The 72,089-nt window shown below is 39.5% G+C and overlaps 1 protein-coding gene across 2 annotated transcripts; it reads right to left on the reverse strand.

The window, feature by feature from the left end:
• Window positions 1-8,650: 8,650 nt before the first annotated feature.
• LOC143017728 (sodium-independent sulfate anion transporter-like) lies at window positions 8,651-48,600 on the reverse strand. 2 transcript variants are annotated; one of them, XM_076172513.1, is made up of 13 exons: window positions 48,378-48,600; window positions 33,781-33,908; window positions 27,905-28,084; window positions 27,222-27,417; window positions 25,677-25,897; window positions 23,204-23,384; window positions 16,922-17,162; window positions 13,549-13,680; window positions 13,086-13,332; window positions 11,518-11,697; window positions 11,144-11,294; window positions 10,552-10,812; window positions 8,651-9,667 (listed from the first exon to the last, which is right to left on the reverse strand). In XM_076172513.1, exons 1-12 carry the CDS (start codon window positions 48,511-48,513, stop codon window positions 10,565-10,567), a joined length of 2,241 nt encoding a protein of 746 aa, XP_076028628.1. In that variant the 5' UTR covers window positions 48,514-48,600; the 3' UTR covers window positions 8,651-9,667; window positions 10,552-10,564. The 2 variants fall into 2 exon arrangements, with proteins under 2 accessions (XP_076028628.1, XP_076028630.1); XM_076172515.1 differs by lacking the exons at window positions 33,781-33,908; window positions 48,378-48,600 and adding an exon at window positions 30,595-30,741.
• Window positions 48,601-72,089: the final 23,489 nt, after the last annotated feature.

Below are 72,089 nucleotides of genomic sequence, written 5' to 3' on the forward strand. Positions count from 1 at the left end.
GGTTCCGCGGCGGCTGACCCGCTTTGCACCCGCGGCGGCCAACCCGCTCGTCTGGCTAGGGCTTAATTCTGCTCGGCGTGACACATCACGTTCGACATAGAACTCCGTATTCACAAGAGATCTGCTTAAAAGACCAGTTTTAACAGGTTTTCCATCAGCACTAAGCCAGGATTCACAGCCACACAGGAGCGAGGAAGACAACACATCAAACATCAGCAGCTTCCCTACGATTGGCACATCGTTAGTTTGTTCCGGAAAAGGCACAAATTTAAAAATATCCTATCTATCTATATACCAAAGGCTTCTTGCCCCTTACAAAAGAGGTAGCCAAGCCAAACATGCATCCACTCACACTCATCCCAATCCCATCCGTCATCCCTTTATCTTAGTTCCTTGTGGATGAAGGATCACCCATGTCTCTACATCCACTGTCCTGATCTGAGGCAATGCACCAAGGCACAGCACATCCACAGCAGGTTCCCACCACTTCATTTAAATTTCATTTCACATTTTAATTTATTTACATTGTATTTCCTCCTCGTCCCCTCATGAGAAAACAGGAAAGACGAGGAGAAATCACCTTTGGTCGCGTCAACTGATTGTCCATTTACAACCATTGTCTACTCACACCTATCTCTCGCCTTCTTCCTTCCCTGCTCAACAGACATTCTCCTTGTACTGAAGCCCCCCTTTATTAAATCCATCTATCTCATACTCGGTCTTTCCCTAAAGTTCATTCATTCCACCTCTGCCTTCCACACTCACATTGGTAATCCTTGCATGTGCCCAAACCATTGTAGGATTCTTTCGTCGGCCCTATTTGCAAGCTCCCTTTCCACCCCTGCTCTCCACCTCACTTAATTTCTCACTCTATCCATCCATGTAACACCAACACTTCTTAATCACATATATGTTTTTGTACAGTTTAACAGCTAAGGACAATGAGCTACCTAAAGTGCAAGGGGAACCAAAATACTCATATCAAGAAGAGTGTTAAAAAGTAAACTCACCCACCCTCAAGTTCTATGTCCCCAAAACTGACATTCAAAAAATATATAAATAAATGAATAAATAAGTTAAAAAACAAATAAATAAACGAATAAATAGATGAACAAAAAGAATAAATTAAGATAAATAAAAAAGTAATGATAATAGGTAAAATGAATAACAAATAGAACAATTTTCATCCCGCAGACATGACAGAAATCTGAGAGTGTCTTCATTTTTTGGTCATACTATATCCCCATATGCTCATTATGGTGTCTCCCAAGAGAACGAAGATGTAAAACCACTGTATAAAAGCCTAAGGCTAACTTCAACTTGGACCAAAAGAGTTATATAAAATGTAGCGTTACAAAGAATTATAATTATGACATAATCACACAGTACTGATCCAAATAAGAAAAGTCAAGCTCATGACTATAAGATAAATATTTCGTTACGATACTATTATGAGAGTAATTATCTAATAAACAAAAATGAAAGAAATAACAAAAATTACAAACTACTAAAGAGACCCCTACTGATTAATAGAAAACGTATCTTCTGAGATGACAAAGAAAACCACCCATTGGAACAATAATCGGATAACGTGAAAAAACGTTTACAAGTAAGAGTAATATAGATATATCTTATTTTCGCTATAACATAAGCAAGAGTACAGTAATCTAACAGGCAAAGGATATTGTAAAATTTGAGTTAGAACATCTATAGACTTCGTAACTTTTTTAAGATAAAAAAAACATCCAAACATTGTACAATAACTACCCCTCTTTGTTATGGAAAACGCATTTAAGTAGAATAAGAAACGTACACATCGGCTAGAAAACACGAAAACGTTTACTAGGAAGAGTGATTTCATAGTCCAGCTTCAACTTCATGGTATGACGCGCCATCTTGGGAGTTAATGTTTGTTATTACTTATGGATTACTTTCCGACCTACCACCCAGGTCCCTGGGATACGTATAGTTTCTTTCCGCGTGCGGACGTTTTGGCCCCAGGAAATTGTCGATCCCTGGACGTTTCGACCTCATCATATATAGACTTCCAATTCTTAAATGATGTACCATCTACGTATAAGGCAATAACTAGGGGTTTCCAGACAAACCTATACCCTGACCCAGTCATCGCTGTCTCAATCTCTACATGACTTTGGATAGGGATAGTTAGAAGCGAGAGAAAGAGAGATCTGCGTAGCTGAGTAGATTGTAGTGCACAAAAGGATGCGGTTCGGCCTCCATTCGAACTGTCTTGGCCGATTCTGCCACATCCAAGTGGCAAGTAAAGTCTGAGACGGCTGACGACAGCGCAAGTTGCAACGGGTTGCTGAAGAGTCAGAAAGTAGGTTTCCTGGTATTTACCTCAATGCTTATTCCCCACTAGATGCTCTCTTCTATGGGGGGAGAACACTAAGCCTTCGTCTCATAAGACTTCCCCACGAGGTAGTGTGTCACCTCACTTGGTTTCATCAGCCGAGACTGGAGCCAGACAAAAGAGAGTAATCCAGTGGCGACAAGTGTTCCAGAACCATCCCGAGGAATGCAGCTTTCCTAAGACCAAAAAGCACTATGTCTCCTGGAATCCCCCTATAGATAGATTCTAACGCTGGGATCACTGACAAGAGTAGGATGAAAATTACAGTCCGATTTCGAATGCTCAGGCAAGTTGTAAAGTGCAGCATGCATCTCGGACATAAAAATCAAACGCTGTTTTTAATATATCATGTGCAGGTTAGTATTGAAATGCGTGAGGAGGATGAAAATGAAATCCATGGTGTTCGATGATAACCTAGCGATAAAGTTCAAACGCTTTGATCACCGACATGAATACGACGAAAACAGGTGAATGTCAAACGCTCTAGTCACATTGTCAAGAGCAGTATGGCATCTCAGTCACTAGAATAAAAATACATGTAAAATGACAAAAATACATGATATTCAAATGTTGGGGTAGGATGAAAATTAAAGTTGGTAAACGGTGACAACCTACAGAATTCAAATGTTGGGATCACTGTCATGAGTAGGATGAAAATGACAAACTAAATTCAAATGTTCTTGTTAAATCACCAAGTGTAATATGGCATCTCTCGCATATAAATAAATTGCTAGAATAAAAATATCATGTGAAGAATGACAAAATCATATCAAATCTGTATACTGTAGTAGGATGAAAATTTAAATGCTGACGTGAGATTCAAATAACAGACGATCTCAAACGCTCTAGTCAAAATGTCAAGTGAAGTATGGCTCCTCTCGTATATGAATCAAATACTACAATCAAAATGTCGTCTCCATCCTTGCACGACGGGTATTCCTCTTGCACCCAATGCTCCCTTCAACCCATTCATCCACCACATACTTAAGTTTTTACATCAAGTTCAGTCCATCCACTTCTGCTTTCCACATTCTTTGTTGCTAGTCTTTTATCACTCGCTCTTCCCATATGCCCAAATCATCTCATCATTCTTTGATCACTGTCTGACAGCTCTTTCCACTCCCGCTCTATGCCCTAAGTCTACATTTCTCAATCTATCCATCACACCTTTTAAACATAACATGTTTAGGCTTTTCCTTTCTGCCTCTTCCAAATTTCAAACATCAACTCCAGTTCTGTAGCCACAACCAATCTTCTTTTCAAGGCATTTACTTGCTCCCCTTATTTACATCTACTTTCGTCCATTCCCTACTACATATAACTTCAAATACTTAAAGGTCTATGCTTCCTTAAGCCTTTTCTACTTTAAATGCACCTCAAACCTACTGCCACCTTCACACCTTGTACTTTTCATTACCTTATTTTTGCTCACATTTACTTTTCTATTCATTTTCTAACACACCCCCTCCCATACTCTGCCATTCACTGATTCGGTGTACCTCATATCTCCTCAAACAACTGGCTCTCCCTCCATAATAATAAAGTGAAAATGGTGAACCATTTGGCATCATCTGAAGCTGTTAAAATTTTGATTTCTGAACTTATATAAAAAAATCAACTTGGGTCATCTCAACTACACTAGAGCCACACTACTTCACCTAATCAGAACTTAAAATTCTTCCTCCATCTGGGTTAGACATATCTTTCCACAACTTCGTATCAATATTGTAGAATTTTCTCACTGTAAAGATATAATAAAATGCATGATATTCATGGATATTTTCTTTTACCTTCCTTCACATTTTTTAAAGGGCAAAGGGACAAAGACACCATTAACTCCCTCTGTAACATCAATATTATAAATATCATACCAGTATTTTTCTTTCCGTTATTTACATTATAGTTTTTATTTATCAATTTATTATTATCATGATTTTTTTTTTTTTGCATCCGACCTGGATATGGACTAAAAGGTCTTCTGTCGGCATGCTCCGCCTTTGTAATCCTTGGTAACGAACTTTTTTCCACTTGGTAGTGGCAGCATACATGGGTGGATGGGTGAGCAATGATTTCCCCATTAGACTGGACTTTGGGGCAGAACCATAAGTGTGTATGTATTTATCCTTCGAAGTGCCATAATTCTTTTATGGCAAGTCATTTGTCCATGATGTACGATAAGTGTACTAGTGAAGTAGTTCTCCTTGAATCTGTGTTGGTTGGGGAAAAAGAAGAAAAAGGAAGAAAAAAAAAAAGGCTCTACACACTTTCCATTGAGAAAAGGCGACAGTCCAAATGATGATTGCATATGGAAGACCTACTGAAATTTACTTGGTGACTGTTCTTGTGCTATTTCTCAATTAAGTAAATTCATTGTTCTAGATTTTTCTTGCAGGAGACCCATGGATTCTCAAGTAACTTGCAACAGCCACTGAATTGGCCCAGAGTCCCTCAAAGAAGAGATACCATGTTCCTGGCAAGGGTAGGGAAGTGTAAGATGTTCTGTGTCTTCTGTGTGTTGACTGCATCTGGAGTAATTTGCTTCTGTAGTAAGGCCTGTTCCATATTAATACACTTTTAGTGCTGGATGGTGACATAGATATAGCCATGCTGATGTTGTTTTTACTTTTGTTGGGGGGAACTTTTATTTGGGGGCTAATGTCTGAGGGGATTTAATGCAGTTTTGGTGGGCTATCTTGGAGAGCATATTTTTTGATCCGAGTGTGCTTTCAAATGAATGTGGTGCATGGTGCAGATTGTTGATGCATGAGTATATCTTATCTTTTCATTCAGTTGGTTGTGCTTGTGTGATGTACGGTAATGAGATCAGTAAATAGAGTTCTCGCAAAGAATTGTGTACCGGTACCTATCATTTCATGTTTGTGTTTTGTGGAGAGGATTTTGGTTTGAGAGTGCAAATGCTAAATTTGGGAGATTTTAAAGCATCATGTTATTATTCTCATTGCTTCATTTTGTATAGTTTGTAGGGTATCTTTGTTTTCTTGATTGTTGGGAACCATGCTGTGGAAGTGCAGTTGAGTGTGCTTTTGAAGAACTGCTTGTAGACTGTAATAAATTTCCTTCTGCTGTCCAAAGCCCATACTTGTTAATGAATTTAGTATATTTAGTTTCTTGTTGATCTGTATTCTCAAGTTTTTGGTGCAAGGGTGGAAGTTCAAGTGAGTATCTAAAGTGAGGCCTAGAACTTTGGATTTTTTTTCCAATGGAAGGGTGTGCCAATTCAATTTTACTCTTGGAGGTTTCTTTGATTTGTGGTTGTCCACAGTGACTAATGTTACTGATGATATCAGAGGTGAGGCATCCATTCTATTATTTCTAAGCCAATGTTCTAATACATCTAAGTAAGCTTGGGTGTGTTTAACAGCTATACTGTAGTTGGTACACAGTCCTTATCATTAGGCAACTTGCATGGGTGAACACTTTGGTGGTATGTTCCAGATCTGGTGTTGGGAGAGCACTCGTTGTGCTAGTTGTCACATGTGGCAACTGTGATGTAACTGGTAAGCATGCCTTCCTGTCAAGTAGGATGTCCTGGGTTTGAGTCCCTTCCATGCACTTTTAGATGACAACCCCTTACATCCTACACTTGTGAAGAGGTTGTGCAGGTGAGCATTGCTACTTGGGGCACTCTATTGTACATTTTTTCAATCCCAGAAAATTGGATGTTTTGGGTTAGTCTACACTTTCTGCCAGCTAAGGCATTTGTTAGGTATTTCTTGTCTTTGTTGTGGATGTACCTCTTTGATATCATTTTGATGGCAAGTGTCTAAGAATTTGATCAAATGCCTTGTTTATGTATGTTGCTATTAAGACCATTTTCTAGTGGTACTTTTCCATTAAGTCCCTCCAGCACCTGTTGTGTGAGGTTTATGATAAGTGTACTGGTGAAGTAGTTCTCCTTGAATCTATGTTGGTTAAGGAAAAAAGAAGAAAAAGGGAAAAGAAAGAAAAAAGAAAACAAAAACATTAATATGCCTGTTGCAAGACTAATAATATAGCCTAAGCTTAACTATATACTGTTAGTTACCCTGTACTGAGGTACTGACTTCATAGTCAATATCCTATGGACTATACTTATAAAGGAATGATGATACTTTTGTACTACTGCTGTCCTTCCTTCATGCTGTCCTCTTGAACCCATTTAACCCCCACTGCTTCATTATGTGGCAATCCTTCCCCTTCATCCACATGAAATTTTTCAAAGCAGAAAAGAAATCCCTTTAGACCATATCAATTTCTAGTCCATTCACAACCACTCTCCATTTTTGCTTATCTCTTGTTCTCTTCCTTTCACGCTCAATAGACATTCCTCTTGTACTTGAGGCCCCCTTCACCTTATCCATCTATCACATTCTTTGTTGTCCTCTTACGATTATTCAATCTTCCTTTTGAACCTTGCAAAGCCTGCTAAGTTGAGGATTGCTAGTTCTTGGTTCCAGAGATGAGAGCTACACCGATGTACTTCGTAGAGCAATGCTGGAGGTGCAGCAAAGGAACCTACCACATAATTGTTAGTACTCAATGGATCATCATACGAAGCTGCAGGGTTTACTGGAGTGCTGAGTTTTTGGGACAGATCATGCACTAGTGGTTGCAACACTCAAGGGGCATGCTAAGTCCAGGAGAATCCCAAAATGCAATCCATCAGGATTCCATTTATAGAAATGCAGGGTTGATGTGTGTACTCAGGAGAATGGAGTAGCAGTCTCTGATCAATTTGAAGAGCTTGATGTGTTCAAAGACTCTGAAGAACTGTGAGATAACTTTAAATGTGAAACTGAAAGTTGTCAAGGAGTGAAGTGGAGATCATTTATAATCACGTGACTTTTTGTTTCATGGGACACTGGAGAAAGAGATGAATCATGCCACCAAATTGGCTTAGGACCTAAACCAATACAGGAGTCTGAAACAGCGGATTAGAGCTCTCTTGAGAAAGAACAAGGAAAAGAATGTCAGGGAAATTGTTAAAGATGTCACAGGCCATTTTAATGTGAGTGACCACAGACCTGCTTACCAAGCCCTGAAAAAATAGATTTTAAATCTGTAACCTGTGAACATTGTCTGAACAGCTGATGGTTAGTTAGTGTCAGACAAAGATGGGTGCACAGCTAGCTGGGCGGAAACCTTTGAACAGTTTTACACAGCAGACCTTCAGTGTGGCCAGCTTTTCTTGGCTGTTATTCAAGTGACAGTTGCTAATCCATCAATAGATGAAACTTTGCCATTTCTGAGTGAGGTTATAGAAGATGTCAGCATGGAGTTCCTAAGAGCTAGAGGAGAGATCATGATGCATGAGTTGTATGAAGTGCTGTCCACCACTCTATATTCTGGTGTTATTCAATCTGGTAAAAAGAACTTGTCATCCAGGACTGCAACGATTACTGTGGTATTACAATGCTTAATGCATTGTGCAAGGTGTTTATCCATGTGTTACTGTGTTTGCTCCTATATACTAACGTGTCAGGAGCTTGCCCCCAGTGAGTCAACAATTATTTGGATCCTAGCACTTTATGTTCTTGTGGAGCACTGATGTGAGTTTAAGCAGGGCTTGCTTGCAGCCTATGTTGATCTTATGAGGGCATTTAATTCAGTATATCATGTGGTGCTATGAAATCTTCTGTAGAACCATGGGATTCCTGCAGAAATTATTGGCCTGGTGTCTGGTTTATAATGGAACAATCAGTGTTGTGAAGTGTAGAAGAGGCATGTTCAGTTTTTCTGTTAATGCAGGACTGAGGCATGAACTGGGTATTAGATAAAGTTGTCAATGTCAATGCAAATCATCCACTGGCAACACTAAGGTCACTGACAATGATACTATACTTCTTGATGAGTCACGAGAGATCTTGGTTGCAGCCTCAATATAATGAACTAGGTCTCCAAGACCAAGTCCAAGGTTCAGGTGTTTGAGATCTCACTGAATGATAGCCTACAGTTCAGTCTCTCAATGTGGTGAGGACACTGAGGTCTTGAAAAATCTTTATATACTTTGGTAGTGTAGTGCCTAACAGTAGTGGGTCATATCAGGAAACCCTTCAAAAGATTAGTATATCCATCGTGTTATGGACTCACTCATTTACAGTCGTATATGGCATTGTTAATGTTGATGCAGAAGGGCTAAGATTCAAATCTTCAAGTCATTTGTGCTCCCTGTCTTGCTTCTTGATGGCTTTATATAAAGTATCTTTCCCTTGTAAGGGGGAAAAAGCCTTTGGTATATGTATGTTGGTATATGTATCTTTGGAGAATCAAGGAGTATTGCTACTGTGACTTTATATCATACCAGTGATTGCCCTATGAAGTTCACTTTATGCCTGTTACTAACATAATTCATGAATTATTTATAAATCTCTGGTTATGTGGGCATATGGCACCCTTCCCTGACGTTCATCTCACATATGGGGTTATTTCCACAAGAGACAACCCTTGGTGAAGGTAATGAAGGGGACACTTGGAGAACACATGGTTGGAGCAAGTTGACTAATCCTGTTGAGAATTATCAGGAATGGGAAGGGTAGCTACATGGACACTTGCCCAAGGAAATCTTGGGGGAATGGCAATGACATGTGACTGAAGTGGCATAGACCTCCAATTGATGATGATGTATTTCTAACACTGGAGTGACACAGACTTCCATGCACAATATATGAGTATTCTGAAACAACTACCCATCCTGATTCTGTCAATGACTTCAGCTATAGGAAGAGACAGCATTGTCTGCCACAGCACAGGCGAAGGCACAAAATAGTAATTTTTCTTTAATTACAACATTAAAGATTTTCCCATTGCAGCGAGGTTTATGACTTCAAAGGTGAAGACATTCTTGACTTGGTATAAAACAAACTTCTGTACATGTCTTTATGATGACTTCAACAGTAGGCACTTTATAATTCTTCTGGTGAACCACTGTACTGGAAGTCTCAGGATACAGACAGTGAACCAATGGAAAAAAGACTGCAAGTACAGCAGGCTCCTGATGTAGTCACTGGACCAGCAAGAGGTGCACTTGATAACATAACACATATCCAATGGCTTCAAATTGGATGTCTTCAAATTTTTCAATTTCATACTCTGAAGTAATGACCAGCCATCAAACTCTAAGTTGTCAGTATCAGGAAGCATTCACAAAGAATGTCTTCTGATCTCAACTCTGAACTTTGCATGCTAGTTTACTGAAAAAGGTTGGACTAAAATCTATGGGTTGTCTTAAAAAAACAAAAACTCGAGTTTTCCAGGGTGTCAGCATAAGAAGTTTGAGAGATGCTTATGACCTTCCTGAAAAAAAAGTATTAAAGGTTATTAAGTGTAGGAGATTTGAGATTTATAGAAAGATTTGTTCAAAATTGCTAAAAATTTAATCTTGCTGTTTTGGCGAAATTTTACGACTTAATATAATTTTTCTCTAGTCACAACCCTGGTAGTAGCAATTTTTGAAGTACAAAACTTAGTGATAATTTTTCAGAAAAAAAAGTTTTATATACAATGGTTTATAAGCAGAGCTGGGTGCATTACCACTAGACAGGTTGCATTACTAACACAGGAATACAAGTGCCCAGCTCTGGTTATTTTATGTTTTAGAATAGGGAATATTAATGTTGTAGTATAGGCATTATTTTATTGAGAATATTTGTAAGAAGTAAATACTTCTCCATTTAACTTTTTTTATCAAAATCACTCTAGAGGAAATTAAAATCGGTAACACATTGACGATAACGCATTGACGGTAATGCACTACCTGTCCTGTGGTAATGTGCCCAACTCTGTTTATAATGGAGAAGCACATTCAAAGGAAATCTGTTGGTTCATAATGAGGTTGGATGTAGAATAATAAAACCTAATTAATTAATCAATTAATCAATGCCTAGACATTTATTCACATGGATCTTGAAACTAAAAATTATAAAATGTGTGACCTTCCCTATTGGTAGTTAGTTCAATATCCTAACTACATAATTAATAACTTCCTTTCTACCTACTTTGGCACAAAAATAAATTCATTCCTTCAAAAAGTCAATACAGAGGCACTGTCTTAACCCTTTCTCAGAGGGGGGAGTAGTGACATTAACTGAACTGAATCTTTAATAAGATTAAAGTGAGGTAGGTTGATTCTTTGGCCAGTTTCTTACCTACTATATATTTTCTTTAATATTATCACTCACCAATAAAGTTGACTCAGCTCTCTCTGTCACCATGAGGGGTATTCCCTTTGTCAAGAGCAGTGTGAGGTGGTGATGAAGGGTCCTCACGAGAAGAGGAGAACCTTTGGGTCATGCTGCTTTCCAATAAACCATCATTTTCAATGGCCACCGAGGTCAACAAAGGGTTGTGCTGGTCTTTTGAACAGAAGGCTTTCTTGTCCTCCAACTTAGTTAAATTGTCTTTGTCTGCATTGCCAATAGTAGTTAGATCACCAGAGGGTTCTGCAACAGGAGTAATATATGAATATATTAATGTACATACATACATACATACATACATACCGAGAGCTTTTTCCCCTTTACAAGGGAGGTAGCCAAAGTCAAAATGCATAAATCCACACCCACCCATTTCATCCCCACCCACTCCACTCCCATTCACCACTTCTCCCTCTCTTCCACATTTCTTGGCTCCTCCTGGATGACTGATCATCATTGCATCTTGCCCATTGCCCTGGGTCAGAGGCAATGCAGGAAGATACAGATAAAGATATAAATAGATATAAAAATAAATAAAAATATAAAATTAAATGAACTAGGGCCAAGCTTAGCTTACCTATGAGGTCCTGTCTAAGATGACTAGCAGAGGAGCAGATGCGGATGTTGGGGCACAGGGAGCAGAGGGTCTTTTGAACAGATGACCGAAGGTTCATGAAGATAATGGGCTGGTCACGCTTTGCGAACTCCTCCACAACAACCTTCACCACCTTCAGCAGGAGAGGCAAGTGGGTTAGTCTTTAGGCTCAGCCATATTTTTGCTTAATTGTGGCTGCCACAAAAGGATAATGGCCAGACAGTTTGCATCATTAATAAATCTATAATTGATATCATTACTATTACAATATAATTATTTATTCATTTCATATTTTGTAGATGGCCAAGTTAAGGAACTGACAGCCTTTCCTCTTGCACTAGATTCCAGTGATCTACCTTTGCAGTGCTGTAGTCTGCAGTGAAGATTCCCATGCAGTCAACAACGACAGGAAGGGTTCCACCCCCTTGACGAAGACCTGCCTTCAGGAGCTTCTTTCGAAAATGAGAACAACTTGGGAAGGGCATCCCATAAGAGGGTCGCACCAACACGTGTGCCCCTTCTCCATGACGACACTTCTGCAGAAAGAAGTGGCTCATGACATGTACAGTATGCAGTGATCAGGTAAAACATTGTCTATGTACCATATAAGGGCCAGCATGCATAAACAGAACAAGTGTTAAAGGTCAGGGTGCTAATAAGGCCTTCCACATCTCAATGGTTTCAATCTAGGGACTGCCCTCCATCAGACTGAAATTGTAAGGCAATGTCTAAAACAAAACCTGTTGTGTATGCCACCCTGTTAAAGGATTTAATGAAAAAAATTTAGTGCCCCCTATTTGTTATCTAATTGTCTTTTAACTGAATACTGTTTTCTGACACTAGACAGAACAAAACTTATATATATTTTTGCCTCAGTGACATGGTATTTCATTCCAGATGAACTTATCAATACACTTTGCTAGCTAATTCCAGACTTTAATTTGACTGAGTGGTGGGTGTCTGGATTGCAGGGACTGAAGCACAGGGTCAAACACTTTCAGCCAATACCTGTCATCTTCATTTAGCTAAAAGAGAGGAGTAGTAAGAAGTTAACCCCATTGACATTGAGTCCACCTTTATGAATTTTGGTCTAGATAGTGCTGAAAGACTTTCGGTTCTTGTGAAAAGTAAACCTTGCACTTGACACACTGACTTATGCTGAAAAGAATAGCCTTATGACACCCAGAATAATACACACGTGTCCTTAACCTCTTCTATACAATGATACCTATGTAGGCATTGTGAAGAGTGAATGGGCATACAAGGAACCCGGTGTTGGCATCTTGATTATATTTATTTTGTAATTGTAGCTGAGTGACCATTGAATTCTGTGAACTGGCTTGATCACATTTTCTGGGTCTATTATTACTCAGTGAAAGAGAATGAGTAATACTGCAGTGATTTAATATTTTCTAACAAGAGTATTGTGTTGCATCAATCATTGTACCTCAGGCATCCAATGCTGCGCATGTAAATTTGACTTGTACTGAAGAGGTAAATGCAGCCTAAGATTCAAATGGTTTTGTTTACCCTTTTCCCAGTTGTATTGGTATATCTATTTCTACTTTTCTACTTGATGCCAGTTGTGCAGAGGAGTATACAAAAGAAAAAGCTTTCATTATAGTGATGTGGCAACAAATCAATCTTTCCACCATTGCAGTATATTCTTCAAAGGTTCTTCCCTAGTGTATTCAGGTCTATTAATTCTGAAAAGCACATCATTCATATGCATTCTGCAAACTGGTGACTGGAAAATGAATATTAGTTGAACACTTGAAGACCTAAAGGGATAAGCCAATGTTCCTTCAAGCTGGATTCCACCCTATTAGCTTTCTAAAATCACTTGGCCCACAACAAATTTTGTAAAGTACATCACCCGGGTAAAGTGGAGGAAGACCAATATGAGAAAGAAGACAATATGTACCTTTGCTGTAACTTTGATTACTTCAATGTCTGGTTTGGAGAAGGAATAGAGGAAGAGGGCGAGGTTGACCCCAACGCCAAAGAAGATCCCCCATTCAAGTCCCCACACAAGGGAGACCACGAAGGTAACACTAAGGGGCACCAGATCTAGTCGCCGAGTCCTCCAAAGGGGCTTCAGAATTTCATAGTCCACCATGCTCACTGCTGCACAGAGAATCACTGCTGCCAGAGTTGATTTCGGGATATAACTATTCGCGTTATTGGTCGTGGACAGGATTCGAGGGTCAAGAATGAATTCACCAGTGAGTTCCAGGGTGAGTTCATGAACAGCAATAACGGTGGTCATGGTGAGCGACAGGAGGGGAAGAAAAATGAAGTGGCATAAAAATATTTTCTGTGAGGTTACCATTCTACTGACATATGGGGAAAAAATAAAAACATGTCCAATATTAATCTTAATCTACCTGAAGGCAGGAGTGAGGAAAGCGAGGACAAAAATGACGATGGTGCCAGTGACAAGACCTCCTGCAGGAGTCCTGACACCACTGGAGGAGTTGACAACAGCACGGGACATGGCAGCCCCCACTGGCATTGACCTACAATAGGAAGGTTCATCAAACATTTTGGTAAAATCAAAGTTATTGTCACAATTCCTGACTTACATAGCTACATTGTATACATCAGAATAACATTACATTTTTGTTACACATATTTCAAGCATGTTGGTGGGATCTGGTGAATTCATCAACAACAATTCACTGACACCAATTTACTGACAAAATTCACTGACACTCTCAATTCATTCGTATTTACAATTCATCAAAGATTATTATTTTCATAGCCTTATTTAGAAAAGTGGGATATAAGCAAGTTGTTGTTTGCTGATGACACTGCACTTGAGGCAGGATTAGATGAGGGATTGAGGAAGTTAGTGATGGAGTTTGGGAAGGTGTACGAAAGAAGAAAGTTGAAGATAAATGGGGGTAAAAGTAAGGTGATGAGATGTACAAGGGGTGAAAGTGGCAGCAGACTGGAAGTGAGTATTAAGGGAGACTGGAGGAAGTAGATAGTTTTAGATACTTGGGTGCAAATGTGGCAGGAAAGGGAGTGGAGATGGAGGTAAAATGTAGAGTGAGAGAAGCAAGTAAATACCTTGGAGAATTAATAAGTGTAATGAGAAATAGACATTTGGAAATGGATGCTAAGACGAGATTGTACGAAGGAGTGACTGTGCTGACAGCACTGTATGGGGCAGAAACATAGAACATAAGAGAGGAGGAGTTTGAATGTGTTAGAGATGAGGTGCCTGAGAAGTATGATAAGGGTTATTAGGCTGGATAGAGTGAGAAACAAGGAGGTGAGGAGGAGGACAGGGGTGGAATGGGAGTTGGGAGATAGGGTTGATGAAAGAGCATTGGGATGGTTTGGACACATGGAAAGAATGAGTGAAGAATGATTAGTAAAAGAGGTGTGGAAGACAGATGTGGAGGGAGTGAAGATGAAGGGACGTCCTAGGATGAGGTGGATGGATGGGGTAAAAGGGGTATTGGGAAAGAGGGGAATGTCTGTTGAGGAAGGACAGGAAAATACAGAAGATAGGGGTGAATGGACAGTGGTTCTGTATGGAGTGGGTGGGGGAGTATGTGTGAAAAAATAATCTGACGCAGCCTGAAGGGATTTCTCCCCGTCTTCTCTTTTTCTGCATGAAGGGAGGGATGGAGAGGGGGGTCACCGATTTAATAAGGAGGCCTTGCTGTGGATGTGCTGTGTCTTGCAACACTGCTTCTGACTCAGGGCAGTGGGTGAGATGCAGGGATGACCCATCATCAAGGAGGAGCCAAGAGAAGAAGGAGGGAGGGGGGGTGGAAGGGAGTGGAGTATGCGGGGATGGAATGGGTGGGGATGGAATGGGTGGGGATGGAATGGGTGGGAATGGATTTTATGTCTTTGTTTTTTGTTACCTCCCTTGTAAGGGGAAAAAGTCTTTGGTAAATTTAGGTATGTACAAAAACAAGGTAAAATTCCCTTTCATAGTAATTTCTAAGAATAGTACAAAATACACAATAAAAAAAATTATTGACAGAACTAATAAAACTTGAAACTATAAATTATTCTTAAAATCAAAAAGCTAAGTTATGGCCTATATTGCCTGCAAATAATCAACAACACTGCTATATCTCCATTCATAAGAATCACAATATTTCTTTGTGACTGAAATGAAGTACCAGCCAAGTATCAATTAATTTGGACATCATTAATGTTTTGTTCTTTCTTCATGCATTCAAAAAACATTCATATATTAGGGTGGTGTCCAGCAACCTGTTTCTAAGATGTATTATGCCATCCTTCAAATGAATTTTTTTTTTTTTTTTATTTATCTAATTATTAATTTTTTTTCTTCAGAATCTATAAACTGAAGAGGCATGATGGGCAAACCAGCAAAAATCTTTGTATACTGAATACTTTACATTTCTAATGGAATTAAGAAAACACAATGTCACTCCTTGGCAATTCAGGCTATTTCGATAATTTAGTGCTTCAGTAGTTTCATACTTGATTAGTGGCCAATTATAAACAAGTGTACATACTACCATGGTCAACTATTTACCTCAGCCACCTATTTCGCAATCCAAGCTTATTTGGTGATTTAGTACTTTGGCACTTCTATAGAGACTTACCTTTGTTTAATTTTTTTTCAATGAATTTTGTGTATTGACAAATTGAGTGTATTTACCTAGTTGTAAATACACTCAATTTGTCAATACACATAATTAATTGAAAAAAATATTAAACAAAGGTAAGTCTCTATGGAAGTGCCAAAACAATAAATCACCAAATAAGCTTGGTGATCTATTACTTTGGCACTTCCATAGAGACTTATATTTGTTTAATTTTTTTATGTGTATTGACAAATTGAGTGTGTCTATGAACTGTTGTCAGTGAATTGTATGATGTAATAGTAAAGAAAATACTACTCACACTGATGAGACCAAGATTGGAGTACAAAAAAGAATATAAGGAAAATAGAAAGAATCCAAAGAGCAGCGACAAAGATGGCCCCAACACTTTTAAAATTGACATATGAGCAAAGACCTGTTGGCCATTTACTGAATCACGAAAGGCGTGGAAGTCTTTGACAGAGAAGGCTTATTAAAGTGGGATAGAAGAAAAACAAGTGGACATGAAAAAAATCAAAATGGATAGTTATAGATGAGATCTGAGGGAAAAAAAAGAAGAAAAAAAAAAAAAAAAATCCATACAGAGTGGTGGATGTCTGGAACAAATTGGATGAAACAATATTGTGTGGAAGATGGGTCACCATGAGCATAGCTCTCCTTCCTGTATAATACAACAGTTTCCCACACAGAGCGATTAATACATGGAACAAATTAGACAACAAAACAGTATGTGCAAACACTATACAAGACTTTAAGATAAAACTTGATGCGGAGAGATACAAAGACAGGTCACCACGAGCATAGCTCCCCTCCCGTATATTACAACTAGGTAAATACACACACATACACAATGTTGGCTACCCCAAAGTGCAGTGGTTAGAGTTCCCGGCTGCCACGACAGCAGTCTGGGTTCGAATCTTGCCCAAGGGTGAAACAATTTCAGTATCACTGCGCTGCAAGTCGTTACTCTAACTTTTGTGGGCAGGGAGTTGGGTGTGTGTGTGTGTGTAAGGTCAAAGCATTACCCATAGATCAGTCATATATGAGCTCTGAGCTCTCTTTCACGAGGGTAATAGCTGTCGATCATGAGTCCAACACGTGAATCAAACCAAGGTGAATTATGCACACACAACTTCTTGCACAGAGGATGGTGACCTACCTGAAGAAAGAAGCAACAATGTTGGCTGCCCCAAGGGCAATGATCTCTTGTGTTGTATCAAAGGACTTGCCCTTGGTGAAGGCAGTAGCAATAACCAAGTTCCACAGGATTGCAAGGAAAGGGATCACAGCGACTCCAAGTCCCACATCAGCCATAATGTCTTCAAAGGAAAGTGTCTCATTACCAACAACCACAGTGGTTGGAGGAAGCTGTGGTACTGGCAGCCCAGGAACCACAGGGCCTGTGGAAGAGTCACAAGAAAGGAATATGGTAGGGATTAACAAGTCCATGATTAAGATACATATACAGGGTCTAACAGATAAATTCGTACAAACTTTGAAGAGGTTTTAAGCACTTAAAAAGTAACATATGGCAATTCTGATTGTTTCCAGATACTTCCATTTGTCTAATAATTTAGCCAGTTGTATACTAGCACCGGTGCAATAAACATTAAGCAATGGAACAAGCCAAATGTTCAGCCATATGCGAACTTCGTCGCGCGGGTCACACTCCTAGCACCATAATAAGGATGCTAAAATACTCCAGACAAACTGTTTACGATGTTTGTAAACGATTTGATGAGACCGGCGAAGACCAACGAGCTGCTCACAAGCCCAGAAGGGGCAGAATTCTAACACCTCGCTTTTTAGCTGGTCTCAAGAGAAGTGTCAATGCAAATCCAGCCTTACCATTATCGACATTGGCAAAGAAGAGAGGTGTCAGCACAATGACAATTCACAGAGCATTAAAGAAATTGGGATTAACCTCATTCTCACAAGGAAAAAGACATCTTTTGACACGAAAAATGAAAGAAATCCGCTTGACCAGGTGCCAAAAGCTGTTGAACTGGATGAAGTTGAATGGCTCAGTCATCAAGTTTTTTTCCGACGAGAACATTTTCACGGTTGATGCGACTTTCAATAAGCGGAATGATCGCTGGATAGCCTCCTCATCCTCAGAGGTTCAACACAAGACAACGACGAAGAAACCAGCAAGTGTCATGGTGCTCTGTGTGGTGTCAACTGAGGGAGACGTCTTCACTCACTTCTTCAACAACAAGGAGAAAGTCAATGCCGTTGTCTATTGCAAAGTTCTAGAAGAGAAAATAATACCCTGGATGAAAGATAAGGCTAGTGGCAACCAGTTTGTCTTCCAACAAGACTCAGCTCCAGCCCACACAGCGAAGAGGACCACCAACCTTCTCGAAGGGTCAAATGTGCAGTTCTGGAACAAAGAGTTGTGGCCCTCAAATTCACCAGACCTAAACCCTTTAGATTATTATTTTTTGGCACGAATTGAGGCCAAGGCATGTGACAAGCCACACAGAAGTATAACAACCCTGAAGACAGACATCAAGAAGGCTGTGGGTTCATTATCAAAGTCTGAGATCATCAACGCTGTATCCAAGTTTCGTAAACGCGTTGAAAGCGTCATAACAGCTGAAGGTGGTTACATTGAATGAAATCATTGTTCTTATTGCCTTTTCTAAATATACTGAAAATTTCATAACTCTCTGTTTATTATAACCCGAGATATTAATCTTAAAACATGTGATAAGAAGTTGTACGGATATATCTGTTAGACCCTGTAGAGTACACAAATAGATTACAATCAAAAGGCAAGAATGCTTATGAAACAAATTTGTCAGGGCCAAGGAACATTCTGGAAAAGAAATTAGCTTTCACTGAGGAACTGTTTAGGATTGCAAGTTAACAATGAACACTTGCACAAGGAACTGCCACACTGGATTGTTGCTTATTATAAGATGACCTTCAGAAGAAGCATAGACCAACTGCATCCCAAACAAAAACCTGGAACATGTTGAAGTTGCTGTACTCTCATACTATTCAAGATAAGGATATATGTATGGCTTCACACACAGATGAAGTAATAATAATAATAGTAACAACAACAACAATAATAATAATAGAAAAAACAACAACAATAGAAATATTAATAAAAATAACAATAAAAATAATACATATACCATGGGCTTTTCCCCCTTACAAGGGAGGTAGCCAAAGTCAAAGGCATAACTCAACTCCTACCCATTTCATCCACAAATAGGCTGCTCCATTTCCATTCAACATCCCTCCTTTCCTCTTTTCTTGGCTCCTCCTAGATGTTAAGTCAACCCTGCATACTGCCCATTGCTCTGGATCAGAGGCAATGCAGCAAGACACAGCACATCCACAGCAAGATCACTTCATTTAATTGGAGACTTCCCCTCTGAAGGCAGGGAGAAATCCCTTTGGATTGCATTAAAATATCATTCACACATAGCCCCCCCCATCCTTTCCATGCATCACAGTATCATCCATACACAACCATTCTCCACTGACCCCTACCTTCTGTCTTCTCCCTTCCCTCCTTCCTCTACAGAGATTCCCCTCTTTCTCAATATTTGGATAAGTTTGAAAAGTAATGATAATAACAATAATAATACAGGGTGGGGCAGTGGAACTTGCTTATTTGGAAAATCAATTAAAACAAAGGTAATGCAGATAAGTATTTAATTATTTGAACAACATCAAGTACAACATTTAAATTTTATGTTTTCCCAGTCTTAAAGATGATATCAGGTAGATGGCGTCCATTATTCTCAATACATTGCGTTAATTGAACTTGGAAGTTTTGTTCAACTCTGTCCAGCACATGGATGGGTAAGTTGGCAACAGCTTGACGAATGTTGTTCTTCAGGTGAGCTAGGTTCCTAGGACAATCGTTGTAAATATATGTTTTTAGATAGCCCCATAAAAAATAGTTGCAGGGTGCTAAATCAGTCGACTGCACTGGCCTCTGCAGATGGCCCCTCAAGGAGATGAGGCGTCCTAGGAAGTGTTGCCGCAAAACAGAAATTGATACACGCACCGTGTGTGATGTGAATCTTTAGTTCTTCATGAACAATTTGCCTCACAGAACGAGCAGACAACCCAACAGCAGTTGCATGTTTGTGGGCAGAGCATTGAGGGGTTCGCAAAACAGAAAGCCTTACTGCGTCAATGTTTTGGGTCGACTGTTCTGTTTGTGAAAAAACATTTTTTTTTTCTTCACATCACCAGTTTCTCTGAAGTTGTTTGTCCATGAAACAATCAACTGCTGGCCAGAAACACGACCACGGGGCACAATATTGAAATGTGTAAGGAATGCACGTTGTGTGGCAATGATTGAGCGACTGCTGGAAAAGTATGCCTTGACAACGAATGCACGCTCCACCTTTGTCCGTCCACTTCATGATGCTAACTGAACAAAGCGACTCAGTACCACTTTACACCTCGCCCTATCGAATGTGCCTACCCCAACTCTCCTCGGAGCAACCATCACTTCAGGGCGTAAAATTAAAAAAAGCACATTCCTCTGCCCCATCCTGTACATACATATGCTAAGGACTTTTTCCCCTTTACAAGGGAGGCAGCCAAAGCCAAAAGGCATAATTCCACTACCACCCATTTCATCCTCACCAACTTCCATTCACCACCCATCCCTCCCTCCTTCTCATCTTGGGCCCTCCTGGATGATGGGTTATCCCTGCATCTCACCCATTGCCCTAGGATGGAATTGTATTACTTTTATTACATTATTATTATTATCATTATATGTTAAGCGGAGATTGTATTTACCTAGTTGTATTTACCTAGTTGTATTTTGCGGGAAGGGGAGCTATGCTCGTGTTGTCCCGCCTTTGTATCTTGCAGTGTCTAGTTTGTTTTTAAACTCATGAATGGTTTTTGCGCATACTATTTCATTGTCTAGTTTGTTCCAAGTGTCCAAAACTCTATGAGGAAAACTGTTTTTCTTCAGTTCTCTTCTATAGCTATGTTTTTTTATTTTCTTTCCATGTCCTCTTGTGTTTCTTTTGTCCCAGTTAAGTAAATTCTCACTATCGAGTACCTCTGTGCCTTTCATGATTCTGTAGATGGTCAATAGGTCACCTCTCTCTCTTCTTTGCTCCAGTGTCGGTAACTCCAGTTTAGCCAATCTCTCTTCGTATGATAGGTTTGCAAGTATGAAGGAGTGATTGTGCTGACAGCACTGTATGGGGCAGAAACATGGAACATTAAAGAGGAAGAGAGGAGGAGTTTGAATGTGTTTGAGATGAGGTGCCTGAGAAGTATGATAGGGGTTACTAGGCTGGATAGAGTGAGAAACGAGGAGGTAAGGAGAACAGGGTGGAAAGGGATTTGGGAGATATGGTTGATGAAAGAGTACTGGGATTGCTTGGACACATGGAAAGAATGAGCGAAGAAAGATTGACTTGGCTATCTCCCTTACCAAGAGGTAGCCAAGCCAAAAGGGATACACCCACTCCCATCCACATTTTCCTCCCTCTCATCTCAGCTTCCCATGGATGTGGGGTTGTCCCTGTATGTCACCCACTTCCCTGGGTCAGAAGCAATGCAGGAAGACACAGCACATCTAGAGCAAGGCAATTCACTTAATTTGTAACCCCCGCCCCCTCCATCCCTCATGCAGAAAAGAGAAGACAGAGAGAAATTCCTTTGGTCTGTGTCTAAATATCTTTCATGTATAACCACTCCCTAACCCTCCCCCCTCTCCCTTGCACCATAGTATCATTTATACACAGCCATTCTACACTCACCCCTATCTCCTGCCTTCTCCCTTCTTTGTTCAAAAGACATTCCCCTCTTGCTCAATGCCCCTTTCACCCCATCCATCCATCTCCTCAGTTGTCACCTCAGAATCACTTCATCTACCTCTGCCTTCCACACCTCTTTTACTAATCTTTCTTCACTCATTCTTTCCATGTGTCCAAACCATCCCAATACTCTTTCATCAGCCCTATCTGCCATCTCTTTTTCCACCCCTGCTCTCCTCCTCACCTCCTCATTTCTCACACTATCCAACCTTGTAACCCTTACCATACTTCTCAAACCCATTCCAACTTTTCCTCTCTGCCTCTCTTAAATTCCAAGTCTATACCCCATACAGTGCTGTCAGTGCAATCATCCCTTCATATAATTTCCTCTTTGCATCCATTACTTTCCTCTCTCAATCTACAATTTACCTCCACTTCCACTTCTCCCTTTCCTACCACATGCGACCCCAACTACCTAAACCTATGCACTTCCTCCAGCCTCTCTCCTTTCAGACTTTCAACTCACTTCCATCCTCTCCCCTTGTACATCTCATCACCTTACTTTTACCCACATTTACCTTCAAATTTCTCCTATCACATACCTTCCCAAACTCTGTCGCTAACTCCCTTAATCCCCCATTTGACCCTGCCACAACTGCAGTTTTGTCTGAAAACAACAACTGGCTCATCTCCCACTTTTCTCCATTTTCTTTAACCATTTCCAATCCCCTGCCCATTAGCCTTGTCTTTACCTCCCACACCACCCCATCCATGTACACATTAAACAGCCATGGCAACATGACACATCCTGACGCAGTCCCACCTTTACCTCCCACAGTTCTCTCTGGGAAGAAATTTCAGACTGCCATCTATGTTGTGGGATTGTTTCCATGTTACTGGTTCGAATGTATGAGGAGGAACAATTGCCAGGAGTCAGCTCTCGTTAGTGTGGGGCACTGTAGTAGAAGATATTCTGCATTCTCTTTGTGGCAGCTGCATCTAGGGCAGCTTGATTGATAATTGAGTCATCTCAGATGACTGGATCTTAGGCATACTTCATTGCAGAGGAAAGTTAAAAACAAAATTATATGAGAAGTCATTGGTTTGATCCCTACACTGAGAACACTAGTGTCAAACTAGTTTCTACCTTCACATTATTCCATGTGTTGTGATTAGCTATATATATATATATATATATATATATATAATATATATATATATATATATATACATATATATATATATATATATATATATATATTAGTAAAGGGGGGGAGCAGATTCTCAGTAATACACGTGGAGTTAAAAACGACAGCATTGTTGTAGTTGTTCAGTTTTTTTTTCTTCTTCATATTCTCGATTTTCCTGATAAGAGATTTTCCATTAACTGGGTGAATTGATACTATATATATATATATATATATATATATATATATATATATATATATATATATATATATACATATATATATATAAATCTTTGGAAAATGTGACATGTGTTCGTATTTTTTTCAACTTTAGTGCAGTAACAGAGAATCACATATGTATAAAAACAATGACAAACACAAGTAGATTTACTTTGCTCTTCTACCAGCACACCTCTTAAAGCATCCCATCATACTAAAGAGCTTCAAAAGTATGCAGCTCCAGTAACTACTCCTGGAAGAAAGCCATGTTTTTCTCACCTGTGAGTGTGAAAGGTTGGTCATCCCCTTGTAGGGCATAAGCAATGCTCACAGACACAAGGATAACTGCAGCATTTCTACTGACAGAGAGGAAGAAGAGGACCTTGGCTATGAGCCGCTGGCCAAAGGTCTTAGGTTCCTTGCCTCCTCCCAGGCATTTCCACTTAAAATTCCGGATTTGCTGCAGGGGGTAAGGGAAAAAGGTCTTCAGTTATATATCATTCAAACCTTGATCTGATGATGTTAAATAAAGTGGAAGGTTACTGGCAATGTAGACAAACCCCTGCAACAGGGAAAAAGAGGTGAAGTGTTTTGTGTTCTGCCAGTGTAAATTCAAGTCTATACTTGGCCATTGCAAGAACCCAGTAGGGTGAATCGCATTGTATTCTGTCAGTTTGCTATGGAAGTACACAGAGCAATTACTAGAGTATGGCAATATGAAGTTTGGCAAAAAGAACCTCATGTTGATTCCTCAAAACTGATATATATGTACATATACACATAAATACATATACCAAAAGGACCTTTCCCCTTAAAAGGGGCCAGACAAATCAAATTATCCATCCACCCTACACACATTTATTATCCCTTGCATCTTAGCTTCTTGTGGGAAACTGAAAATAGATAAAAATCTTACATCAAGTATGACTATGCAATCTGCAAAAATGGATATTTTACTAATAAACACAAAAGATTATTGTTAGTTCAGTTCTGGGTGTCTGGTATAATCTATCTATACAACAAGAGCTTCTTCCCCATATAAGGGAAGTAGCCAATTCAGAGGCATGTACCTATTCTCACCCATTTCACTCCTTTCCACCTCCCCCTCCACCCCTCACACCTCAGCTCCTTAAGGTTGATGGGTCATCCCTACATCTGCCAACTGCCCTGGACCAATGCAATGCAGCAAGACACAGTATGTCCAGAGCAAGGCCGCTTCACTTAATCGGTGACCCCCACCCCTCTCCGTCCCCTCATACAGTAAAAGAGAAGACGGGGAGAACTCCCTTCGGTTTGCATTAAAATATAATTCACACATAAGCAACCCCAATCTCCCCTCCCTCCCTTCCTTGCATAATAGTATCATCCATACACAACCATTCTCCATTCATCCCTATCTCCTGCCTTCTCCCTTCCTTGCTCAACAGACATTCCCCTCTTGCTCAGTGTCTCCTTCACTCGATCCATCCATCTCATCCTTGGTTGTCCCCTCAAATCCACTTCCCCCACCTCTGCCTTCCACACCTCTTTTACTAATTTTTCATCACTCATTCTTTCTATGTGACCAAACCATCCTATTAATCTTTCATCAGTTCTATCTTTTCCACTCCCACTCTCCTCCTTGTTTCTCATTCTATCCAACTTAGTAACCCTTACCATACTTCTCAGACATTTCATCTCAAACACATTTAAACTTTTCATCTCTGCCTCTCTTAAATTCCAAGTCTCTGCTCCATATAATGCCAATAGCCCATTTATTGTAACACTTTTTAATCTCCCAAGGCATATATTTGCTTCTCTCAATCTACAATTTACCTCCACCTCTACTTCTCCCTTTCCTAACACGTGACCACAAATACCTAAAGCTATCCACTTTCTCCAGCCTCTCTACTTTTAGATTTCCATCTCACTGCCACTCTCTACCCTTGTACATCACATCACCTTACTTTTACCCACATTTACCTTCAACTTTCTCCTATCACATACCTTCCCAAACTCTGTCACTAACTTCCTTAATCCTTCCTCTGATCCTGCCACAAGCAGTGTCATCAGCAAACAACCACTGGCTCACCTCCCACTTTTCTCCATTTTCTTTAACCATCTCCCTTGCCTTTACTTCATGCACCACTCCATCCATGTACACATTGAACAGCCATGGTGACATGACACATCCCTGACACAGTCCCACCTTTACCTCAAACCACTCGCTCTCTCCAGTTCCCATTCTAACACAGGCTCTATTACTTTCATAACTCTTGAGTGCCTTTAACAACTCTCCCTCAAGCCCATATATCTGCAAAACCTCCCACAGTACCTTTCTATCTACCTTGTCATAAGCCTTTTCCAAATTGAACCCAGGACCTCCCATTTGCTAGGTAGGTGTGCTTATAGGTTACACCATGGTTGCCTCCAGTGACCACTTGCATCTCTTGGCCTCACCTGCTAAGAGCCAGTCCAGGAGTGTGTATTCTTACAGGATCCTACTTACTGCACCAGGTTGGATAGGGAGCAACACTAAAAAGCTGTCACTGCCCAGGAATTGAACCCAGGGCCTCCCACTTGTCAGGTAGGCATGCTTATCAATTACACTATGGTCACCTCCAGTGACTCCTCAGAGACAAAATTATACATATTTTTGGGTCAGGCATAGACTAAAGAACATGTTCAAAATATTTTTTTAATCTATCTAGCCCACAAATCTGAAATATAAATTTCATTTACATACATAAAAGGACAAGAGTACAAAATGTACCTTGAGGAATGTGACGACAAACATGCAGCTCAGGCCAAGGACGAGGTCCTGCCACCGTGTGAGGGTGATATTCCGGCAGACCTGGATCCAGGTGTTAATCACACCCTGAGTCTTGACTTTGATCCCGAAGAGGCCCTTTAATTGTGTGGACCCAATGGTAATCATCGCTGCCGAGGTGAACCCACTCATGACAGGCTGGGAGATGTATGTGACAAGGAACCCTACATCAGGAAGAATGTGGTTAGCCATTCAAATACAATTCATTTGTTTCACACTAGTTGACATACCAACACAAACTAGGGAATACAATAGATGACACAAACCTACTCCACTTGCATACAATCACAGTATCACATGCATCTTCACAGAATTTACAGTACTAGAAGCACAGACATATCTTCCACTGAATAAAATCATCTGATGCTAGCATAATCTATAAAGCATGACAGCAGACAGATTGATGAAGTAATGAAAAAAGTTCCATGTCCTTTATCCTGTTACCTAAAACACAATCATAATGTACATTATCTAGTTAAAGGGGTTTGTTTAATGTTACTTAAGTCTGAGTGCAACTTCCAAGTGAATAAAATTACCTGGCATTTTATCTATGTACCAAGAGGTTTCTTTTAAGGGAGGCAGCTGGCCAAGGCATGCACCCACCTCCACCCATCCATCACCCATTTGTTTACCTTTTATCTTAGATCCTCATGGATGAAAGGTCATCTTTATCCCCTGCCCAGGTCAGAAGCAATGCAGCAAGACACAACACATCCACAGCAGGGCTAGTTGCTTCATTTACATGGCGACCCTCCCTCTTCATACCCTCATGTGAAAATAGGGAAGACGAGGAGAAATTCATTTGGGCCAGGTCAATAAATAGTCCATTCACAACCATTCTCCACTCACATCTATCTCTTGGCTTCCCCCTTCCCTGCTGAACATTCTCCTTTTACTCAAGGCTCCCTTCACTCCATCCATCCTGGCATTAGCCAGGGTATATGGGCATCCTGGGTATTAAGGGGAGAAACTCTCCATGAAAAGGGAACTCTGGAAGCCTTGCATTACTTAGAGGTTCATCTAATTAATATAAATACTTTGAATTGTGTTACATGTAGCTTCCATAGTGGGAAGCTTATTCAAATCATCCACTATTTGACTGAATTTATGGATGATGAAGGGTCCTTGGCAGATGCCTTGGGAGCAGGAATGGTGATGAAGTATTCTGTGGCAATAGGTGAGGTAATAAGAGGAGCCCTTCCATAGCTGGGGATAGAAAAAGACTGCAAAGTGAAAGCGAAACAAGGATGATGAGGAAGAGAAAGAGAGGGCAGATGGCGAACACTTAATTTCACACAAACATACATACACATAAAACATATTCAAAAAAGCAAAATAAAAGTGTTGGGATGGGTCACACTCCTATGAGACATAACAGGATGTCTGATGAGGGTTTGATTTTTTGCAAATGGGACTTGATTTTATTGTTTCCCCTAGGTTGTAAGAGGAACAATAGTATTTTGTCCTGTCACCCTATAGTAGACTTACCAAGGTTTGCTATACCAGCGATGACCTCTACGATGCCTGAAGTGAAGCAAAGAAGAACAGCATAGTCTGCACCACCTTGAGCAGCATACTGCTTTGTCAGGATTGCCAGCATGGCTGTAGGTCCTAAGGCAAGCTCAGGAGTTGTCCCCAGCAGGGCATACACCATTACCCCAGCAAAGGAGGAGTACAGACCATACTATTTCATCAAGAGTCAAACAGTAAGGAACAACATTATCAAAGTACAGTATTGTGTAGGTGTTTCATGACATATCACATCATACCACATTAACATCATTATGTGTTGGTTGGAGATGGAGAGAGATGATAAAAAAAATATTCATTGAAGCAAAATTATCTTTGGCAATGTGAGATTTCTTGTTAAGTGATATTACCAAAATTAAGAGTTTGGTAGATACAATCATATTGGCAAATCAAGAACAGGTAATCATATCAACACAGGACTCCATTAAAAAGGGTTTAGTACATTAAAGTGATTTTTTTTTCAAATGTGACACTGATAACACGTAAAATCATTGGTGGGTGGGTGAGAGGTGTACGCTCATCCTGTATGTCAAACTCATCTTGATGGAAGGATAAAAAAAGGCAGGGGGATATCTTTCAGCTGCACCAGACATGGAGGGGTGGAGATGGGGTTATAAGACTATCTTTTGTGCCAAACTTACCATGGGAGGGAGTCCTGCAACAACACTGTAAGCGAGGCCCTGTGGGATGATCATGAGGCTGATAGTGAAGCCTGCAATCATATCACCTAAAAAATGGGCCGAGGAATATGCAGGCATCCATGACAAGAATGGGAAACGCCGTTTGCATGTCTTGCGGGTGCAAGCATTCTGTGCTTTCTTCTGCAAGAGGTCAATAAATAAAAATATACATTATTTCTATTGTAAACATCTTTATCATTATAATTATAATTACTAATAATACTATTACAATTACTAACATCATCATTATTATTACTATCATACTATTATATTATTATTATCATCATTATTATTGTCATTATCAATAATAATGTTACTGTTATGTTCTCATGCATTATTGTCAAAGGCATGATCAACCTGATCAAAGGAGTAGAAAGGAAAATATTACATGTATTTAAGGTGAAGTGTATAAGAATTATAGTGATGGTTACAAGGGTGGATAAAATGAGAAAGCATGACTTGAGGCAGAGAGCCAAGGTGGAAAGAGAGCTGGCAGATGGGGTTGGTCGAGGAATTCTGGAATGGACTGGATTTAAGGGAAAAAAAATGAGTAAAGAAAGACTAACAAAAAAGATGTAGAAAGTACAGATGAATGGAAAAAAAATTACGGGAAGAGTGAGAATGAGGAGGACGAATTAAATGAAAGGGGCATTGGTTGCAAGACGAATGTCTGAGTAGGGGTATGAGAAGAAATATGTATGGGTGGAGAAAGGTTGTGAATCCCTGAGAAATTGACGAGGCTTGCTCCTTCAAGTTCTAAGTCCATACAAAGTTATAGTCACAAGTTCCATGTCCATACAAAGTTATGGGCACAATAACCCTCTTTCACACAATTTCCTTTTTGAACTCATCCCTAGACACCTAATTTTCATAGCACTTTTCATATCCCCAAGACATTTACTTGCTTCCCTTTCTCTAAATTTACTTCAACCCAACTACTTTGTTTCTTGTTACATGTGACCATAAATATTTAAAACTCTCCGTTTCTTCTAGCCTCTCCTTTTAAATTCATCTTCAATTTACTCCCAACTATTACCATCATACCTTTCATCACCTTTACTCTCAGTATCCCCCTCTCACGTACTCTTCCAAACTCTGCTCCTAACTGCTTTAATCCCTCCTCCAACTCAGCTACAAGTGGAATGTCATCTGCAAACAATAACTGGTTCACCTCTCACTTCCTCCCACTCTCACTTACCAGCTCCAAACACTTGACCATCACTCAAATAACTATGGGTGTCTATGGATGCTTACCATGTGGTTGTGACATGTGAAGTGTCCACAGACACTCATGGTTATTTGACAACACAACTTCATGTTGTGGATGGTGCATGGCAAGTAGTTGATATGTATGAAAAGAGCCTTATGTTTATCTTTTGCACAACCGTGGTACAGCCACACCACCTCAAACCATTCACTTTCTCCATTGTGTACTTTCATATAAGCTCTATTTATTACAAAAACTTTTGATTGCCCTTAGCAGACTTCCCCTTATCCCATAGATCCTATTCCATAAATCTGCATCACATTTCATAATGCTTTTCTGTCAACTCTGTCATATGCCTTCTCCAAATCCATAATCATAGCCATTATATTCAATATTATTATTATTATTATTACTATTATCCTGCTTGTGTAATCAAGAAAGAAATTATCTTTGTATAAAGTGGCACAGCTACTAATATAAGTGTAACTTACGCTCTAAGTGTAGTGTGTTAAACGTAGGGCTACACAACCCCGAAAATAGATACAGCTTAGTTAACACGCTTTTAGAGAAAACTGAGTGCGAGAGAGACTTGGGTGTTCTAGTGAGTCCGGACCTTAAAACCAGGAAACAGTGCATCAGCACCAGGAATAAAGCTAACAGAACATTAGGTTTCATTGCTAGGATGGTAAAGAACAGAAGTGCAGATGTAATTATTAAACTCTATCTAGCGATAGTTAGACCCATCCTTGACTATGCGGTACAGTTTTGGTCTCCATCCTACAGAATGGACATCAGTTCACTAGAATCAGTACAGAGAAGAATGACCAAAATGATACATGGACTCAGAAATTTGCCTTACAAAGAGAGGCTTAGGCACCTTAACTTACTCTCTGGGAAGACGCAGAGTGCGGGGTGATCTAATAGATGTGTTCAAGTGGATCAAGGGCTTTAACAAGGGTGATGCAAACAAGGTCATCATATTAAAACAACAGGGCAGGACTCGCAGAAATGGTTATAAACTGAACAAATTTAGATTTAAGAAGGAAATAGGCAAGAATTGGTTTACTAATAGGGTGGTCGACGAATGGAATAAACTTAGTAACCATGTAGTAAGCGCTGAAACTACAATTTGTTTTAAGAAACAATTAGACAGCTTTATGGATGGGGATGACAGGTGGTGATGGATACGGAGCTGCCTAGTGTAGGCCTTATGGTCTCTTGCAGTCTCCTTCATTCTTATGTTCTTGTAAATTCATAAGCACCAAAATATCATATAAATATAAAACAATGTGAATTAAAGGAAATAAAGGCGATAAAATAGAGATCCAATTCTTGATCTATCACTTGATGATAAGCTATGGCCAAGTAGCAGTTTTTTTTTTCTGTCAAACAGAAGGAATCTACAATTTGACCTTGAGACGCACCCAGTTGCCAGTTTACTTACTCGGTCTACGAAATTCTAACAGTTATCTCGTCGAGTTTGGCTCTGGTAATATGGATGCTTTTCCCACGCAGTCCTCACTACCTCGCCATGCGTGCTGTCGTCTCTTCCCACGGTATTGCGGAAAGACAAAATGGGAAATACCTCGTTTTGATTTCCCCCCTGAATATACTTTTAATACAATCGTAAATTAATTCTGCATATAAATGAAGATATGATATGTGTTAGTGATCTACTCTTAGTGAAGACTTGATAATATATTGTTAGTCATATATCTTATTATTTATTTGCTTTAGCTTATATCTGTGCCTCCCATCCTCGACGTCCCCCGAAAAAATATAATAAGCTTCATTCGTAAATAAAGATGTTTTTATATCACAGCTGAAACTTCAAAGTACGCAATACTGGAGCACACAGCGATGCGAGTTCAATTGACCGAAATTGCAAATTACATGAAAATAAGAGCGAACTGCTTAAGTGCTTCCCAGAATCCCGAGCACAACGCGGCGGTACCAATACCAGCAGTGTTTACTTAGGACCTGACGTCACTCAGTAGGTCACCTTGAAATTTCAACATGGAGTTGACCAGGATACATATTTACATTTGCATTCTGTAGTACACGTCCATAAAGTTTACGACACTTCAATAGGTACGAAGCCACAAGGGAGGATATAGTATATACACAATACGTGGACAATTCTAAGAAAACAGTGCCTGAAACTCGGCTTTAAACAAACTGGCGATCTTGTCAACGGCCCGCCGTTCTACCCAACATCTATATGGTAATAATATATAGACGTTAGCTCTACCAACCAAGCTATTGCGCGATGTCATGTCAGACATTTAAGGGTAATGCCATGTTCAGACTACTGTGCTACAGCGTACTGTCACGCGATGATAACTGGCCACTCCTGCACAACTATAGTCCATCGTGACCAGCACATTTACAACGTCCCTTGGGGGTATTGAGAAGCGTTCTGCTCCCAGATTTTTGACGGAGAGGAATATAGGAATGTGGACGAAGAATTTCATGAAAATCAAATACTCTAGCCTTAGCCTTTGTATATCGCATGCAAACTTACCACAGAACACCAATTGAGGAAGTTGATGAAGAGACAACATGTTGGATTATTTCACTTGACCTTTATTTTGTTTATTCTAATTACACTTCAATTCTGACCCAAGTAGTGAATGAGGGGGGTGGGAGTGGCAGATAAATGGGGTGAGAGAGGATGCATGCCTTGATGGCCACATCTTTCACAAGGGATATAAACGGAAACTTTAAGTCACTAGGTACCTTTGACAGGCACACTGAGGCATATACAAAGCTGGCAACAGACACAGTGAAACCGTAGATCTCTTATTAGAGATCCCGGCTCCTGTTTGAGGACCGAATGCCAGTCCTGTGGGTTGCACCCCGAGTGAAGGATACGGGATAGGATAAAGCTACGGTTGCAGTAGTTAACGGAATGTTTGGAGTCTAACCTTATGGCTGAGAGGCAGCAGTGTGCGTGTGTGTGTGTGTATGTATATATATATATATATATATATATATACATATATACAGTATATGCATATACATATGTATATATACACCAATCAATCAATCAATGAAATCAGCAATCCTGAGCCCACTGCTGAACAAAGGCCTCCTTCATGGCATTCCATGAATCACACGACCGTGGCATCCTCTGCCACGTTACTCCTGCAAACTATATGAGGATAATGAACACTTTCTTCCAAAACCGTGTAGGTCGTAAAGGGACGTGGAAAAGTCCAAATGGAACAACAAAGAACGAAATAGACTTCATATTAGGAGATGAGAGCAAAAGCGATAACAATGTTACGGTAATAAATAAAGTCAACATAGGTAGTGACCATAGAATGGTAAGTTGCACAGCTAAATTCCATTTCAGAGCCAAGAGAAATAAACTAGTATACAATATATATATATATATATATATATATATATATATATATATATATATATATACATATATATATACATATAACAAATAAACAAATAAATAAAAATAAATATATGAAAAGAAAAACAAACTACACATAGATTTACCACATGAAGAAAATGAGGAATCAGGGATTCAGTTTATTTTACGAGTGTTTTTTATTTTGCACTTTACCGAAGCCGCCTAAAAAATAAAGATCATACGAATAATTTCGTTAATTTCCTCGGGGCTAACACCAGTGTTTTAAGAAGACTTCAGAACATTAAATCTATCACATCCTGACCCATGTTCCTGCATTGGCGTTGAACTAAATCAAGGATTCTCAACCATTGTTTGTTTGTTTTTTTTGTATCACCTGCATACGTTCTGCTATTTTATTTTGTTTTTCTTAACTTTCAGGAAACAGATTCAACTGTATATAAAATCAGACATTCACTAAATCCTACAAAGTTTAAGGTTCTCAATACTCATTCCTACGATTAATAAAACAGGCTGGAGTCATGAATTGCAGTGATATTAATCGAGCTACGTTTATCAATTTGCTGAGAAGGCAGTCCCCTCCGTCCCGGCGGGAGGGTTTACCAACGGCTATGCAATATCATGGCGTGGCAGAGGGAGGTGGAGAGTATGGAGAGTATGCCACGAGATATCCAGTGCTTCTATTCGAAGATAATTATGAAGTCAAAGAGGTGGCAAAGAAGAGGTTTAATGAGGGGAGTCGAAAGGAGGGACAGTATAAATTAAAAGTGATTTTTTTTTTCATGGCGGGGTTATATTCAGTCATAAAATATTACTGCATGATTCTGATGTTTGGATACCTAAAGTCTCTAAAATATTCATGATATAAAACATGTGCTGTGAATAGCCCATACAGGGAGGTAGGAGGTATAGATTATTATATCTTGTTTTCAAACAGGTTCGAACCTTCGAGTTAGGCAAACAACACAGCCGAGAGCAGGGTAGCATAAATAGCTCAAACTACCGTATCGAAACATTTCACAGGCACGTTTCATAAAAGTGGCAGCACACTAGGCATTTATCGCTAGCATGCTACTCGCTTTAGCTAGCAAACTCTTGCGTATCTGTCACACAGGTAATGTTTTGCTGGTGATTTTTTTTTTAGCTAATGTTAGCGAAATCAAAAAAGTTTCGTTCTGGTTAGCAAGCAGACAACATTTAATTGTGGATGGGCACACGAGCTCAGAAATTTCTTAACCGTACCCTGGCATAAGTTGTGATTCTCTGTAGTAGGTGTGTGTCATCGTTGCCTCCCTCCTGGTTCTCCACATCACTACTAAGGCCGCTGTCGTCATCGTCGTCGTCTCTGGTGCGGTTGAAAGTGCCACGGCCTGCAACAACGAATACGTAGAACTGAACATACATGCGAGTACATAATCCAGAAGTAAAAGAATAACCAACTAACAATAATTAGTTATCTGATAAATTGGCGATGAGTAAAGATACCGAAAAACGAGTAAGAAATTAGTGGGTGAATATACATGAATAAATGCACAATCAACTTTTTTCTCTTCTTTTCTCCCAGATGCAACCACCACGCAGAAGACGCAGAACACCTCATTCTACACTGTCCCCAGAGAACAACACATCTCTTCCCAGGTGACGTATGGTCCCGCCCAGAGTCTGTTGCCAGTTTCCTGAAGGTCGCGGGTCTTGTGCAAGAAACCAGGAACAACGGATTGATTGATGAGAGGGAGGACGGGACTGACCTCTCCACAGTAGTCAGTGAAGGTGGAGACAATAACTATTATTATTGTTATCAATAATCATATAATCTATTAGTATTACTAATATTATAATTATATATAGTATTATCATCATTATTTTGCAAAACACCCTATGCAAGTGTCTGCCACCAATGGTCAACAGAAACAGAATCGAATTCTTTGTAACTATATAAAACCAGAAGCAATGTAGCAAGACAAAACACATCCACAGCAAGGCCGCTTCATTTAATCGGCGACAACCCCCCCACCCTCTCCGTTCCCTCATGCAGGAAAAGAGATGACGGGGAGATATTCCTTCGGGCTGTGTCAAAATATCATTCACACATACTCCCCCCTCCCAATTCCATCATCATTCATACACAACCATTCTCCACTCACCCCTATCCTCTCCCTTCCTTCTTCACCAGACATTCTCCTCCTTCCCAATACCCCTTCCATCCATCTCATCCTTGGTTATCCCCTCCACCTCTACCTTCTACGCCTTTTACTAATCTTTCTTCACCCACTCTTTCCATGTGTCCAAAACCATCCCAATACTATTTCATCAACCCTATCTCCCCCCGCTCTCCTCGTTTCTCACTCAATCCAGACTAGTAACCCCTACCATACTTCTCAGACATTTCATCTCAAACACATTAAACTCCTCTCTTATGTTCCATGTTTCTGCCCCATACAGAGGTGTCGGCACAATCATCACTTCATACAATCTCCTCTTAGCATCCATCCCTAAATGTCTATTCCTCATTACACTTTTTAATACCACAAGGCATTTACTTACTTCTCTCAATCTGTACTCTACCTCCACCTCTACTCCTCCCTTTCTCACCGCATTCGCACCCAAGTATCTAAAGCTATCCACTTCCTCCAGTCTCTCCCTTAATACTCGCTTCCAATTTGCTGATATCCTCTCTCCTTGTACATCTCATCACCTTTTACCCACATTTATCTTCAACTTCCTTCGCATACCCTCCCAGTCTCCTTCACTAACTTTAATCCCTCTTGTGATCCTCCGTGTGAGTGGTTTGAGGTAAAGGTGGGACTTTGTCAAGGATGTGTTGCCTTGGCTCTTCAAATTATACATGGATGGAGTGGTGCGAGCGGTAAACGCAAGGTTATTGGGCCGGGGATTAGAGATGGTTAAAGAAAATAGAGAAAAACGTGAAGAATTGTCATCCCAGAACGCCCACGTGAAGAATCGTAACCCCATGAGATCCCACGTAAAGAATCGTAACCCCAATACGCCGAATAGCAACAGAGGAGTAATTAGGTTAGGTTAGGTTGGATGAGGGTTATGCTTATTGTCATCAACTTGTACAACCGAAGAATCGTAAACCCAGGATGGCCCACATGAAGAATTGTCACTCTTGTCGAAGTCTGGGGTGACGATTCTTCATGTGATTCCTTTTTTTTTCTGACGACACTGCGCTTCTACATGATGATAAGGGTTGTAAAAGAATTCGGATTTTTTCCCAAACCTGTTCATGATTTGAGCAGTTGGCCAGTCATGGGACACTAGGAAAACAAGGACAACGAGGAAGTTGACTTCTAAGACGAAACTGGTCTAACCAGTCGAGGGGTGATAAACGGAAGGGGTTAAATGATAAAATCCAGTACGGATGTTGTATAAACAGGACACTTTGGTAGTATTTACCTAGTTGTATTATACGGGAAGGGAGCTATGCTCGTGATGACCCGTCTTTGTATCTCTCAGCATCAAGTTTCTTCTTAAAATCTTGAATAGTGTTTACACGCTGTTTTTTTTCCAATTTGTTCCAAGTATCTATCACTCTGTGTGGGAAGCTATTTTTTCAGATATTTTCTGTAATTATCTTGTTTTAGCTTTTTTTTCGTGTCCTCTTGCTTTTCCATTGTCCCATTTCAATAAGTCATTCTTATCTAAGATTTCCATTCCCTTCATAATTCTATAGCTAGTAAGTCTCCTCTTTCCCTTTGTTCCAAAGTTGGTAATTTTAATTTGGACAATCTTTGTTTATATGTCATTTTGGAAAGAGTTGGTGCCAGCTTTGTTGTTGTTCTTTGTATTCTAACTTTTTTATATTCTTTTTGGTACTGGGTGTCCATAGTGTTGCTGCGTACTCGAGTTTTGGTCTTATTAGTGTAGTTAATTTTTTGTTTTATAATTTTCTCGTCCAAATTAGCAAATGCCATTTTTATTGACCTCAATAAATCATAGGTTTCTCCGACTCTTTTATTAATATGCTTATCCAGTGTCATGTCTTTCCTGATCATCACTCCAAGGTCTTTTTCCGAGTTTACTTTTTTGACCTCTTCTTCTCGACATTCTGTTTTTACTTTTTCCAAATTTCATTATACTACACTTCTTGATATTGAATTTCACTTCCCACTTTTGAGTCCATTTCCAGATCTTGTCCAAGTCCTGTTGTAATGAGCTGCAATCCTCCTCCGTTTTTATTTAGTATCTTTGCGTCGTCTGCAATGAAATTCATATAATACTCTACTCCTTCGTGGGTGATATTGTGAGGGGGGAGAGTAGTTTTGTGCTACAGTCTTTTAGGCAAGAGTTCGGGTGTGCCTGACTATGTTTCTTGTAAACGGATGCAATTAAGTTTTACTGCATCATGTACAGCACTACATTTTTTGTTTCGATGCAATATAAGGATTGTTTCGAGTCGTGCCAAGTATTCTCGGTCTTACGTGAACGATTTGTTTGTCGCTGCAGTCGCAAAAGGCTCTTCCTACATCCTACCTTCGTTTGAATAACTAGAATATAACTTCGCTTGCAGAAATCTAGACTTCTCCTAGAATATTTAAACGGTATGTCTAATATTCGTATAGCTATCTAATAGTTCGTCTTTCAAGTCTATGTATGACGGAGAGATAATATGATATTTGGATATTTGAAAAATTGAATATTGTAACCTAAGTCGTTTTTACTCAAACGAACTTTCAACTGTCGGTGCTGGTGAAACCAGTGTAATAAGGAGTTTAGTATTTTGATGTGCCTTAGCCTCGTTTCACACGTATCGACTTTTCGCCGTGCGCTGTCCACGACACGACGTCGTGCTCTCTGATAATCATACGTGTCTATGGGCGCTTCCTCAAGTCATGACCAATGATCATATGTGAAAGCTTCCATAGACATAGTTATTTGAGAACACGACGTCGTGTCGTGGACGGCGCGCGGCGAAAAGTCGATACGTGTGAGACGAGCCTTAGGAAGAAGGATGCGTGGGGTTCGGAGCGACTCGTGCACTCGTTCATTCCCGTCAAGTCTGTTGGGGGCATTGGGAAGTCTAGGAGGCGTACATTAGGTCTGTTTTTGGTGTATGCAATTGGTACTGGGGTAGGAAACATTTTAGCTCGGGATGGTTTAAGCTTTTTGTTGTGGAAAGTTTACTTGGGCGGTGTATCCCAATGCGTCTTCTATAGTTTCTCTTGGTGGAAGGTTTGTAGATGTTTGTTGGTGTGGGTGAAGGGAGGTGATGAATGGGTTTGTAGGTGAGGGTTTTTGTGGACTTTTTGCACTTCAGATGGAGAAATGGTGACGGGCTGATTTTGGGGTACTAGTCACACAGGCGAAGAGCGCGTAGGTGTTGTTTTATCACGTGAGTGGCCTCTTATGGTTCGGATATGTGTATGGGAGGGGGGTCGTCTGATGGGCTGCTGTACCTTCTGGTCTGATCATCCTCGTGGCGATTATTACCCTCTGTGAAGAAGCTGGGCAATTGCTCCGGAGTATCATTTAGGTCAAATGTTGAAGGTGACGAAAGATCATGGTAATGAGATAAAAAGACGCATTACAATTGGTTGGAAAATGTTTGGTAAGTATAGTAAAATCCTGAGAGGCTCTCTACCTTTATGTTTGAAACGTAAAGTTTACAACCAATGCATTCTACCAGCAATAATCTACGGATGTGAGACTTGGAAGCTGACGAGGGCGATGGAAACAAAGCTAAGGACTGCACAGAGGAGAATGGAGAGATCAATGATGGGAATAACACTGAGAGACCGAAAGAGAGCAAGTTGGGTGAGAGAACAGACTAGAGTGAAATATATTGTGGAAGCAGTAAAAGAGAGGAAGTGGAATTGGGCAGGTAAGTTGGTGCGAACGACTGATGAGCGATGGAGCAAGTGTGTTACTGAATGGACGCCGCGAGATAGGAAGCGTGGAAGAGGGAGACCAGACAGAAGGTGGAGAGACGAGATCGAGAGGTTTGCGGGAGTGACGTGGCAGAGGGTGGCACTGTCGTGTGAATCATTGAATGCTATGAAGGAGGCCTTTGTTCAGCAGTGGACTCAGGATGGCTGATTTGATTTGATTTGATACCATTGTAGAAATAGGGAAGTGGAGGTAAGGGGAGGCTCTTCGGTCAGGTCATTCGGCAGCGTTGAGGGTCGGGCACGCAACAGGCTTTGGCTTGAGAGGTCTGTTGCTTCCCCCCCCCCCCCCTTGTTGCTTGGCTTTTACCATTCATTCCGCGTTTTGGTGAACTTGTTGGCCAGGTTCCCTGTCAGGCAAGGTTTGGGGGAGGATATATTCACTTGGGATGAGCGGATCGCATCCTGAATTGGACTGCTCAGTCGTGTTACTTCCTGCCTCTACCACAGGGCGACCACTGGGTCTACACCAACCGACATGTGGATTGTGTCCAAAGGCCTCCACTATCACTCGCCATTGTTGGAGGACTTATGATGGTGAGTTGGTAGGATGGAATTGAAGAAACTTTGACGGTGATTGACTATTTTGTCAGTCTCAGTAACTGCCTCAGTGTCAACGTTATCTCTTGGATGAGAACTAACCTTGGACCACTTGGAAGTGGCGAAGCAGTAGTTGTTCCTTCCCCGTTCTGTTTTCGAATCCTGTTGTGTACGTGCATGCTAAGGGTATTGTACGATTACATGCATTGTACTTCCGAGTAGATTGGGAAATACACGCTTTCCCCTTTTGTATGTAAATACTACGAAATTTATTTATATTAATTTATCAAAATCTATGTATTAATTGCTCTTCCATGTGTTGGCGTGCGTGGCGTGGTTGGATGGAAAGGCGTTTGTGTTTTTCTTCTTTAATTTCTGATCCTGTTCTCTCGGTTGGTTTCCATCTAAAACTTGACTCAGTCTATTTGTAAGGATCTTGGAGAATACTTTATATACGTTTGATAGCAAGCTAATCGGTCGATAGTTACTAAGGTCCTTCTGGTCTCCTTTTTTATGAAGTAAAATCACTATAGCATTGCACCACGCATCCGGAACGCTTTCTTGACGTAAGCACTGGGTGTACAACTGAACTAAATATGAGCTAATTTACCTGGCAGCCCAGAAGAAAACTCTGGAGGTTGCCACATTTCCCTGGCTAAAGGTTACAGAAAGCAAAAGGGAGCTTTCCCCACGAAGGGGTGCCCAATAAGAAACATGGTAGAAAGGTGGCACTCCTGAGGGTTGCCAAAAAGGGGTATCGATGTGAAGACTGTTGTCTAACGGCGCATGAGGGTCGTGCATGTTTAACCGCCAACCCAAAGTGGCGTCAGTTTCTATTACGCCTTCGAAGTGTACGCACGCTTATGTTGTAATGGTTTACATTATAAAATTAATACATTATTTTCCATTGTAATATACTTTTATTAACCACCCTCGTCCGATCCTTCTTCGATATTCTGGCCCCTTCTTAGGAAGGTGAGATGGAGAGGGCAGCAAAAATTCGGAATGGAATTCCCAGCAGGTAGGGGAAATCACAACCACAAGGTGGTTCGTGGATGTCTTGCGGAACGAGTTCGTAGCAAGGGCATACTACATTCTCCTACTTCGAAAAGTCCTAAGAAAACGCTTTCTTAGTCCTCTTTGACAAGTTCGTGACAGCAAACCGAAAACAGTAGTAGTAGTAACAATAGTAATAGGGAACTTCTGCATTAGGCTTTTTTAAAATTAAATATTAAAGTTCCACGAGGATGGAGGGGGAAAGTAATAAATGTCAGTACCAAAGACAGAATATTAGCAACAGTAGCAGTAGTAGTAATAACAACAGCACTAGTAATTGTAAAAGTAACAAGTAGTAGAAGTAATCTTTGTAGTAACATTGGTAATTGTAATACTAGTAACAGCAGTAGAAGTAGCAGTACCACCACTAGTAGTAGTAACACCGGTGGTGGTAGTAATAATAACATACACTACTTCACCTGCTTTTACTACTGCCAAGATATGACCAAGAACTACGATTACATTTTATACTATAATAGTATGGCACTTTTATGAAGATAAACCTTTGTTGTTTTTTTCTATCAGTTCCTACTGTCGTTTGGGGAACATTTGATAGCATACGTTATCAGATGCACTTCGGTTCATGTTGAAATTCAAGATTAGATAACGAGCTGTGTTACTTCCAATTAAACAAATTTGTAAAATATTCTAGGTAATAGAGAAGCCAAAAAAAGGGTGACTTTAAAAAATACATGTCTCGTCTGATTTTGTTGTACTGATCAACTTTATACATTTTTAAGAAAATTGAATGAAAATTAAAGTGTGTCAGCCTAAAAACGTTTTTTTTTTTTGGGGGGGGGGACGGGGCCAAAAGTGCTGAGTCATGTCTAAACAAACAAACTTTCATAACTTTTGAATGGCAAAGCCTATTCAGTTCATTTTGTGTCTACTCATGGGTTTTCTAGGATATGGAATATATACAAAACAACGAAAGTGCATTAAATCCTCACTGACATGCTTATTTTCATAAATCTAATAAAAAATCTGTTCTTAGGGGTTGAGTTAAAAGTCGGGCAGTCGTCATCTATGATGCCATAGTCGCCTTTTTAAAAATCATGCTAATTTCATTCTGATTTTTCAATGCTTATTAAGTTAGAAACATCAATTTCAATTAAGATTTAAACACCATAATTTGATACACGCATTCACGCACACAAAAATCGTTAGCGGTTTGAACATCAAGCTAAGCCTTTTTCAAGTGTGCAATGCATCTATACATGAATGCATTATCTGTTAACATTACCATACTAATTTGAAACTCAAATAATCCTTGCAATTCAGTAAAATGACTGAAGCAGGTCCTCAGTTGTATGGTAATTGTATAGTAGGAAATTCATGATTCGATTGGCGAGATCCCAAGATCCAATCATATTGCATGGCATGATCAGATCACTGCACACGGTTTGAATATCTGATCGTAGTGGATACTTCCAACGGATTCTATTAACATCACAGCATTGTAAATGCTCAATTGTGTATGCATAACCATCATTATTGTCATTAAGGCAAATTCCAAGTTACCACTGTTTAACATTATTCCCATCCCTGTGACAACACATGGCTCATTGACAGTAACTTCTGCTTTACGTGTAATCTGTTCAGTTAGTATGGTAGTTTGTGTAGAAATGACCTGTTGTTCAGCTTCAGATCTTTAGTTGAAACCTGACAACTTGTAGAGATTCGGACAAGCTTGAAAATATCGCTGCGACAGGTGTTTCCTACTGGAAACTTCAGTTGTGAGATTACGTTTGAGGGTTTTTATCATCAACTGTCTCATGCATACCTCTTCCCAATAATCAGCGGTACCATTTTGTGGGAATTTTCCACAAAATTGTGGGAGAAATTTGAAGAATTCTATGTTGCAATGAACTTATTTGTGTATATAACAATTTCTTCTTTTTGTGGGAACATGTGGAATCCAGATTTCCTTGTGGGAATTTTGTGGAAAAAATATCACTTATTTGTGGGATCTGGCATAGATCACAGTGGCAACACTGCTTGCACTTATGAAAAAGCAGGTGAAATTGCCCTTCAAAAAAAAAAAAAAAATTGCCCTTCAGATTTCAAAGCAGCATCACATGCTTGTTCCAATTGCTTTGTATACACAACTGATAATTCACAATGCTGTGACGCTAATGGAACACATTGGAAGTATCCACTGCGATCAGACCGTGTACAGTGATTAGATACCCTGCGACATAATTGGATCTTGGGAACTCGCCAAACGAATCATGACATTTGTACTAGACAATTACCATGCAGTTGAAGCCTTTTTTAGTCATTTTACTGAATTTCATGGGTTATCTAAGTTTCAAGTTAGAGTGATAATGTTAACAGCTCATAACGTATTCATGTTATACACTGTACACTCTGTTGAAAAATACTCAGCTTGATGATAAGCCGCTAAGGGTTAATGCGAGAGTGCGAATGCGTGTATCAAATTATGGTTTTTAAATCTTGATTGAAATTGAGGTCTAATCTAACAGGCATTACAGTCAGAATAAGATTAAAAAATTTAAAAAGGCGACTATGACATCATTGATGACGACTTTGCCGACTTTCATCCCAATCCCCCCAGAAAATATTAATTTTTTTTTATGAAAATAAGTATGTTAATGAGGATTTAATGCACTTTGGGTGATTTGAATGTATTGTATGTCCTAGAAATCCTTTATACAGACACAAAAATCACCTGAATAAGCCTTACCATTCAAAAGTTATGAAAATTTATCAAGGACTATTATAAATAGTAGTCCTTGAAATTTATATATTTGTCCAGGCATGACAACACTTAGGCCCGCCCCCTTAAGAATCGTTTTTTCGGCCGGCAGTCTCAATTTTCATACAATTTTCTTAACAATAATAATAAATAAAAATAAAATTGATCAGTACAACAGTTTCAAACGAGATATGTAAAACTTTTTTGAAATATCACCAATTTATAGGCTACATCTTCTTACATTTTAAATCGAATACCAAGAGCTAAGGATGCTCAATACCATGATATCCAGTATGTGAAAAGACGAGAAGGTGTTCTCGCTCGGAGGCACTTGGTAAGAATAAAGCAGTCTGTGTTCTGTGCTCAAACAACCTAGGTCGTTGTAACATGTAGATCGAAACCAGTACACCTCACGGGCACCCGTGTATTCTCCAGGGAAGTGCATCCACAACCCTTCTTCAACTGAATACACTGGCGACCATGATGATAATGCTTGATGATTATGACGATGGTGACGAAGATGATATTAATGATGATGGTGATAGTAATGAAGATGATGAAGGTGGTGGTGATGATAGTGATAGTAATTATGTTGGTGGTGGTGATAGTAATGATTATATGATGACGGTTATCTTTTTCCCGCGCTCTGCGAACGTCGACTACCAACACTTGTTTACTAGTAAGAAGGGCGACTTCCTAAGCGTACCCGTGTTCTTTTCTTTTTGTCTGTATTATCGTCACCAAGCTGAAGGACCACCTGCATCGACAAGAAACTCGAACTCCATCTGCCAAAGACAAACTCAACCGCGAGTCATAAGACACTCGCGTGTTCATGGAAACACCCAAACACAATCGCCAATGTTATATGCACACATATTCCTTACATACACACATTGCCAACGTTTGCAATATATTTTTTGAGCCGCAAATTGATTAGCCGATATTTACTTCTTAAGTTCACACACACGTTTTGCTGTTGTTACGGTTAGCGACATGAACTACACTCGAAGAGTTCGAGCCGCTCTTTCTGAGCGAAAATCTTTCACCGATACTACAAGCCGTTACTTTTCTCCTGCGTAGATGGGATGAATGTTTGTAAAAGAGCAAGATGTTACTCATTAATGTGACTGTGACATTATGAGCTATGAGCTCGTTTCTGGGAGAATAATTGTTGACAATCATGAATCCATTACGTGAGCATTTTAATATTCGTTTAATGGGAAGGTATGTGAGAGAAAAAAATCATATTTTCTTCAACTGGCATTAGATGTTTGAAAAAGTACTTAAAAAATTATAGATGTGGGAACATACAGGAAATTTGCTTCAAGATTAGACTTTTTGAAGGACCAAAAAGCAGGTTAACGGATTATTCTCTTTTTCCTTCATTTTGTTTTTATAACAAGAAATATACTTATATACATGTGTAAAATAAGTGCAGTAATGGGAGAATGTTAAGCGAATGCAAGAAAAAATGCTGGTTCCTTATACCCTTTCAATGGCTCCTACTTTCTGAACTACATTTGTAAAGCAATGTCAACCACATTCTAGTAAACTAGGAGACTACCTACACATATATACATATAACTTGACGAAAAGTAATGTTTCAATGAATTGGTCATTTCAAAGAGGACTACATTGAGAAAATGGATACACTGTTGAGTGATGAAAAAACTCTAACAATCATTGAGTCCCCTTCTCTGCCGTAAATCTATTGTCTCATTAAAACCCATAAAATAGACAAAACAGAATCAGATCAACCATTTTTTATTGGGCCTTGTTCATGTAAATTCTCAAACTGGCTCCCATCTTTATAAGTTCTCTTCATGAAACCATTTCCAATCCCATATTCACAATAATGATGATATTATTGAGAAGATGAATGTTTATAACATTGTTTTGGACTTCAGGCTTATAAGTTTTTATATCACATATCTCCTTATTCATGTCCTGGTAACTTGGTGGTATTTCTTGAAGAATATAAGTAACACAGCTTGCCACTCCACATTCACACTATCATAAATTTGATCAAGTTGTGTGAAGTAGGTTTCAGGTTGTTAGATAAGGAATTTTACAACCAAAAACTTGGAATGGTTATGGGGAACCCTTTATCTCCAGAATTAAGCTTTTTTTTTTTTTTTTTTTTTTTTTTTTTTTTTTTTTTTTTTTTTTTTTTTTTTTTTTTTTTTTTTTTTTTTTTTTTTTTTTTTTTTTTTGCCTGGCATTCTTCCAAAGAATGCTTTCTGGCATAAATATGTAGATGGCATCATACATTTGGCCTGATAACCTAACCTTTTTTTAATTACTTGATTGAATTTTAATAGTTTAGTACCTTTCATAAAATTCACTCCTTGCACATTTTGTTTTTCTCACCTTGTTCCTCTACCTGAAAATGTCTTTATGGATGAAAATATCTGATCTTCATTTTCTTTGTTCTTGCAAATACAGTATATTCAATCCAGTGCTCAGTGTGATTTATTTTTGCACACACACAAACCATCTTGCTGATGTGATGGTACTGTACTTGACCATTAATTCAATAACCTGATTTGGGTCCCTGCCCTGGGCTGAAGAGCATCACAACAGTGTAAGCCAGTATCCCCAGCTCTTGTGGGCAAGGAGTTGGGAGTGTGTGTGAGGTTACATTACCCACAGAATGGACCATACATGAGCTGTGGCCTCTTATTTGGGGCTGGGGGTGGACCAGGGCCTATGAGAGAGAGAGAGAGGGGGGGGGGGGTCCAGCTGAAACTTTTGTTCTAGGGCTCAATATCTAAGAAGGGCCCTACGGCAACCATGCAACATCCATCACCCCAACAAGCACTTTCTACTATCACTAACCTGACACACACTTGCATTCACATACACAAACATCACTATACTCATCACACCACACTTATCTTTATTAGTATTTATTTATAAATATTGTAATTTATTGTAACCAGGGCCTATGAGAGCAGGGGATTCACCTGGTATTTTGTTCCAGGACCTGAGCTAAAAAGGGCCCCAAAGCAACTATACAACATCCATCCCCCTTGAGAACAAGCACTTCCTACTACCCCAGTCTGACGTACATTTGCATTCACATACACAAAGATCACTATACTTATCACCACCACACTTACTTATTCTCATTGTACTTATCATTAATTACTGTAGATTTACTGGATATCAAATCTTCAATTTTGAGAAAAATATTTGCCTGCTTCAGAGTGACATAGGGGTCTTGTGTATCCACACTTATCCATATGTAACCCTCATACAATATATAAACCCTTATTACACAATAGATTAGTCATATGCACATTATGCATGACCAAGGATGTTTATGTGAATGTTGAACACCCATTTTTGTCGACACCAACAAAACACCATGCTTACAGTGCTGCCTTGCAAAATTTCTCTTGGAGGCCCAGGAAGTAACAGCTGTCAATCCCAAGATGAACATGTGATTTAAGACCGTGTTGAATTGCAAACACACAATGATAATTAGAGTACAACAGAATCCCATGAGCATGACCCCTTTTCAATACACTACAATTAGGTAAATACGCACACCACACTCACAAATCTCACAACACAATTCTACTTACATGATAATTATAATTGAACTTTTTTTGTGGGTACCTTCCCTATGATTACTACACATCATATAGTATATTCATTCTGAAAAAAACCCTCCCATTTTCATGCATTCTACCTGGGAATTACATACAATAACATGCACCTTCATAGGCCTTGCTTAGATTTGAGTGATTTACTACATTTTCATAATTAACATACTGTATGGTTAGTAGCTACAGGATGATGTCAATAAAAGAACTTCTCATTTAAGTGGAACGTGCACTGATGGATTTGTGGGCACTCCTAGACTACTGATCCTGTCCAACAACCCAATTTTCTCTCCCATCCTTCCCAAGCTGAAAATAGTGAAAAATATTACCAACATCTATTCTATCACCAAAAGTTCAAATTACCATAGTCAGAATATACAATATGGTGGTGGTAAATGATTTTGGCATGTTTAACACTGGTAAGGATACTTTTGGGGCTTTTATGAATTTGAAGAAGGCTTAAGAAGTGTAAACAGGAGGACACTGTGGGAGGTATTGCAGATATATGGAATTGGGGGGAAAGCTGCTAAGGAGAGTAAAAAGTTTTTTCATGAGTAGTAGAGCTTGTGTTAGGATTGAAAATGGTAAAAAGGAGTGATTTGATGTGGTGGGGCTGTGTTGTGTTATGTCACCATGGCAGTTCAATGTGTACATGGATGGGGTGATATGGGAGGTAAATGCAATGGTGATGGACAGGTAATTGGAGATGGTTAGAGATAGTGGAGGGAAGTGGGAGGTGAGCCAGTTGTTCTTTGCCAATGATAATTAACTTGTGGTAGGGTCAGAGGAGGGTATAAGCTTGTTAATGACATTTAGGAAGGTATGTGATAGGAGGAAGTTGAAAGCAACTTATGTGGTAAAATCAAGGTTATGAGATGGACTAGGGGAGAGGGTGACAGCAAGTTGGAAGTAAGTCTTGGAGGACAGGTGAGAAAGTGGATATTTTTAAGTATTTAGGGTTACATGTAACACAAAATAGAGGATTGGGGCTTGTGGTAAGCTGTCTTCGGGGAATGAAAAATGTTATAACACATCTAGGAATTGATGCAAAGAGAATCTTATATGAAGGGGTGGCTGAGCCTACAATACTAAAAGGAACAGAGACTTGTAATTGAAGAGCCAGAAATTAGTAGAGCTGGACACGTTACCGCCAGACAACGTGTTACCAAAAATATGGTGTGCAATTCTGCCAATGCACATTATATATATATATATATATATATAACGCATATATGTATACACATATATATATTTTTTGTTAATGCACAACCTGTCTAATGGTAACACACTACCTGTCTGGCAGTAATGCAACCAGCTCTGAAATGAGGCCTTTCAGTACATACAAATATGGTGGAGATTATGAAGATAAATAGATTGATATATGAGGAGAGTGGGGGTAGATAGGAACTGGTAGATATGGCTGATGAAAGATATTATTGGTATGATTTGGGCACAAGGAAAAAATGAATGAAGAAAGATTATCAAAAAATGTGTGGAAGGCAGAGGGGATGACTGAAAGTGAGGCAGATGGATGGGGTAAAGGGGCTTTGAGCAAAAGTTCAAGAGGGTAATGTTTATTAAGTACAGAAGGAATAAGGCTGGGGAAAAGTGCGAGTGGAGAATGGCGAGTTATAGACAATCTGATGCAGCTGAAGGAATTTCCCCTCGTCTCCTCTACCTTTCACATGCTGTGAATGTGCTCTGTCTTGCTGCTTTGTTTCCAATTCAGGCAGTGGGCAAGTGACAGGGTATGTCCCTTCATCCACGAAGAGCTATAATCCCTATATTGAGAGGGAAACAAATGGGCGTGAATGGGGGTAAAATGGATGGGTAGGGGTGGGTGTATGCCTTGGCTGGGTACATCTCTTAAACGGAGAAAAGGCTCTTAGTATATGTGCGAAGTAGTATTAACACGGGAAGAGTAGGAGAAAATAAGTGTTGCCAAGTACGACCACTATATTCCCGTAATACCAGTTACATATGTTTTTCTGTTGGCTTATTCATTACCTTCCGTATTTTCTTCAACCACTCTACTAGGTAACCGCTGCTTTAGCGCCTCTGGATGTATAGTTTCCTTTACTGTACGAAGTACTACAACCCCAGATGTCTCCTGCTCATGTAAAGAAACACGGTCGTCCGCCATCCAGTGAATAATTTGCCACAGACACAACACTGTACCACCGCAAGCAATGCGTACGACCTACTGTTGAGAAAAAGTGGTCTCACATGTTGTACTGATAAATGATAGGCCATGTAAAATTTGGGTATAGTCATCCACTTCATACGTTTGTTTCCCACGGTGGATATGTTCGATTTTTCTAATACAAGATTGCATCAATTTGCTATCTGCAAAAACATAGGTTGTTTTGGTATAAGTTAATTAGAAACATATTCAGCATTATTATGATATTAGAAGTATAGAATTTGTATTTGATATGGAAATTTATTTATAAACAAGCATCTTAAAGACGCTTAATTCATGATATGATCGTAAACGGACGATTGGATGAAGGTTATTACTAAGACTGGAAAGCTGGTCACTGGGCAAAGTAAACAAACACACATCTACTTTCGTTCATCCGATAGATAACACTAGTGTATCACCGTCAACGTTTCGTTCTAGCAATTAGAAAAATGTGATTTTCTATTACCCATCTTAATCAATACACTTTAAACTCAAGTGTATATATTTCATTGTCCGTATAACAACGCTGTTTACAATGTTAAAGAAGAAGCAAAACAAAATATAAATTCATAATCATGTTCAAAACCTATCTTCACTGATACCCATATGATCATTATTCTATATAATGTAGCAAATAATATAAATTTTGTTTAACAAGATCACCCATGATATATAAAAATATCATGTCCACATGATGAGGAAAAATAAAAAAATGTACACACTGTACAATGTGCATTAATTATCACGTCATGTATATTAATTCGCATTTCAAAAAAGTAACATTCTGCTTTTCTTAAAAGTCGAGGTTATGGACTGAGTGTATATTGTCGTTCAGTCCTCAATTTGTTATAATGTCACAAAAATCTATAACAATACGTGCACCTGCTTTACATAAAAACAAAACATACACGGAGAATGAAATGGGACCTTTCGCAGTCAGGCTCGTAGCTAATTTAGAAACCGATATTTAAAAAAGATACACCATAAATTGCTGCATAAATGTATCTAAAATTAAAAACATGACTCAAAATGTTATAATTTTTACTTACTGGTGTGTGATAAGGCTTTGTTAATTTAATTATAAGGTAAAACTAAAAATAGGTAATTATTTTTACTGAAGTAACTATGAGCAGTAAAAATAAGAGGATGTTGATTTCGGTTTGTGCATTTTATCTGAGAGTGTTGAAAAATAATGGATATCACTGTCACGTCCTGTATATGAAGATAATCAGTGAGATAAAAAATAACAACAGTGCTATAAATGTCGTCAACTTCGTACGTCCGCCACGGACGTACGAAGTTGACGACATTTTTGTAAAGAATAGCCTCTTAGATCTGCTGGGAGCTATTTTCAAACAAATATGACTAATTTTACGTGTGCCGTGGCAAACTGCACGTCAGATTAAAAAAATATATATATAACTTAAGACAAAGTTTATCGTACCGAAAAAATTAAGTCTTCGATGCAAAATTATATTTTCGATACATTACATGGATTTGCCTATTGCTTGGTGCATTCAAATGAAAGTATATATATCAGTATACGTCCATTGAAGTCGGTAGAAAATGACAAATTGCTTGGCTTGATACAATTATAGGCTGTTTTACAAATATCATCTGTGATTATAGATAGAGGCTCAAACAATGCTATATGCCGTTTGCAATCATGAAATTAATTGACTTAAATTTCAGACGCAATAATGTACAACGATACACCTCTGTAAGCTTATAAAACTTGTCCAAAAAAGTATTTATTTTTCCGGCAAGAATGACAAAATCTGGCGGTGTCTGGTATCAAATTGCTCACTGCGAAAGGTCTCATTCCTTCCTGATAAGATAACTACAATTTTCATTTCGAGATTATTTTTATTGTTATTATTATTATTACTATTATTATCATTATTATTATTATTATTATAATTATTGTTATTATTATTGTTGTTGTTGTTGTTGTTGTTATTATTATTACTATTATCATTAATACTATTATTCTATCATTATTATTATCATCATCATCATCATCATTATTTATTATTATTATTATTATTATTGTTATTATTATTATGGGAGTGAGAGTGGAGGGGAGTGGAATGTACGGGAGATGAAGTGGGTGGGAGTGATTTCTATGCCTTTTTCTATTTGGCTACCCCCCGTGTAAGGGGGAAAAAGCCTTTGGTATGTGTACGTATTATTATTATCATTACATACATATACCAAAGGCTATTTTCCACCTTATAATAGGGTAGCCATGAGAACAAAGAAAAAAAAAAACATTCCAGCCCCATCACACTCCACTCCCCTCCACCTTCTCTCTCTCTCTCTCTCTCTCTCTCTCTCTCTCTCTCTCTCTCTCTATATATATATATATATATATATATATATATATGTGTGTGTGTGTGTGTATTTACCTAGTTGTATTTACCTAGTTGTATTTTACGGGAAGGGGAGCTATGCTCGTGAGGTCCCGTCTTCATATCTCATTTTATCTAAACTATTTTTAAATTCATGTATTGTTTTTGCACACACCACTTTCTCATCTAACTTGTTCCAACTGTCTATTGCTCTGTGAGGAAAGCTGTTCTTTTTCAAATCTCTTCTATAGTTGTCTTTTTTTATTTTCTTTCCGTGTCCTCTTGTATTTCTGTCATCCCATTTTATCAGATTCTCTCTATCAGTAATTTCTATGCCTTTCATGATTCTGTAAATAGCTATCAAATCTCCTCTCTCTCTTCTTTGCTCTAGTGTCTGTAGTTTAAGTTTTTGTAGTCTCTCTTCATATGATAGTTTTGAGAGTGTTGGTGCCAGTTTAGTAATTGCTCTTTGTATTCTTTCAAGTTTTTTTATACATTTTTTTGTACTTGGTGACCATATCGTTGCTGCATATTCCAATCTTGGTCTTATCAGGGTGATTAGGATTTTCCTCACCATTTCTTCATCCAGGTATGTAAATGCCACTTTGATTGTTCTTATTAAATTATAAGTTTCTCCAAAAATCTTATTTATATGTTTCTCAGGTGACATATTATTCATAACAATGACTCCCAGGTCCCTCTCATTTTCTACTCTTTTTATTCCTTCTTCTCCCAAATTATATGATCCTGTTATTCTGTTTTTGCTTTTTCCAAATTCCATTATACTACACTTTTTTGTATTGAACTCCATCTCCCACTTCCTACTCCATTCTTGTACTTTATTTAGATCTCTCTGTAGTGATTCACAATCCTCTTCAGTTTTCACTCTTTTCAGTAATTTTGCATCATCTGCAAAGAAGCTCATATAGCTTTCAATTCCTTCATCCATATCATTAATATATATAGCAAACATTATTGGGGCCAGAACTGTTCCCTGCGGGACACCGCTTATTACTTCATTCCATTTTGAGTGCTGATCTCTTATCACTACTCTCATTTTTCTTTCTTGCAAAAAGTCTTCCATCCAATTTAGCAATTTACCTTGTATTCCTCCTTCATATTCTAATTTCTTAAGCAACTTCTTATGTGGTACTTTGTCAAAAGCTTTTTTTAGGTCTAGAAATGCACAATCAGCCCATCCATCTCTTTCTTGTATTATATCTATTAGTCTTGAATAGAAACATATTAAATTGGTGACGCATGATCGTCCTTGTCTGAATCCAAATTGCCTTGGATTTAGTACGTTGTTTTTTTCCAAGTATTTTACCCATCTACTTTTGATAATTCTTTCACATATTTTTGCTATTGTACTTGTTAGAGAGACTGGTCTATAGTTGGTAGGTTCTTCTTTATTTCCTCCTTTATATATAGGTACTATATTTGCTTTTTTCCAATCTTCTGGAACTTTTCCTTCTTTTAAGGAACTGCTTATTATGCTATGTATTTTGTCTGCCAGTTCATTCCTACATTCTTTCAGAATCCAGTTTGCTATTTCATCTGGCCCATGCGATTTTCTGACATCAAAATTACCCAAGTGTGTCAATATTTCATTCTTCGTTACTTCTATTTCTTCCATAGGGGGGACTTTTTCCTTCCACTCAATCTCTTCAGGTTGTATATTTTCCCTTGTAAACACTGATTTAAAATGTTTGTTCATAATTTCTGCCATTTCCATTTCCTCAGTGTATTCAACTCCTCCTTGTCTTAATTTCTCCAAGTCTTGTTTGTTTTTCAGTTTATTGTTTACAAATCTGTAGAATAGTTTTGGTTGATCTTTACACTTTTCTATAACATCTTTTTCATATTTTCTTTTTTCCTCTCTGCACTTTTGTACATATTCATTTCTATAACCAGTATATATTTTCCATTTTTCAGGTCTTCTGTCTTTTTTCCATCCGGTCCAGGCTTTGTCTCTTTTGTCTTTTAACTCCCTACAACTTTTGTTGTACCAGCATTTTACATATTCTTTTTCTTGTTTTTGTCTTGGGACATACTTTTCCACTCCTTCTTTGTAAATTTTTGTCAAAATATTCCATTTCTCTTCCACTGATGTTTCTTCTTTGTATATTTCTTCCCAGTTTTCTTGTTGGAAGAATTCTCTTATTTTATCAAAGTTTGTTTTTTCATACATCATTCTTCCTTTTCTATATTGTTCATTTCTTTTCATATATTTTTCTTCATTAAGTTCCAGTTCAATCAATATGTGGTCACTTTTACCTATTGGTGTTTTATATTCAATCTTGTCCACTATTCTAGGTTCAGATGTAATTATTAAGTCTAGCCTCGATGGTTCTTCTTCATTTCTATACCTAGTGTTCTCTTGTATCCATTGTGTCATTGAATGGTCAGTAATCATCTCAAGTAGAGCATTTCCCCATGAGTCATCACCACTCTTTACTGTCATTTCTTCCCAGCAGATTTCTTTGCAATTAAAGTCGCCCATCATAACTATTCTTCCTCCGTCTTCCATTATTTTAGTTAATGCTATCTTTGTGTCCTCTAACATACTTTTATGTTCACTCTCCTCCCATGAGGCTGTTTTCGGAGGCACATAATTGATCACAAATTTTCTGCTCTTCTTATCTCGGTCTTCCACTTCTATCATAATCATCTCTACTGTATTCTTTCCATATATGACACCTTTCACGTTTATATCCTTCTTTGTCAGGAACATAACTCCACCCCCTTGTTTTTTCTCTCTGTTTCTAATCCAATAATTGTATGTATCATGTCCTACACTGTTGGGTGGTAGTGGGCCTTTTAATTTTGTTTCTACAATTCCCATTATGTCCGGTTCTTTTTCTTTCAAATAATCATTCAGTTCATTCAATCCTGTTATCAATCCATCTATATTTGTGTAAGACACTCTTAGTTTTCTGCCACTTCCATTGTGTTCTCTGTTTCCCTTATGTTTTTCTTTAGTATGTCGAACTGCTTTATTTTCATGTTCACTACTCTCCAATAGAATCTCTCTTTCTCTGACTCCGTTCTTTACTCGTTTTTTGCCTTAGCTTCAATTCTTTTCTGCTTTTCTGCCTCTCTTTCCTCCTTATTCATTTCTCTTTTTATCCATACCTTTTTATATTGATCATTTGTTGCTAGTTTCCCTGTCTTGGATAGAATTTTCTCTGCCGTTGTTTGTGACCTGAATTTAATCTTAATTGGTCTGGTCTTATCTGTACTATATTTTCCGAGTCTGAATTTTTCCTCAATTTCCTTTATAATTTCTGGTTCATCTTCCTGGACTAATTTTAATAAACTGCTTACCCTTTCATTTTCCTCCTTGATTCTTGCGGTTCTATCTGGGTTATGTTTCTCTTCCATTCCTAATATAATTATACATTTCTTTTTGTCAGCTAATTCTCTTACTATATTCTCCTTCTGTCTCATCACTTTAATAACTGAGTCTTCATTATGTTCTTTCAATTGCTGTTTGACTATGTCAGTGAATGAAACCTTATTCCCTTCTTGAGTTATTCTCCAATTTTTAGCTTCTGTAGCTATTTTCTCACTGTTTTCATTACTATTCTTCTTCAATTTCTCATTCTCCTCCTTTACATTTCCTAACTGTCTTTTTAGGTCCTCTACTTCTTCAGTTAAGTTTCTGTTAGCCTTCTCTAGTTGTTCCAATCTTTCAATTCTCTGGAAGATGGAGTCTACCTTACCTAACTTACGTTCCAAGTCCTCGATCACCTTATCAACTCTCTCCTCTAGTCTTATCAGTCGGGGGGGGGTTGTGTCCCCCCCACCCTCTTTAAATCCCTGGAACATATTCTCGTCACTTTCTACTGTATTTCTCCTCTCTATACTTCTAATCTTTACATTTTTATTTGCCATTTCGTCATCCGGTGGTCGTTTCATGTTGACCTTACGCCCGTCTGCCTGGGCCAAGTCCTCCACATCCTCATTTCCTTCCATTTCCCCAGCAATCCCTCCCCTTCTCCTCTTTTCCTACTTACCTACTGCCTCACGAGCAATTTCCCCCCCCCCTGCAAATACAAAAAGGCACTTCTCTTTGCGTTGGTATCCACAATCTGCACTTTTCTTCAGAGCGTTCGTCAAGCCGTCCGTTCGTTGAAAGTGTGTGTGTGTGTGTGTGTGTGTGTAATAAAACCACTTGGAATTTTTTTCCAAGTGGTTTTATTACATATTTTGTGAATCACGTGTTTTTGTGATTTATTCGCATATATATATATATATATATATATATATATATATATATCTACATATGTATATATAGACTCATATATATACATATACATATATATATATACATACACACACACACACACTCACACACACACACACACACCCACACACCCATATATATATATATATATATATATATATATATATATATATATATTTATATATATATATATATTTGGCGCTGCCAAAACTGGGGCTGCGCAGGTCAAATGGCACTTGCATCTAGTATCCGTGACGTAGACAGACTTGGGACTGAAGGTTATAGAATCACGGGGATATTTGATGCGTATTTAATGCAGATCTGATCCATCACGCAGGATGGAACCAAGGGTATTTCGATAGTACGTTGGAATTTATGAAAAACTGTAAAAAGTACTGTAGTTACTAAAGGCTAAAAGCTACACATGATATAAAGGATTACAAAGGATGCACTAGAATACTCTAAACCTCAAATACAAAGAGTTTTAAGACTTACTGAGTCGGCTACAAGAGGGGTGTGTTCATCTTTCTAGTTCGGACCAGACTGGCGCCAAGACGTGATGTTACGTCACAAACGGCAACCGGTTCTTACACACCTTTTTAAGTCTAATTCTTTAAGTGCACATTGCACAAATAATGAGATGTTATCTTGCAACACAGCTTGCAGACAACTTACAACGGTAGTATTTTTAAGCAGAAGAAGCTTCTGCTCGCAACATACTTAAATTAAAGCATTACCAAAAACAACAATGAAAACCCCTTCCGAGGGGAAACAAGCTCAAACAGAAAATTCGTAAACATTGGGAATACACGGATATATAAAAAAAAAAGCCCCGTTACATCTCGTAACGGCACACTCCCTTCCTAATTTTCTAGGGGAAAAAATTACCAAATCTATTGACCTAGCGACACAAGCTCAGAAATGGGTCTTACATATTCATGGGCTTTGTTGTTTACCACAACTCTTACTTGGACCTTCCTGACTAAATCATCCTTGCTAGGGAATACTTTAAGTACAATGCCCAAGGGCCACTGTCCTTGGGGACACTCTTGATGTTTCACCAGCACTACATCGTCTACCTTTACGTTTGGAGAGGAATTGACCCACTTTCTTCTGGGTTGCAAAGAGGAAAGATACTCTTTCTTCCATCTCTTCCAGAATTCCTCAGCAAGGTGATGTACATGCTTCCATTGTGTTTTGTATACTGCCTTGATATCTATCTCTTCAGGAAGAGTTACAGGAATATCAGTTTTCTGAGTGAGAAGGATGGATGGAGACAAAATGAAAGGACTACTAGGGTCCGATGAAACAGGAACTAAAGGTCTGGAATTCACGATCTTACATACTTCTGCAAAGAAGGTTACTAACACCTCATGTGTTAATGCCTTGGGGTGATGGTTAGTCAGTATCACATTCATGATGTTGCGGACTATCCCCACCATACGCTCCCATGCTCCACCCATGTGAGAAGCATGAGGAGGGTTAAACAACCAAGTGCAACCTTGACTTGACAAGAAACTATTGACATCACCACCTTCATCGGTAATGGCAAGCAAGTTCAGTGCTTTGACAGCACCTACAAAGTTCGTGCCTCTGTCAGAACGCATCAGTTTAACTGGGCCACGAATACAGATGAATCTCTTTAAGGCATTAATGAAGGAAGAAGTACTCAATTCTTCTACAGTCTCTATATGGATAGCTCTGGAAACAAGACAGGTGAACAGAACGCCCCATCTTTTACTTTCGAGGAAGGAACTTCTAGTACGCCGCATTTTTATATGCCAGGGGCCAAAGAGGTCAACTCCTACATAGGAAAATGGCGGATTGGGAGTAAGTCTATCAATGGGTAAGTCTCCCATCTTCTGAAGACATACCCTACCTCTTACCCTTTTACAGGTGACGCATTTGGAAATGACCTTAGAGATGGTACGTTTCCCTCCCAAAATCCAGAAACCACCTGTACGGACGGCTCCTTCTGTAATCACTCTCCCTTGGTGGTGCACTGTCTCATGGTAGTGACGGATCAACAACAAGCCTAAATGGGATTCCTTTGGAATAATAATAGGCCTTGCAAGCATACCAAGTACATCGCCGCCTTGACTCAACCTGCCTCCTACACGAAGTAGGCCCTTCTGGTCTAAATAAGGAGACAGAGATGCAATGGGACTGGAAGGAGGTAAACAAACTTCACTTTGCAATTTAGTCATGGCAGACGAGAAATAATCCTTTTGGTATGTCTGAACAATGAGATCAGCTGCATCTTCTAGTTGATTGGGTGACTTATGTTTGTTGCACATATGCCAACCTGAACAACACTTGTTACCTTGTTTGAAAGAACGGGCTATATGCTTAAGGAGAGCTACCGCTCTTACAAGTCTCCTCCAACAGGAGAAATTAGAGAACCTCTGAGCTAATGACGCAATTGCAGGCTCTACATTGCTCTTGTTTGCACTAACAAGGGGTTCAGACTCAATTGTGTAGTCTGATACCTTTACTTCTTTATCTGTCTCAGGGCTTACAAGAGGAAAACTTCCACTGGTGGATACAACATCCTCAAATAAGCTTGAGGGACCTGACAACCAATCACTCTGATTTAGGTCGGTTATTTCAAGACCACGGGTAGCCAGGTCTGCTGGATTACAATCTGTAGGTACATAATGCCATTGGGTAGGTTCGGTGGACGACCTAATGTGGTCTACTCTGTTACTCACGTAGACATGAAATCTACGCCTTTCATTATGAATATAGCCTAAGACAATCATGCTGTCAGAATAGAAATGCCTTGCGTCTAAGGTTTTGTCTAAGCAATCTGTGATGGAATTACTGAGATTAACTGCCATCACTGCAGCACACAACTCTAACCTGGGAATAGTATGACCATGGTTGGGAGCTACTTTAGCTTGTCCCCTCACAAAACACACCTGGTAGCTTTTGGTATCACTGAAAACTTTAAGATATGATACAGCTCCTACTGCTACTCTGGAAGCATCTGAAAAGGTATGAAGCTCTATCCTGTGAGCTTGAGACAAAGAAATACTAGCAAACTGACGATTGATGCTTATGTCCTTGAGGTTCCTTAAGGACGTTAGCCATCTGGACCATTTGGTATGGATCTTAGCTGGTATGGGTTCATCCCAACCACACTTTAGATTGGTTATCTCTCTTAGGAGTAGTTTTCCCACTATTATTACTGGAGCTAAGAATCCCATGGGGTCAAACAGACTATTTACAACAGACAGTATCCCTCTTTTTGTCGAAGGCTTGTCTGAATCCATGAACTTATAGACGAAAACGTCTCTTTGGATGTCCCATAAGAGGCCTAGGCTAGACTGCATAGGCATAGAGTCAGAAGTTAGGTTCAGCTCCTGAAGGTTATCAGCCAGCTCACTGGTGGCAAACTTTTCCAGCCCTTCTTTACTGTTGGAAGTGATTTTGTGCAAGCGCAAGCGTCCTCCTTCTTGGAGTGCTGACTTAGAGTCTTGGATTAACTTGTAAGCAGTCTCCGCATCTGACAGAGATGCTAACCCATCATCCACGTAGAAATTGTTCTCTATGAAATAGCGAACTTCAGGAGAGGCATTTTCTACAGACTTACGCAAGCCATAGGTGGCAATGGCAAGAGATGGCGTGTTTCCAAAAACGTGAACAGTCATCCTATACTCAATCAACCTTTTATCAGGGTCATTATCTTTATACCAAAAGAATCTGAGGTAATCTCTTTGCTCAGTCTTCACTTTGAAATTGTAGAACATCTGTTCTACATCAGCTGCTACTGCTACAGCTTCCTGACGGAAACGTAGAAGAATCCCGAGAATACTGTTTGTCATATCAGGACCTGACATCAGCATATCATTTAGGGAGAACTCTCTGGATTTGGCAGAAGAGTCGAACACAACCCTGATCTTGTCAGGTTTCTTAGGGTGGTATACCCCAAACAAGGGAAGATACCAGCACTTCTGATCAGACTTCAATGGTGGTGCAACCTCAGCATGCCCACGATCTAACATCTTTTGCATGAAGGCCATCATATGCTGACGTTTTTCAGGCTTTGTGCTGAGGCTACGATGGAGAGACAGTGTGCGGTGCCACACAAAGTCTCTATTATTACTGGTGGCTACAACATTAGGACGGAAAGGCAGTGGCGCGACCCAATGACCACTTTGATCCTTGCGAAACTCTGAGTTCATGACATCTAAGAACTTTCTGTCTTCAATCGACAGGGCAGTCTTGTCGTCATCTTTGGTTACTTTGAACAAATCATCCTTTACTTCCGAGACGTGAATCTGGTTACCACATGGTGCGACTATAGAGGGACGTCTATCATGCACAAAGGATGTTTTGAAACTGTTAATGACAGAAGGCATACAAGTGCCGTGGAGACACACTTCCCCGATGATTGCCCAACCCAGACTGGTCTGTTGAGCTAGAGGGGCATTGACAGGTCCAATTCTCTGGTCAAAATTGTAATGAGCTGAAGGCACATCTCGAACAATGATGAGTAGAATCTCAGCTTCAGGGACTAGAGGTGGAATACATTCGGCCAGGTCGGACAGATGGGGATAACCACGAGCTATGGCGGGGGTGGGTATCTCTTCTCTTACATTGGGAATGCTGTCGCATTCCACTAACTGAGGAATATGTACCTCTTGTGAGTTATGCCAAGACATGATGGTGTAATTTTTGGTGGTGCGCCCAGAAGCGCCCGTTACACCTGCACAGGTAGCTAGACGATATGAAACCCGTTTGCTCTGCTTGTCAAACAAATCGAAAAACTCAGACCTTGCTAAAGAGCAATTGCACTGATCGTCTAGGATGGCATAACACCACACTCCGAGCTCTGGCTTACTTTCAGGATAGACCTTTACCAAGAAGGTCTTGGCGCAGGACTTACTCATGGAGGTGGGGTTACTGCATATCAAGGTACATTTGGAAATGACCGCAGCATCCTCCCCTCCCTGAGTCTTTACTACGGGGGTAAGAACATTAGGAAGCGGCACTTGGTTGACTACAGGGGAGCGAGGTGTTTTTTCTTGAGCAACCTCCCTTCCATGCTGTGTAACCGCTTGAGTCGAACTCCTCTTCGACCTGGGTTCATCGTGATGTAAGGCAGTCACATGAGTATGGGCCTTACAGAGCTTACAGAAAATTCTTTCTTTGCAGCTGGAAGGAGGATGGTTACCTTTGCAACATCTATTACACACTCCTTTATCGTTTAAGAAAACCTTCCTCTCGCTCACAGACATGGTGCGAAAAGCCCTGCAGAAATCCAAATGGTGTACGTAGGCATCATGGTAGACGCAAAAATCCCCCTTTTCTGCCTTTCTTTGCTCGGTAGGACTAGCAGCGCCAACAGACCTGTCAGCGCCCGTGGTCGACTTACTGCCACTGGACAACATGGTGTCAGTCTTCTTCACACGCACTTGGGGAAACTTAGAGGGAGGTGGCTTCTCTGGTTTCACAAAACCGTCGGCACCAAGGTTTTGATAAGAGAAACATGGATCATTCTCGACCCTTGCCATCTCCTTCACAAACTCAATGAAGAAGGAGAAAGGTGGGTACGGCACACCGTGAGCAGTCTTGTAGTTCATGGCTCTGCCAGTCCACGCTTTCTGTATACAGGGTGGAAGTTTTGCGACAATGGGATTGATACCTGAAGAGGCGTCATAATATGCAAAAAGTGTACTGTATACAGGATTAGCCTTCAAGGCTTCTATCTGGTACAGAATGTCACACAGGTCGTATAACCTTAAGGTATCTCTAGGTGAAATCCTAGAGAAGTTGGCGAGCTTCTTTTTAATCGAAGTCTCAATGATCGAAGGGGCAGCAAACCTGTCATCCAAGCGCTCCCAAATTCTACTGCACGCCAGGTTTGAATTCTTGGCATTTGAGTTTCTGGTTGTACGGGCCCATTCTTTAGACTCAGGACCTAGGTACTTAACTAACAGGTCCATTTCCTCCTTACATGAGATGCCTAACTCTTGCACGACTTCCTTGAAAAACTCCTTCCAAACAGCATAGTCTTCCGCAGTATCATCAAACGTAGACAGCCCGCTAAGAAGCAACTCCTTCCGCAAGAGGAACTTACTCAAATCAGCAGAATTGGAGGTTGTCCCCAATCTAGGAGACGTACTCCGAGGAGGTTTTACTACAGGTTGTGACACAGAAAAGATATGGTTAGCAACAGGTTGCTGCGCAGGATGCACAGACCTCACTTTTACCTTCTCGATACGAGGTTCAAAACTGAATGGAACATTGTTAGCAGGCTGTGAGTTAACTCTGAGATCAGAACAGGGTTTGAAAACAGGGCTTTCAGGATTCAAGCCTACCGGATCCTTCTGACTAGCGGAAACATCAACTATACCACCCTGTTGCTCCACATATAGTTGGGTGCGGGTAGCGACTGTATCTTTTAATTGGTCCCAGTCACTGCATGTTTCCCAATCATCGTCGGCTCCTAAGTGCCTAAGTTCGGCTTCGGCTTCTTCCAACTCCTTTTGCTGTTTCATAACTTTGAACTTGGCCTGCAATTCAGCCTCTTCTCTTGACCTTTGAGCTTCCTTGTCAGCCTTCTCTTTCATAAGCTGACCCTCCTGTTCGGCAAACTTGACTCTGATACGAGCGGTCTCCACCTTGGCTCGTTGCTTCCTTGCAACACTAACACTGGTGCTACTGGAACGACCTGACCTAACCGACCTTCTTGAACTGCCCTTTGCTGAAGGGGGTACACAAAACCCAGAGTGGGCGGCGAAGGATAAAGGAACTTGACTGGACTTCAGGTCATCTTGTGAAAACGGTTCAGTGTGGTGTTCCTCTTCCGTGACTTCAACTGAGGAAGAGGAAGCATTATTACTGATTACTTGACGAAAAGATGCCTGAAAAACTCTGTCTTCGTGCTTCACTGATTCAGCACGAGCCAGACTTTCTGAAGTACGTTCACGCATTAAGAATTTCAGGTACTCTTCTACAGCATCCTGGTACACAGCGTGAGCCTTATACAACCCAGGACTATGATTCGGGTCCTCCAATAAGGCCTGTACTCTCTCCTTACTCGCCTTTACCCTCTCTTCATACTGGTCAGACGTTCTCTGAAAAACCTCCTGCCCTCCAGCCGTGAGGGCTCTGACCCTACCGGAGACGGGTCCTTCATCTATACTGTGGTTGGAAGACATATTGCCAAGCGAGAGAAACAGTGAGAGACAAGACAGTAATATGATAAAGAAGACAAGGAAAACTCAAACTTAATCGAAAACCGCGGAGTATGTTTACACAGACACTCCTACTATACGACTACTTTGATAGACAACAACAAAACTTACATTTGTTAAGGCACATTATTCAAATGCTTACATGCGTGTTTATATTAAATACATAAAACAGGTTTAAGGCAAGGTAGCTTGCCTTCAAAAGGAAAACACATGCTTAGCTGCGGTGGTGTTTGTTATGTAAACACTGGTAGAACTTCGCAACCATACTTTGTTGCCACATCACACTCGCGCGCCGATACGATTACTAAGACGACACAAGATCACTACACTTCCTTACGCATCGGCCACTACACTTAACTTTGCGCCACTACACTTAACCTTGCGCCACTATATTTAAGTATACACACGCAACTTATCGCTCCTGGCACTAGTGACACATCAAGTTCATTATGTGGTGACGACGAGGCGAATCTAGACGTGGCAACGGCGTGCAGGGCGTGGTCTGGCCAAATCCTCTTCTTTATGCTCTTTTCATCTGTGTTCGTTCCTATCGCCCTCATTTTTCATTTTGGCGCAGCCAAAACTGGGGCTGCGCAGGTCAAATGGCACTTGCATCTAGTATCCGTGACGTAGACAGACTTGGGACTGAAGGTTATAGAATCACGGGGATATTTGATGCGAATTTAATGCAGATCCGATCCATCACGCAGGATGGAACCAAGGGGATTTCGATAGTACGTTGGAATTGATGAAAAACTGTAAAAAGTACTGTAGTTACTAAAGGCTAAAAGCTACACATGATATAAAGGATTACAGATGCACTAGAATACTCTAAACCTCAAATACAAAGAGTTTTAAGACTTACTGAGTCGGCTACAAGAGGGGTGTGTTCATCTTTCTAGTTCGGACCAGACTGGCGCCAAGACGTGATGTTACGTCACAAACGGCAACCGGTTCTTACACACCTTTTTAAGTCTAATTCTTTAAGTGCACATTGCACAAATAATGAGATGTTATCTTGCAACACAGCTTGCAGACAACTTACAACGGTAGTATTTTTAAGCAGAAGAAGCTTCTGCTCGCAACATACTTAAATTAAAGCATTACCAAAAACAACAATGAAAACCCCTTCCGAGGGGAAACAAGCTCAAACAGAAAATTCGTAAACATTGGGAATACACGGATATATAAAAAAAAAAGCCCCGTTACATCTCGTAACGGCACAATATATATATATATATATATATATATATATATATATATATACACATAATTATAATAACACTTATATAATCTCAATCGACTTCAAATGATAGTGGCAAAGTTCGCAAACTAATATTACCTCAGTGCAGAAAATAATAATCAATCAATTAATACACATTCGCCATTTTTTTATTTTATTTATCTTTTTTTCATTTTTTTTTTTATTCTCACGGTCACCCCCTTCCGGCTATGCCAAAAACCGGTTATGACAGATATGCTTTTTGATGATCACATTGGCATTTACACAATGAGACGTTATTTCAGTAATGGTGCATGGACTGTTTTACAAGTGTGCATGGAGAAGGAAGCAGCAGTAGAAGTGAACACACGTGGAAATGACCAACTAGTAAACTATCATTTGTGTGTGATGTCTGCCTCAACTAGAATCGCTTGAGTTGTGTTGTTTTGGTAGGAAAACCAAACCTAAGACAAAATTCTGGTTTTGTAGGCAGTGTACTTGTAAATTTTGATGGTTTGATAAACAATGGACCTATTACTCATGTTAGGATTAGTCTAAATATCTCATAGTAGGCCTACTGATTAATATTCTTAATTTTAGCAAAACAATTGTTATAACGGTTGTCACAGGAATACATTTGATGGCTTTTTTTTTTATAAATAGGCATTCTATAAATAATATTTCCTAGTTTTCTTTACAAACATTCCTGCAATAACATAATTTAAATACAGGTTCTTTCTTACACACCATCCAAGATTCTTACTAGCTAAAACATCATCCACTGTCATGTAGGCTATTTGACCGGTAACCGGCTAAATTGCCACTTCGAAATGAATTGCAGGGTTTAGATTTTTCTACCGTTAGACATTACAAACCATTTCCAGAATCTCATATAGGTTATACTGATCTTTTTCCGTGACCCACATCATGTATAAATTACATAAAAAGAACAGGATTAATCTTATAATTGAATCGGTTAGATATTTTTCCAGTTACACAGTGATAGAATATGTCTGATTGAAGCATAATTTAAATTTACAGGGTTCACAGTGTTTCAGGGTAAAATTGAAATAAAATTAATGTCTCCCCTTCAAAATAGATTGAAACGGCTCAAGTAATATAGAAAACAATTTGAAATTTTCAGTGATTAATCTCAAGATTTGTGAAATAAATACTACATTTGCTCAGCAATTAAATATATACTCACGTCTAATTCTTGAGGTAACTTCCACGTTATATACAATTTTATGACTACATTAATACTATTAATGTCATCCCTTAATTCTAGTTTTATTTTCTTTACAGATGATGTTAAGCGTACACATTTGGTTTTTATGCTAGATCTATTTTCCCAAGTCTTTTAAAACAGTATTTATTAAACTTTTTATTTTATTTCGGTTGCCATTATTTTGTAATATTGTTTTTCATTTCTGAATTAACACAATAAACAGATCCTATATTTTGTGTTATTAGAAATAATGATTAATACTACAAAAACAATACCGTTTTAAATTGTTCAAAATATTTTTTCTTTACCATTAATCCGTGGATCATTGTGGTCACAATATAAAACAAATAAATCGTAATAACCACAAAGTAAAGATGTCTCATTCTGGAGCCTCGTCAAGTAGTGGCGTTGTTTGCGAATGTGGATAATATAAACAAACTTGAATAAAAGGAGCAAGATGGCAATTCTAAAGGAATGCAATAAAAACAAATAAAACTCACTTTGATATGCAAGAAACTGGGCCAAAAATTTATTGAAGAACGAAGGTTTTCGCCTTTGGAAGATCGATGCCAAAACGTCAAGTTAAAAAAATAGAAATACATCATGTACTACTTGCATGAGGTGTCAAAATAGCATGAAACACGTTTGTGCATAGTGGGAGCCTCTCTACGTTAGAAGAACACACTTTCGTCAGTAATCATTGTTGTTTTTAAGAAACTAATAAAATATTTTTATCATACATGATACTCTGTAGGATATAAGGGTACATAAATTCAACTTTTGTGGATCTCACCTTTACAGAGCACGTGAAGATAGTGGCTAAGAAAAAAGAAGATGAAGAAGAAGAAGAAGAAGGTGAAGGAGGAGAAAATGAAGAAGAAGAAGAAGAAGAAGAAGAAGAAGAAGAAGAAGAAGAAGAAACGAACTCGCCCAATAAATATATACAGTATATATATATATATATATATATATATATATATACATATTTGTATATATATATATATATATATATACATATATATATATGAATATGTGTGTGTATATTTGTATATATGAAAATATATATATATGTATATAAATATGTATATATATATGTATATTTATATATATAAATATAAATATATATGTATATATATATATATATATAAGTACACATGGGAGAGGGTGGTGGAGGGAAGGGTGGTAGATAGAGCGCTAATGGATTATGTAGTGGTAAATAGGATTATGATAGGAAGAGTTAAGGATGTACATGTGCTAAGGGGAGAGGGTGGGGGAATATCAGATCATTTTTTGGTGGAAGGTGAGCTGAGAGTGGAGGATAGATGGAGAAAGAGGAAGGGGACAAAAGGTGGGGAGGTTCTTAGAGTGAACTCCTTGAATGAAAAGGAAAATACGAAAAGAAGCTGAAGGAGGAGTGGGAGGGAGTAAAGGATGGAGCAGAGATGGGTGTGGAGGAGGAGTGGGGATGGTTCAAGGAGGGAGTCTTAGGGTGTGCACGTATGGTGTGTGGAACAAGAAGGACAGGGGGAAATAGAAGAAAGGGTAGTGAATGGTGGGATGAGGAAACAAAGAGGGTTGTAGAAGAGAAGAAGGGAGCATTCACAGATTGGTTGCAAAAGGGGACGGGGGAGTCATATGAGACGTACAAGGAAAAGAAAAGAGAAGTAAAGCAAAAGGTGAAGGAGGCAAAGAGGAGAGCAGATGTGAAATGGGGTAGGAGTATGACAGAAAATTTTGAAAGTAATAAAAAGATGTTTTGGAAAGAAATAAAGAGAGGAAGAGGAGGCGAATCAAGTAGAGAAGAAAAGGTAAAAGGTACAGATGGAGAGATGATAATGGAAGAGATGGCAGTAAGGGGAAGATGGGCAGAATATTTTAGGGAGTTGCTAAATGTGAAGGAGGATAGGGAAGGAAAGATAGCTGCAGTGGGAAATGCGAAGAAAATGAGAGTGAGGAGTGAGGAGAATGGAGGAGAAATAAGGAAGGATGAGGTGAAGGCAGTTGTAAAGATGATGAAAGCAGGTAAGGCACCTGGTCTGGATGGATGCCATGCAGAATGTATGAAAAAGGGAGGTACAGTGATGGTGGACTGGTTGGTGAGGTTATTTAATGTTTGCTGGAGAGAGGGTAGAGTACCGGAGGACTGGAGAAGTGCCTGTATAGTTCCTCTTTACAAGGGAAAAGGGGACAAGTGTGAATGTAGTAGTTTCAGAGGGATTAGCCTGTTAAGTGTAGTAGGGAAGGCTTATGGGAGGATCTTAATTGAGAGGATTAGGAGAGGAACAGAAGGAGTAATTGGTGAGGAACAGTGTGGATTTAGGACAGGTAGAGGTTGTGTAGATCAGATCTTTGTGGTAAGACAGATATGTGAGAAAGCTATAGGAAAGGGGAAGGATGTTTTTTGGGCTTTTATGGATCTGGAAAAGGCTTATGATAGGGTAGACAGAAAGGCACTGTGGGAGGTTATGCAGATTTATGGGATAGGAGGAAAGCTTCTGGGAGCTGTCAAGAGTTTTTATGAGAGTAGTAGAGCTTGTGTCAGGATTAGAAATGGAGAGAGTGAGTGGTTTGAAGTAAAGGTGGGACTTCGTCAAGGATGCGTTATGTCGCCCTGGCTGTTAAACTTATACATGGATGGGGTGGTGCGAGAGGTGAATGCTAGGGTAGTGGGTCAGGGATTGGAGATGGTTAAAGAAAATGGAGAAAAGTGGGAGGTGAGCCAGCTGTTGTTTGCGGACGACACTGCGCTTGTGGCAGGGTCAGAGGAGGGATTGAGGAAGCTGGTGGCAGAGTTTGGGAGAGTATGTGATAGAAGAAAGCTAAAGATAAATGTGGGTAAAAGTAAGGTGATGAGATGTACAAGGGGTGAAAGTGGCAGTAGACTGGAAGTGAACATTAAGGGAGAGCGACTGGAGGAAGTGTAGCAGGAAAAGGTGGAGTGAAGGTGGAGGTAGAATGTAGATTGAGAGAAGCGAGTAAATGCCTTGGTGGATTAAAGAGTGTAATGAGGAATAGACATTTGGGAATGGATGCGAAGAGGAGACTGTATGAAGGAGTGATTGTGCCAACAGCACTGTATGGGGCAGAAACGTGGAACATAAGAGAAGAAGAGAGAAGGAGTTTGAATGTGTTTGAGATGAGGTGTCTGAGAAGTATGGTGGGGGTTACTAGGCTGGATAGTGTGAGAAATGAGGAGGTGAGGAGGAGAACAGGGGTGAAAAAGGATTTGGGAGATAGGGTTGATGAAAGAATATTAGGATGGTTTGGACACATGGAAAGAATGAGTGAAGAAAGACTAGTAAAAGAGGTATGGAAGGCAGATGTGGAGGGAGTGAACATGAGGGGACGTCCTAGGATGAGGTGGATGGATGGGGTGAAGGGGGCTTTGGGGAAGAGGGGAATGTCTGTTGAGGAAGGAAGGGAGAGGACGGAAGACAGAGGTGAGTGGAGAATGGTTGTATATGGATGATGTTGTGATTGCATGAGGAGGAATGGGCAGGGGGGTGGGGGATGGGGTAGTATGTGTGAGTAAATTTTGACGCAGCCCGAAGGGATTTTCTCCCCGTCCTCTCCTTATATGCAAGGGGGGACGGAGAGGGGGGGTCGCCGATTAAATAAAGCGGCCTTGCTGTGGATGTGCTGTGTCTTGCGACACTGCTTCTGACCCAGGGCGGTGGGCAGGGTGCAGGGATGACCCGTCATCCAGGAGGTGCTCAGATGAGAGGGAGGGTGGGAGGGGTGTGGAGTGTATGTAGGGATGAAATGGGTGGGAGTGTTTTTATGCCTTTCCCTTTTTGGCTACCTCCCTTGTAAGGGGGAAAAAGCCTTGGTGTATGTATGTATGTATGTATGTATATATATATATATATATATATATATATATATATATGTATATAAATATGTATATATATATATATGTATATATATATATATGTATATATATATATATATATATATATATATATATATATATATATATGAACAAAAAATATCAAACAAGGATAAGAAAGATAATCAGTATTACTTTCCCAAATGTTCACAGAACCCAAATAGCTGTTCTTCGTCCAAATTGATAATGGAAGACAAATCTCAGGAAAAATAATACATAAACAATTGCAGGCGAACATTCTAAAACTGAACTTAAGTAAAAATATAATAACAATACTTACATTAATCATATCATCTGGGAGAGCATCACACAATCTCGACGATGTTTTCATTGTAGCTGTAACGTGCACAGACACTGCAAGGGGCAGGTGCTTTGGGCTGGAAATTGGGCACTTCACTCTTTTGTATTATTCGTATTTGGCAACTATCCGGTAGGGCGCGACACCATTTCCCACATTATAATTTCTGAATGGTAAGAAAATGGGAAAAGCCTGTGAGAAATAATTTTTCATTCATTTTTATATATTTTTGTGAAATGGCACTTTTGGGGCACAGGCAAAGGGGCAGGTGCTCGGGCACCCCCAGCAACCCCCCCCCCCCCTGCACGGGCCTGTATTGTAGTATAGATTCTTATATTCTTCGTTTCCCTTTTACCACGTGTTCTTAACGACTGTGCCTTTCTTTTTTTCCATCTTGTCTGTTTATGTACCTCTTCTGAAGATGCTCGACACTATTAGTTTGAAAAATACCACAGTTGACACGAGACTGATAACATTGAGTCGTCATAGCTACAATGGTTACTATCGTTTTTGGTGCAATTTTCTTCTGAAAGACGTCCCTAAATCAGTCGCATAAAACATACCTGTCAACATTGCATTATTAGTGGTGGGGGCGGTCCCAGGTCTACCTAGCAAGTTCGGGTCTAATTACCCGAGATCTAAACTGGCTAAAACTAGTCTTGTTTCTTTAGTGTTTCTAATGTTGTTTTCTCTCCTGATTTTATAAAATACAATTAAAAATTGCATAGTGTCGATATTTCAAAAGATAATTGAGGTTTTATATACAAAAAATATATACTAAACTACGATAATATCTGTACAAGCCTGACAGGAGAAGATTTGTGGGTCCGTCCTTGGCGTCGCTGCGTCTTTGTCCTACGCCTCAAAAAGGACGGAGGCGGGAAATGGAGGCGGTTGCTAGGGGGGATTCCCCTCGACACTACAGTGTTTCGATTGTTCTTCGTTCATTATGTCCATAAATGAATGAATGAATAGGTATATAGATAAAATGATAAATAGATAGACAAATAAAAATAATTTAATAAATAAACGAATAAATATATATGTAGAATAATGATAATTGATAAAAATACATATATTACCTTTTACCACACACACACACACACACACACACACACACACACACACACACACACACACACACACACACACACACACACACACACACACACACACACACACACACATCAGCCATCATGAGTCTACTGCTGAACAAAGCCCTCTTTCATAGCATTCCATGATTCGCAAGACCGTGCCAACCTCTGCCATGTCACTCCTTCAAACTTCTCTATCTCGTCTCTCCACTTTATGTCTGGTCTCCCTCTTCCACGCTTCCCATCTCGCGGTGTCCACTCAGTAACGCACTTGCTCCATCGCTCATCAGTCGTTCGCGCTAACTTACCTGCCCAATTCCACTTCCTCTCTTCTACCGCCTCTACAATATCTTTCACTCTAGTCTGGTTTCTCACCCAACCTGCTCTCTTTCGATCTCTCAGCGTTATTCCCATTATTGATTTCTCCTTTCTCCTCTGTGCAGTCCTTAGCTTTGTCTCCATCGCCTTCGTCAGTTTCCAAGTCTCACACCCGTAGATTATTGCTGGCAGAATGCATTGATTGTAAACTTTACGTTTCAAACATAAAGGTAGAGAGCCTCTCAGAATTTTATCATACTTACCAAACACTTTTCAACCAATTGTAATACGTCTTTTTATTTCATTATCATGGTGTTTAGTCACTTTCACCATCTGGCCTATATAATTATACTCTTCAACTTCTTTAAGACTCTCACCATCGGTTATAATCTCTTTACTTTGAACTTGCGAGTTGAACATTACTTTGGTTTTACTCTTATTCACTTTTAAACCTACTTTGAGACTTTCCTTGCTTGGATCACTCAGCATATCTTACAAGTCTTTTGCTCTTTCTGAAATAAGAATAAAGTCATCTGTAAATCTTAGGTGGTTAAAATATTCGCCATTAATCTTCAAACCTTTCTCTTCCTAACTCAAACTCTGAAGATCTCTCCCAAGTAAGCTGTAAATAGTATATATATATATATATATATATATATATATATATATATATATATATATATATATATATATATATATCTTGATTTCCTTTTCAAACCCAAAGCTCATGCTTATATAACAGAAGGCATAGGCAGCAGCTCGTGACTTCCAAACGTTAATATATATTATAACTAACTCATGCATTTCACTAGTTTTTTAATATGCCCGTAGACATTTTACATTAACTTTTTATAACATTTCCTTTTAAGGTATTTATTACAGCAGGATGCCATCAAGATATATAATCTTATCAATAGAAAAGACACCAGTACACATGTATTACGTGATCCATGCTCTTTCACCCGTCTCCCTACATATACACACAAAGATACACGCCTAGTACTGTACTGCGGACGCTCTGTACAAGAACGTGTTCCGCTAGGGTAGGTCCTAAGCCTAGCTCAGGCAGACCCGTAGCGGGGTCATCCTGGGTCTCGTCTCCGCCTCAAGCAGCAAGCAATGACGGCCACTCCCAGCTCTCCCGGATCTGTCCCGTGATTGCAGCCCCAGGTCAAAAGCAGTCACGTGGCATGTTGCATCCTTACTGGATCCTTTACGTCGTAACAATCTGCAGCGAGTATATTCAATGGGTCGATAGGACTCTTTTTTGTATTCTGTTGTATTCATATCTTAAACTTTCGCGTTAGGTCCCCAGCTTTGTGTAACAGGGTCTACTTGCAACAACGGTGGGAAGAAGATGAGAGTCACCTAGTGACTAGCTCTTCCTTCCGGAAGCAGAAAAAGATGAAAAACGAGAGATGCAGACCTGCGCCAGTTCAGGTAGATATCAGTCCTCCGGCATCACTTGGCAACAACAAAAAGCAACGAAGCAGCTTCGGGAAGATGACGTCCGTCGAAGGTCAAGGGTACAAACGTAGTCCGTGGTGCAGGTGCGTTGACATACCTTGTGGTTAATTCACGCTGGATTGACACACCGACACCAAAGGGTTCAATAACCGTGACAGGGTATCGGGTCGTCACCCGAGTCTGTACCTCCTGGGAGGCAAGAGGTTAATTTTG

The sequence above is a fragment of the Oratosquilla oratoria genome, chromosome 33, assembly GCF_046742065.1.
Source record: "Oratosquilla oratoria isolate Oo_2021 chromosome 33, ASM4674206v1, whole genome shotgun sequence".
Taxonomy (NCBI): Eukaryota; Metazoa; Arthropoda; class Malacostraca; order Stomatopoda; family Squillidae; genus Oratosquilla; species Oratosquilla oratoria.

Bases quoted from the DNA above. Each gene is read 5' to 3' on its own strand.
- LOC143017728 (XM_076172513.1), bottom strand. From the start codon at position 48,513: ATGGCGGACGACCGTGTTTCTTTACATGAGCAGGAGACATCTGGGGTT. The intron at 25,898-27,221 runs GTAAGTCTACTA...TTCCTGATGTAG, and splicing joins CGCTGGTATAGCAAACCTTG to GGTTCCTTGTCACATACATC. The intron at 13,333-13,548 runs GTAGATTAAGAT...TAACGCGAATAG, and splicing joins TTCCTCACTCCTGCCTTCAG to TTATATCCCGAAATCAACTC.